Source organism: Micromys minutus (assembly GCF_963924665.1).
Source record: "Micromys minutus genome assembly, chromosome: 16".
In the NCBI taxonomy this organism is placed as follows: Eukaryota; Metazoa; Chordata; class Mammalia; order Rodentia; family Muridae; genus Micromys; species Micromys minutus.
Window position 1 is genome coordinate 7483533 of NC_137985.1, and position 72089 is coordinate 7555621.

Sequence of the window (72089 nt, forward strand, 5' to 3'; positions counted from 1 at the left end):
ATAACATGGGGAAATATGAAACAAATTTTAATACATCATATCAATAAAAAGACCCAGAATTCCCTTCTTCAGTATCATAAATTTGCAACACCAATAACCCAGAAACTTTCCCATCTCTCAAAATTCTTACTTTTCATTCAATTAAAACTTTACAGACCACCAATTTTCCTTGCTAGTTAGACTGTGACATATGTTACTGAACAGTCTTCTGTTAAGAAAAATACTAGGAATAAAAAGCAGTTTTTCAAAACTTTTTATTCTTAAAACTGATGGATTTGTGTATTTTCTTCAAAGCCTGGCTGACATGCTATAATGCTTGCCATAGCTTGTTTTGCTTCCAAGAGAAGGTAAAAGTTTGCTGCTGAAGTTATGTGTTGCATTGTCTTAAAGTTATAGTGGACCATCTAGATCAAACCTATTAATAAAGTTTACTAACATGTGTACTTAGGGGTCACTGAGTAGGAAAAGTCAGATAACACAAGAATTTTAGCTGAGACCTTTAGGCTGATGGAACTATTATCAACCACTGCTGAGAAATCCATTTTTCTCATGGCCAACAGTTCTACTTAATTAAGTAGAACTTTACCACAGCAATAGTAACAAGTGACATCCTTTCTTTGTTTTATTGGAATAAGGAGTCCTATACTAAACAAGAGTTAGTACTCACCCTACATCCCCAAAGACACAATTGAATGATATGCAACACTCTTTAAAAAAAAAAAAAAAACCCAAAAGCCTTAAACTCTAAACTGAATCAAGTTAACTTTGTTAATGGGTAAAATTCCACAAATTATGGAAAAAGCACTTCTAAAATTACTTAGAATGACTTTGATTTCTCATTGTAGTGATATTTGCTAAACACAATAAGAATACCACACCGTCCAGAATACAGAGTAGGCAATAGTAACAGATATTTTTATAAGCATATAGATTCTATTGTAATTGTGAGAATTTCTCTGAGTATGTTATATACAAACAGAGCAACACATTCATAGTGAAATAGCTAAAAATCCAAAGTATAAATGTATGTCACTATGCCCATGTTTATAAAAGAGGTCAGATAAAATGCCATAACAGAAAAGCTGTGTTTGAGGCTATCAACCCAAAGGCCAACAAAGTCTTTGTTATATATGTATTTCATATATAACAAAGATCCCCAGAGACATCTTTTTTTAATTCATAGAGGTATGGAAATATGACCTCTCTACATATATTAAGAAAGTTTTGTTTTATTAATTCACAAGGTAATAAAGGTTTGAGCAATTTATATTCAGAGGTCAATTTGCAAACAAAGTCAAGAGCAAAAGAATCTCTCTGGAGTTTACCTCATTTGAGTTCATACCTCAAATGAAGGTAGAATAAATATATAGTATAAGAATTAGCGTTTTAAAGAAAAATGCTGAAATCTATGCCAGGACATGACTCAGCCTGCGAAGGCGCTTGACAGATAGGCCATGAAACCTGATTGCCATCTATAGCCAAGTTCAAATAGAAAAATAAATGACTCATCAAAGTTCACCTCTGATATTTAAATGTCCCAGCAGTACCTCAAACACACACACACACACACACACACACACACACAAACACATTCACAGGCACACACACACATGTATACACATGTAAACATACATAACAAAGCATTCAAATAGACACACTATTGAAAGTAATAGTAATACTTAATAATACAATTGGATTAATAATACAAGTGCATAGTATATAGCTACATAAGTATGTGGACATCTTCTGAGCAGTGCCTCTGTGATAATCCAGCATGCACCTGTGCAGAGGCCCTGATTTGGGTAAGGAATTGGTGACAAAGTATCTATCTTCCCTGAGAATGGGTGTTTTAAGCCATCAGTAACTGTGTTGGCATGGCCAGGCAACTGAGACATTAACTCATTAAAAGTCTTGTAACTTCCTCAGCTAGGAGGATATCAGTAAGAAACAGGAATCATCTTCAAACTGACATTTCCTCATGACTTTGTCTCTGTCAGATACTCCCCGAGAGTGCAGCTGCCAACATGTTTCCTTGCCTTTCACCATGGAGCTTTGTATTTGCGAGAGCTTAGCATAAGGTAATAAACATTCCCATTTCCATTTTTAATATTGTAATGTTGCAGTAAATTAGATTTAGAATTGTAAACCTTGTAGGTTTTGTTTTCTCAGAAATTTAAGATTCGGAGGTATATCTTCCAAGGTAGCATCTTTTGGGAATATGACTATCATAGATATAAAGGGAAAGGCTTCTTCCCAAAGTAACACAGTGATACTCTCTCAGCAAGACTGTGACAAACAACAACAACAACAACAACAACAACAACAACAACAATTCTTTCTGTTTTCATTGGCTAGCAGGGCGTTTTATTTAAAGTGTCAGCATTAAATAACTACAAAAGAAAGGGTGAGACAGATGTACCTCTGGTGGGTACAGGTGACAACCTGAGTTAAATTTAGACCAAAGCTGAAAGAGGAAACCTGACTAGCAAAAGTTGTCTTCTGAGCTCAGTGCACACTATGGTGAGTGTACATATTTGTGTATGTGAGAATGAGTGTGCACCACACACACAGGCTGTGCATACACTGTTTGTAAAATGTTAAGGAAAACTTCCCATCATGAACTTAGGCATGCATATTGCTGAATTATTCTCCAAACCCAAAGTTCTATAATATATATGTATGTATATGCATATATACACATAATGTATATTTATATATTATATTACACACATATTAATATATTATAAGCATAATCATATTTATGTACATATGTGTATGTATGCACATGTCTGTGTGAGTATAGAGAGAGTTAGTGCTCGTGGGGTTTTAAGGGCTCCTCTGGATGGAATCATGTTTGGAAAGCATATTCATGGTTTTCATTTTTAATAATATGATTGTGAAGAAATCCAGATTTTTGGAATTGTAATCCAATTGTAATCAGAATACTATTCTTGCACTGTATATAGGGGCCATGGTAATTTGTGGAGGAGCTTACAGAGAGAGAGGGGTGTTTGAGAATATGCCTCTCAGTTCTTGCTTCCAATAGGGCTCTGAAGACTGAGATGGAGACAGAAAATGTTGGGGTCCTATATGGAGGAAGTTATGCCACATCAAGAAGAAATAACCTATAAAACATGTTTTGGGTGCTGAGTTGATTCTTTGTCCTTTTTAATTCTCATAACAATTGCCAATTAGCTTTAAGCTATTTTATGTGATGCAGTGTCCAACATATTAGAAAGATAGAGAATTAAATTGTTGTATGGAGATAGGCATTTATTTGTAAGAACTGAGGGCCAGCCAGAAGGCTGAGCTTTGCTAGAGAGGATAAATGGAGTCAGCACATGTTTGCACAGTGGCATGCTGATTAGAAACTGTACTGCTGTGAGGGGCAGTTGCATAAACCACAGAACTAATGGAGGAAGATGGAGATGTGCTGGTGCCTTCAGGACCAGCCTGTTTGGGTGCTTGCTATCTTCACACCCTTCACATCATATTTGCAGATTCCAGTGCCATCAGCAAGCATCATGTGGCTCACAGCCAGAATAAGAATCTGGAGCAGCATGAAGTGCCTCTCCAGCATTGTGAGCATCCCAGCTTGCAACCATGGGATTTTTCTAACTAAAGCCAGAAAGGAGCCAGCTGGTACTTGATGCTACACTCTGAACTTTGAGGAGGGATTGAGATAACTTACTTTTTTCTTATGCTTTAATGCATGTGCCATGTCCTATCTTTGGTAGGTCACAAGCTGGATATAATTATGTTGTTCTTTAATAATTTACCATAATTTGCATTAAATTGCTTTGAAGATAAAAGTATCTCAAATTTGTAATACTAATTAATAATTGTACAGTGATTGTTTCAAGTCATGTGCTCGCTCAGTTTCTAAGTTTAGCATCTGATAATGTAACACTCTGTGTTCAGAATGCTTTCTAAGGCAGAATTTAAAAGGTCTAGTCCTTCAGAAACCGATGAAGGCACCAGCTTATTTCAATAAAAATAACTGATATTACAAGTATTATTAGCGTTTAAGAATGAAGTCTCACTTAATATTAGGAAGGTACGTGGCAAAATATATATATTTAAATATCATTGTATGCAAAGAAAAAGTATGTTTTGTGTCAATGACCAAATTAACTTATCATTATAAACAATGACTTGTAATTTATATAATTTTAGGTTTTATTTTTTGAGCTCTGAAATTTTGTGCTAAAATGTTCTGCACATTGATGCATTTGTTGAGCTGTGCAGGTTGCTCTCAACAGTAACTGGACATCCCACGAACTATATTACTGTAAATACTAAGCCAAAGACATTCACATGAATTTATAGTATCCTAATCAATATTTATTCTGTGCTTTACATAGAAATCTTTGTATTTTTAAAAACTACAGTGTAGTCTCATTTAGAAATTTCTATTTCATTTTGCAAACTTCAACAAACTATTTATCTGTATGTCTGTCCATCTTTCTATCTTCTATCACTTATTGATATTCCTCCCTCCTTTCATTCTTTCATTATTTCTCCCACCCTCCCTCCCTTCGTTTTCTAGATGTGCTTCTCAGATATTGGATAATTAGTGGCAGCTAGCTTAAATGTCTTTCTCATATTAGAATTACACTGTTTAGTTATTGTCAACATGTTCTCAGAGTTACTGAAGCTTCTAATTTTAGAAACGTTTCACTTAAAACTGAAAGTATTTCTTTTTAATAATGTATTCTCCAAATGATCAAATTTACTTACTGTGTCAGTTTGGAGACTGTTATCATACACTTTCAGCATTTACCAATGTTTTCTCTTTCTTTGAGAATATGTTTAGTGCTAACTTAAGATATTAAGCCTTTTAAATAGAACAATCAGTGTGTGGACACTGTCTCTTTGCACCTCCTTTCTGTGCATGCTGTGCGCGTCTGTAAACCCTGTAGTATTGTCACCTGTGGACCCAGACCTTCAACACACTTGTCATATGATTTACAACTACTCTTTCTCTGTCCATACCCCATATTCACCATTAGTAAGTGTGTGTGAATGTCTTATGTTTTATATTTCGTGCATTGCTTCTCTGGTTAATATTTCCCTGTGCAACAGTCTTCCCTATATTCAGAGCTGTTATCTTTTCCCTTAAAGCTATCATATTTCTTGAAACTTTCTTCACAGGGGGCATGTGTGGGTCAGCAGAAATTTGTTCTGAATCAGCAACTACTCAGAAATCTCCATTAAGCCACTTGCTGAGTATGTTTACCATGGGACATCAGTTTACAGAAAAGCTTCAGTTTCACCTCTGCCTTGCTCAAGAAGCCTTGTATCAGTGGGAGGTTAAACGCTGGTGTCACCTTCTGAGGGTATGCTTTGGGCTTGCTCATAGGATAAGGGTGGTTTTGTTACAATCCTCTGTGGTTGTTTGCAGATCTATGCTTTAATTAATTGCTGGACAACTCTAAACTTAGGGAAGCTGATGGTACAGCCATAGGGAATGGAAATGTTATAGAGAGGTTACAGTGTCTGGCTGTTAGTAACCAGCAACTAGCTTTTTCACTACACCAGAGTTCAGTCCAAACCAATAGTACATTATTGTCTAAAACTGGAGAGTTACCAGAAATATGGAAATAAAAATATTCTTTCCATTGTGCATGCATTGCTGACTTTTTTTGGTTAGTGTGCCAAAATGATGGAGAGAAATAGGACAGGCATAAATCTATGGAAAGGCAACACCAATAAAAGAGTATTTGCCAGTCATGACAGGGCTATTGCACACACACACACACACACACACACACACACACATGAATGGCTGAAATCCCATTATGAATGACTGAAATCCCATCAAGGATGTGTGGAGTCCCATCATGGATGGCTGAAAAAGTCCCAGACTTGGTGTCAGCATGTGTGTTTTCAGCCATCACTCTAAAATTTTCTCCTAGCACAAATAATTCTCTCGAACAGTTTGTTCTCTCTCTTTTGTCCCAAGTTTGTCCCATTTTGTATTCCGTATATACTTCACCATTTGAAGTCATAGTTCAACCTTAATTTTTACACCATCTTTGGATCTTAACAGGGAGGGCCTGAGCCAGTACCCCAGGCTTCCCTTAAACTCCTGGCATTAGCCCTGGAGTGTGAGGATTACATGCCAATGGCTTCCTGAATATTTGCTCTATGTGTTTAATCTCATTGACAAGATGGTCCCCAGATATCATATGCCTGTGACTAAATACATTTCCACAGTTTACTGACACTTTACCTTTCAAGTCCCAGAAAGTATCTTCTAACATGGAAATACTAGTTTTATAATATTTACTATCTGTATGTTTATGTGCATGTATGTATGTATATGTGTGTGTATGAATTTATGGTTATGTGTGCATTTTTTACATTTGTTAGTATGTCTTTTGCTGTATATGTGTGTTCATGTATATTCCTGTGTGTTTTTGTGTGCATGGGTATACGTGTACTTTGTGCTTTTGAGTACATGTGTATGCACATATATTTGTGTATTTATGTCCACTAGTGTATGTCCATGTGTGTGAGTGTATGTTTATATATGTGTGTACTTGTGTGTATGTATGCTTGCTATATTGGATTGTAAATATGTGTGAACAAGTGTAAGTGTGTCTGTTGGTGTGTCTAAGTGCGTACATGTGTGCAAGTATGTTTGTGTGTTTGTGTCGGTGTATGTTTGTATATGAATGTGTAGGTGTGTTTGCATAAATGTTCATGTGTTTGTGTTTATGATTGTGTGTGTGTTAGATGTGTGTTCCATGTCACAGGTCTAGAGCAGGGGACATTTTTGAGGAGTCCATTCTCTCCTTCCACCACTGGTCAGTTCTGGCAGCAGGAGCCTTTACCCACTGATACAACTCTCCAGCCCACAGAAGTGTTACTTTTCATTAGACAGCTTCACCATTGTTCCATTATATTCTAGATGGCCCACTCATGTCTAATTGAGGTAGCCATGGCTGAATGCACTACTCACTTTGGAAGAACAGAAAGAGACAGTTACATATGAAAGCTATTAGGGAGGGTCATTTCTAGCAAACATCTATATTTATAAATTTTACATTTCAAAATGCAGCTTACTGTCCTTACCACCTGGTAAAACAGCACAGGAAGTTAGCACTGTCTCCAAGCACAATCTCTGCGTATGCTCAGAAAGCAACAGTAGCATTGATCCAATTGGTGTAATCACAGCAGGGCTGGGGATTTGTGCTCCTCACCTGCCTTTTTCCTGGTATGAATAAATCTTCAGAGCAGATGGTAGAAGATTATCAATAAAAGGCGTTGTTAGCCTAAGTGTGAATTCACTCTTCTCAGTCAACACCACCACCTAGCCACCTGCTCACTTATCACATTCTAAACAACCTTTTAAGAAAAACAGTTCAAATCCCCCCCCCTTTTTTTTTGCTTGTGAGGTGAAAAAAAAAAGCCTAAGTTTATTTTCATGGCACATGTAGCATCAGGTTATAGAGTATGTGTAAATTGTGATTTTCATGTTAAATAAACTCTATTATTTTCTCCAGCTTTGAATTTCATGTGTCCTCAAAAAATTTTAAGAAAAAACTAAAGTTTACTTCTAGCTAACTGAACCTGAGGTAGTTAGATAATAAAAAAGTATTGTATTCAATATTAAAACATTTTACTTATAATGCATTATAATTTTGTTAGCAGATGTTAAATTCCAGTGTATTAATATTATTTGGGTCAATCTGGTATAAAATATTAAGGAAAAAAATCCTTTGAAAAATTCTTCCTTAAATTCTACCTTAAATGAATTAAGAAATTAAGAATCAGAAATGTTAATCTAATTGATTAATAATCCAAAAAATTTTTATAGAAAGACTCTATTTTAATAAAATAGCTTTTGTATTTAAGAGTGTGGTTACTTTACATGTTAAAAAGAGTTTTGTTATTCAATATAGTTTTGCATATTAATGTAAAACTTTATATATTTGGGCTAAGTACTAGGAATAGCTGTGATTATCAAAAATTAGTAAGGTGACATTTAGGATTATATATTCAAAAACAAAGTAAATGTCCTATATATAATCTCATACCCAAAGATTTTTGTGAAAACAATCTCATATGTAGATCATATTAAATTGTCAATATTACTGACAATTATAATTTCAATGAATTCATTCAAAATTAACAAAACGTCACAAATCCAATATGTCTTCAGTGATTAAGGTGCGAAATATTTATGCATGCATATTGTTGGGGATTTTTGGTGAGAGACAAATTTTTTGAGACAATCTGTAAAAAACTATTGGTGTTATATTTCTGATTCAGCTAGATTGAGACTCACCATGTAATTCTTTTGAATAATGTGTCTTTATTTATAACACAAAACAGATGCAAACTTCAGTGAGCTCTTTACTCCCCTCTTACCCAACATCCCTCCAAAAGAATAATGTAACATGGATCTTAAAACCCAACCCCTCTTTTTCCATTGTACAATCGCAGACATCTTTGAATGGCACAGCTCCAGGAAGAAACTTCCTGTAACCTGAAGGAGTTGTGTCCTTGTGTCTATCCACTTAACAGGACAGTGAGCATCTGGGAAGTCTGTGGCTAATTTGTTCTTCTAGTCACACAAGTGTCCAAAGTTCTCACAAAAATATAAGGCCCACCACATCTGCTTCGTGGCCACAAGTGCAGAATGTTTGTGTAATCATTGCTATTTCACTTGTTTTCCCAAACTGGGAAGGCTTTCTACATCCCATATTGTCACCAAAACCAGACACTATTGTGGATGCTAAGAGGTGCATGCTGACAGGAGTCTGGTATAGCTGTCTTCTGAGAGGCTCTACCAGAACCTGACGAATGTAGAAGCAGATGCTTACAGCCAACCATTGAACTGAGCACTGGGACCCAAATAGAGGAGTTAGAGAAAAGACAGAAGCAGCTGAAGGGGTTTGCAATCCCATAAGAACAACAATATCTACAAAGCAGACCTCCCACCAGAGCTCCCAGAGACTAAATCACCAACCAAATAGTATACCTGGAGGGACCCATGGCTCCAGCAGCATATGTAACAGAGGGTAAACTTGTCAGGCAATCGTGGGAGGAGAGGCCCTTGGTCCTGTAAAGGCTTGATGCCCCAGTGTAAGAAAATGCCAAGGTTGAAGGAAGGAGTGCTTGGCTGGGTGGGAGAGCACCTCATAGAAGCAGGGGGAGAGAGGATGGGATATCAGGTTTCTGGAGGGAAATCTGGGAAAGGGATGGCATTTGAAATGGAAATAAGGAAAATATAAAATAAAAGTAAACATGTAAATCTTAAAAATAAAATAGAAAACAATGCTACACTTCCTTTTCTGCAACTCATTTAATACTTAGTCCTACAAAAAGCATTTTAGGTCTTGTGATGAAAGTTGCAATTTCTTTTTTTAATTTGTTTTTAGAATTATGTTGTTTCTTGTGATTTTCTCATACATCTGTACACAAGCTTTGCTCTTATTTCCCTTCCACTGCTAAAGGCCTGCACCACATGCCCCACTCCCTGCAGTGCTGCTGCTCCCCCAGGAAAACCATCTTTTTCTTTCTGGAGAGCTGCAGTCCATTGCCCTGGGTGGTTATGCCTTCACTCTCCCATGAGACCTCTTCCTAACCTTTCTTAGTCCTCTTATACTTTGATGTGTCTAATACAAGCACACACACACACTAAACAGGCACACATTTATATCTATGTTCTGCATATGAGAGATAAGTTTTAACTTTAATTTGAAAAACAATAAACTCAATGGCATTGAAAAGAAATATAATGCTTACTTCTTAAATATTTAAATGTAGCAAAATTCTATTAAAATATCAAAATCAAAGAATCATTAAAGACCCAAATAGGAGAAGTATATCTGTGAGTCGTGTAACTTCACACATCTATAATCACACATGTCAGCAAACATTATATATCCAGCCAAAATGAATACAAAAAGAGAGCTGTCCCATGTAAAGCTATGTTAAGATTTGTGGAAGCCATAAGTAATGAAATCATATTTTATCACATTTTTGGAAAAACTAAGAAATACTAAATGATCTTTATTAAATGATTGACATATGTTAAGTGACGTCTTTAAACAGTTTGGAAATATTTACAAAGAGAGAGTCATCTCATGACTGCATAGGCAGATGAGTTGCAACTTTTATATCTAATTTATTTTTTAGGAGAACTCTGTATTTCTCTGCATCCACTGTGTTTTTCAGGTTTAATAAATCCTATTGTAAATCAAAAATAAGAAGTGATCCAAGAGCAAGTTATTCCACCAGAATCTAGTGAGCATTAAGACCCTGGGAACCCCTGAGAAGCAACTAATCCTACAATTAGAACAAATGCATCCATCCATGAGGGGAAAAGGAGAGAAAAATGAAGGGAGCTCTTGACAGAACTCTGGAGGGAAAGGAGAAATATTACTCTAGAGTTTTCTGGAATGACAATGAAATTGTCCTCCTGGAGCTGAGAAAAGAAGCCATCAATAATAAAGAAAGTACACATGATACAAAATTTGATGCTAACAAAGACATTGGTCAGGATTCTGCTTCTGAAAACTCAGAAATTGGCACATTTGGTGAAGAAACGGCATCTTCTATGAATGCCCAACTTATAGCATTTATTCATGTTCAGTCTGAGAATTACATTGCTGAGATTCATTTCCACTATTTTTAAACCATATTTTAAATATATTTTCTCTCTCTCTCTCTCTCTCTCTCTCTCTCTCTCTCTCTCTCTCTCTCTCTCTCTCTCTCTCTCTGTGTGTGTGTGTGTGTGTGTGTGTGTTTGTGTGTGTGAAGGCACATAGATGTAGGTCAGAGGACAACGTTCAAGAGTGAGTTCTTTTTTTCCACAGTGGGTTTCCTAGTATCTAACACAAGTTTTCAGAGCTGGTAGAGAGTGCTTTCTTGACTAAAGTACATCTTATATTTTGAATTAAAAAGAATTTGAAGAAAAACATTTTTTTCCAATGATATACAATGATTTTCTAGTTATGAGGAAGGAAAAGGAAATCAAGTACATATTCCCTAGGGTGTAAATGGTAGTCTGTTAATAAAACAATTTGCCTTCTGCAGTGACCAAAGAGTGTTCCAGTGAAGCCTGTGTATAATTATTTTAAGTATTTTATGACTAAAAGAAATAAAAATGGGAACTCATGTCTTAAAGAAATGAATATGAGTTCTTTATAATGACCATAATGCATGTGAATATTTAACCAGTTCAAGTAAATATAAAAAATATTAATGGGCTATAGGTCTAGCAAAAACTAACTGGCACAATTACAGAGCAGGAAAGAAAATTATACATGAAATCTTTAAAACACTCAGACAATGTGTAAGTTATGCTCATATATGCTCTTATATTGTAAGATCACTTAGGATAGTGAATGCTGTGACACTTTAATACAGATCCTCGTGTTCAGTCTCATGGTCAACTGCAAGCATGCTCAGCTGTATCTGTCTGCAACCTCATGGAAAGAATAACATTATCAACCAACCAAACCCTCCACAACCCCCATGGACATTGAGCACACATGGAGAGACCCATGGCTCCAGTTGCATATGTAGCAGAGGTTAACAGTGTGTGGCATCAGTGTGAGAAGAGACCTTTGGTCCAGTGAGGGTTAATTTTCCCAAAGTAGGGGAATGCCAAGGCACTGAGGTGGAAAGGGTGATTGGGAGAGGGTGTACCTTCTTGGAGACAAGTTGAGGTGGAGGGTAATGGGAATGGGTGCAGGGGATAACATTTGAAATGTAAATGCAGAGTAGTCAATAAAATAATTTATAAAAAATAAAGAAACACAGTTCCTCATGTTGTGCTGATCCCAACCATTACATCATTACTCATTACTACTTCAAAACAGTAATTGTGATACTGTTATAAATTATAATGTACATATCTGATATGCAGGATATTTGTCATGAGACCCCAAGGGCTCAGGGCACGAACACTGAGTAAGGCGGTAATGTTATTACTCAGTTGTGTAGGAATTCTAGGACCAATTTCTTAAGGAAAAAATAAGAGTCAGCAGTGGAACCAAGAAGGGAAACCCACTGGTGATCTTCATACACTTGTGTAGATGTGTCTTCACTTATCAATATCCAATGTATCTTGCCATCTATACACCCTCTTATCCAAACATCAGTCAGCAACAGATCTCACACCTGTAGATTGCTATCTGTAAGCAGTAAAGACAAGGCTTGAGCCTGTGGTTGGACATTAGAAAAGGAGGGCAAGCATAGTGTTTTTGAGAGGCTGGAGAGATAGTGAAAGGATAAAAAATTGAGCCTAAACCCTTCAAGGACCCCAAGCTACCTCACTCTAAAGGAGCCTTAACCCCTGCACCTAAGTAGCCCTGAATACCGCAAATTTCAGACCCTGTTCTTGCCAATAAGTAGATACAAGCTCACACTCCTTGCTCTTCCGGAGCTGCTTTCTGTATGAAACTGGGTGAAAGGGTATAGGACAGGGCCTTGGATATGCAAGCCAGGCCTAGTAAGTTAACAAGAGATAAGGTGACTAATAGCTTACCGGGCTTCTACAAACTGCTTGCACCATAGAAAGGCCTCCCACCCCCCAGTGACTTATCCTGACTGCCATTGTCACCTCCACCCAGGAGACCAAGCAAATAGTGACCTCTGAGACTATAGGGAACTGATTGATCCATAGAGAGTGGGCTTTGCCAGTTTAACATGATTGGTCCCCTGAGCACAATCTTAGATGGTTGAATGCAATTGTTCCCCAGAGGATGGGCTTAAATGGTTTGCAATGGTTGTCCTAGGAAGTATGAGCTTAGATAATTTAAAATGATTGGTTTATTCGAGGGCTCTGCCATGTTTAGTATGTGATTCACAGGCTTTGTTATGATTGGTTTGGGGTTCACAGGCTTTGTTGTGAAACTTATAAAAGCTGCCTGATCCTGCACTTGGGGTCCGCAGTTCTTTACCCCTGAGTGGTATAAAACTGTGGGCACCAGCGCGCTTGGAATAAAAATCCACTTGCAGTTTGCATCTTGTGACTGATTTGGAGAGTCACCTCTCCCGGGACAGAGCATGGGGGTCCTCACTTTGAGGATCTTCCAATAGGAGAGAAGGGAGAAGGAAAGAAGAAAAGATGGACAAGCCAGAACTTTGAGACTTTAAATAGCCACATGTAGCTATGAATATGAGATGGTTAATTAGAGGACAATTTGTTTTATCTAGGTTGGCAGTTTATATCAATACAAACTGGCTCTGAGTTTATTGTGTGGACATGTTGTAGGGTGGCCGGCGATAACATGGCATGGTTCCATTTTTTTTTTTATTATTTAATACAACAGATACTCAATATACACCTTTTATCATATAGAGTACTTTTATAATGCCTTCTCAAGGAATTTCAGTTCCCATGGAGGGTGCTAGTATGTTATGAAGACTATAAATTATGACAGAAATCCACCTGCTACTGAGCCTCTGACCAAGATAGCTCATAGAATATCAAGTAAATAAGTCTTATTATATATTTTCTTCAAATTATTCCCTTATTTTAAACAAATATGTTCTAATGAAATTTGTCTTAATAAAGAGTTTAAAGAGAATTTAGTTTTCATGCTAAGTGTGAGACTTGACAAGCACAGAGATTGTATTCTTATAATCATTTTCAGATAATAAAACTTAGAAATAGCATCCCACTAATGAAAAACAGAGTCACCTTAAAGCTCTATCCACCACCCTTGGTGATTATATAGCTTGACAAATGCCTGCCAAGCAAATTATGTATCTTGAAATTGGCATGCAATAGCTAGAGGTGTCACCTCATTGGAAAGCTCAAGGTGGAATCAAATGTATGGGTATCACAGTGATCTAAAAAACTCCCTGGAAAGGAACTAAATCACTACATTCTTTCCACAGATGAACATGCTGATGAAATGATATGATTTTCAAACCCACGATATCATTTGCACAGCCAATAAAATTTCTTGCAGAAATGTTTACAGAGTTGACTGACTCATTTGGTAAATATCAGTGAGCTGTAGTAATTGGCTAAGTTCAACAGTATTCTAATGATAATATAGTTTTGTAAGAAGGAAAAGGAACAATTCCTATAACAATTTACCTTTATCTGCTCCACCCGCTCATCGCCCATACTCATCTGTTTCATTTTTTTGCCGACACTGAGATGGCACAGAAGAAAATAGGAAGGAAATAGATTTTTGTTCTGATCTTTATACTTCTTAAAATTTGCTGTAAGCTGCACACACTGAACAGACATGGAGACTACTGGAGAAATAGCATCCTCCTTTTCATGTGTGAATATAAATATTACCATACCTTACTTCCTGGTGTGCATGGCCATATTGAAGTAAATTTAAAAAGAGTAGTGATGGTGTGATGTCATATGATCTGTTTTCAGTAACTGGTACTGTGCACACATATTCAAAATTCATACAGGTAAATGAGAAATAAGAAGTAGTTTAGCATCAGTTAATGAAGCTGGAGAGATGTCATAGGATTAATATCTGTTACTCCTCTACAGAGCGCCCATGATATTATTCTCTCATTCCTGAAGAGAAACTCATAACCAAATGTAACTCCAGCTACAGGGCATTTAGTGATTCTGGCCTCTGTGGGCACCATGATATATATATACATATGCACACACACACATGATTAAAAATAAAGTAAATCTTCAAAAAATGTGAAGTATGTAAGTGTGTGGCTGCTTCTTTTCTGAATCTTTGCATGATCTCAACTTTCACCTGCTGGAAGATTTAAGGAAAATAGAATTTGAACTAACAATGAACAGCTTTAAGGCTATTATTTTCTCATTTTCGATTTAATTTGTCTCTGAGGAGACATGGAAAGGAGATCCTTAAAAAGATCTTGGGAAGTAGAAATTCACAAAGAGTCTCTTACTTCCTCTATCACAGCTCCAAACTCCTTTGTCTGTTTGCTTGTTTTAGTGCCTGGATTATCTCACTTGGTAAAATATTCAAGAAGCTTATTTATACATGTTACCAGAAAAAGTTTCAAAGGTACCATAACATCTGTGTTTTCCATCTGTAGCTATTTGTGTATCTTCTATGTTTTCTTTACTACAGCTAATGCAGATATGAACATAGATGCACAAACCCTCCTAAAATGTCTCATGAACTTCTCATCCATATCTTTATGTGTTGTGCTTGCTGTCTGTAGACACAGCAACAGTATTTTATGTCTGTGAAATAAAATGCATTATCTAATCAAAAGCATAAAATACAATGAATCAGAAATGTCAACAAGTTCCATCATGGATCTCAGTGTTTGGCTGACAATATCCTAGATTTCTACAAATGTTTGTTAAACGTTCCAATGAAAAGAACTCCTTACTTCACTGTATCTTCACATGACAGCCTTTTAAATATTTAAAAATCATTATCGTTTTTCCACAAAGCCCTTCTTCCAGGCAACACACACATATAAAATTCTCTCAATAGTTCAAAATTGTCATTGAAAAAGATGTCTTTGACATATTTCAAGTCTAGAGAACACCAGAGGTAACACTATTATAGGCTCCACAGAACTGTCAAAACAGCAACTCCGGCAGGGGGCTTTGCAATTTTCATAATACAGAATATTTTTTGAATAGACCAAGATATAAATTCAGGTTTTTATTTCAATTTAGCTTAAATCATCTGGCATATCATGGAACATATTGTGATGTATTTTCTCTTAACTGTGTTTATATTACATTTGCTTGAACAGGTGAACTGAGATGTACTTCCAAGTAACATTTGGGTATTCTTGAAGAGATGTGTTAAGACTTGGCTTCATTTACTGCTATAATACATAACTATTGATCTACAATTACAAGATTTTAATATTGCTGATACCATACAAAATTTAAAGTATCTTCAGAAAATAGTTACATGTAACTATTCCTTTTGTCATATATAAAAATCAAAGTACTACTTTCAGAAATATATAAGTGTGTGTGTGTGTGTGTGTGTGTGTGTGTGTGTGTGTGTGTGTGTGTAAAAATTAAAAAACCAATGTATTCATCTATTAATTTGGAGAATAGCTATGTAGTTCATGTTAGGCTTCATCTCAAAATCATTCTGGCTCAGACTTAGTGCTGGTATTATAAATCTCGACCACTAAATCCTGCTTAAGTTGACTATTAACAGACAGATAAATCCGAAGAGTTGTAAATATCTATTGGGTTCCAGGTAATGGTTTAGAGTACATATAAATTACATAAAGTCTCAATGAGTTTAGCCATATGTACGTTCACAAATAGTCTCAAGTTTGATTGTGAGGATATTAACAATGTATTCTCTAGATTTTAGAAACATTCAACAGTTGCTTACTCCACCACTTCATGGTGTATCATGGTAGATATCACTCCAATCTCCTTGGCGCTGTGCTCGCTGAACAATCCTTTTGTATCAGCAATACCAAGCTCACTCCAGACTCTGGTCATTATCATTCCATTCTCAGTTCTAAGCTGTAGAGATCATATGGTACTTGTCTTTAGAGTTGTGGATCCTTGCTCACTTAGTAAAATTACTTCCAGTTGCATTTGTCATAAGTATTTTGATGGGTGGACAGTAATCTATGGTCTAAACATAACACCATTACTTCTTGGTTATCACTTGAGGGACTGCTTACATTTCTTTGCTATCATGTCTAATGTGATAACAGACATGAGTGGCCAGATGAGCACACTGAAGAATCACAAGGTAGTTTTGTACTTAATTTGAGGGAAGATACTCTATATTGTTCTCTAAATGCAAGTTCCTACTGGCAGAGTAAAGTGACTATTGCTGTGAATAAACACCATTTCGAAAACAACTTGAGGAGGAATGTGTTAATGTTAAGCTTCTGTATTATCATTCATCGACAAATAATTCAGGACAAGAACTTAAACAGGAACCTGGCAGCAGAAGCTGATGAGGGCATGGAGAGTCCTGTTTATTCACTTGCTTATTCTGGCTTTCCCAGTCTGCTTTCTTATAGAAACTAGGACCAATAGTCCATAATTTGAAAATAGGCTGGGCCATCCCCAATCAACTACTAATTTAGATTCTCTAAAAGCCTGACTAGAGCCTGATTTTATGATCACATTTTATCACATGAGGTTACCTTCTCTCAAATGACCCTAACCTGTGTCATGTTGTCAAAAAATTAAGTATGGTAACCACCCAATGTGTACCAGGCTCCTCCTCTCCCCATATCCTTGTCCAGAAGTGATAAAATTTTGTGAAGCATGCCATTGGGAAGGGGTGGTGGTGGTGAGAGCGTTGGGAGACAGAGAAGGAAAATTGGTGATGGTGGGCCCCTCTGTGACAAGTCAGAGACCGGTGGCAAAAGATGCCCCTTGGAGTCTAGGGAAGTGACCCTAACTGGGACACTTAGCAGCCTGTGATATAGAGGCTGATGTGACCACCTTATGTAGCCAGGAGAAACTTACAGTGGAGGCAGGTGAACATCAATCCACTTGTAAAGGCTTCAACACCAAATTTATCTCACCTACAAGATGGCCAGAGATAACAATAGAATAAGACTGAGGGAATGACCAACCAATGACTGCTCAGATTTCAGACCCATCTCATGGGAAAGAGTCAACCTCTGGCACTATTTTGGATACCCTGCTATGCTTACAGATGAAAGCCTACCTTAACTGCCTTCTGAGAGGTTTCATCCCAAAGATGATGGTGAACAGATAAGGAGACCCACTGGAAACCACTGGGCAGAGCTCAGAGAGTAATGTGGAATAGTATGAGAAAGGATTAAAAGAGAAAAAGAGGGCAAAAGACACCACAGGATAATATACAGAGTCCACTAACATGGGTGGGGACTCCCAGAGACTGACCCACCCACCAAAGAGTATGCATGACCTGGATCTACAGTCTGTACGCATATGTAGCAGATGTACAACATGCTTTTCATTTGGGCCGAGTAACAGTTGGTGTGGGAGCTGTTTCTGACTCTGTAGATTTTTTAAGATTCTTAGCTGGGCTGCCTTGTCTAGCCTCAGTGGGAGAGGATGTCTCTTGTTCTGCTGCAGCTTGATGTACCAGGGAAGGCACCCTTGGGATTCTTTCATCATCATAGGAGAAGGATAAGGGAAAATTGTGGGTGGGGAAGGAGGATGGGACTGGGAGGAGAGGAATGACAGAGCTAAGATCTGGATGTTAAGTGAAACAGTAAATAAAATAAGGCTTGTTTGAGTCTCTCTCTTTCTCTCTTTGTCTCTGTCTCTTTGTGTGTGTGCACTTGTATGTGTGTGAGTGTGTGTGTGTGCATGTAAAGCAGGTGTGTGTGAAGCAGTTGTGTGAAATACATATCTGTCCTGGTTATAACCTGGTCACCCCTGATGTAAGGAGAATGCAGTGCAGGTCCTCTTTGTGGTCTGGCCTGTGCATGGGATCTCTATTTTCTAACACCATGCCTGAAATAATAGGCTCTCAGGTAAATACTCAGGTTAGCTTTGTTCCCTCATCTACAGTAGGTAGAGTGTTGATGCTCCTTTCACTTCTTGATGACATGGCTGTGGAGGGAGTAAGGCACCTAACAAAAGCCTGTTCTCAGAACTCAATTTATGTAGGTCTTGGGTACAGGAAGTATCAAGGTTCTGACCTGCAGTGGGTTTTACCATAGAGAACTTTGAAGTACATGTTTAAGGGTCCTTCTAAGCAAGGGGAATCTTCCCATGCTGGGCTGGTTGGAAGTGTAGGAGAAGTCTTCTTCAATGTTCCTTTTCATTTGGGTGCCACTGCATGCTTGCTCTGTGGCCTCTGATGTTGATGTCATGGTAAGAAAGTAACAACTCACTTTTTTGTTTGGAGTACACAACTCCTTAGTGCTGAGTGAACAGAATTGCACAGCCTGACCCAGATTCTACAACCTTTAGCATCCAGTAGTCTGAAATTAAGCTGCTGATGGTATAAATGTAAAATATTTCACCAGAGAAAAGTTTATCAGGTTTTTGAGAACTTAAAAAAGAGTATGGGTTTCTAGTGATAAAACATTATATTCTACTGCATGTATTTTAAATATAATGCTTCTGTACAAGAAAGAGATGATAGTTTAATGCAAGTTTAAATCTATAAGCACTTAGAAAATTTTTCAGGACCTCACAAAGATGTAAAGCTAATTACACAATATTTCCAAGGTATTCAGGAGTATAAAAATTGTTTTTCATACTTAACTTCTACATCTAATATTACTATTTCTGTTACATCTGCAGTTACTTCCATTGCTACTTTAGATTTAATTGAATTATATTAGTACGTCTTAAATTTTGTATATGTCTACAGACACTGAGAACATTGGAGCATCATTTTGATAGACAATGCTGTGTTTCCTCATTATAAAATGTAACAGAACTGCCCACCTGTGCTAACTTGTAAGTAGAGGTTTTTATCCTGAATCTATAAAAGTATGATAAAAAAAACTCTAGGAGTATTTGAATAAAAATATATTATAAATGAATGAAAAGACTTCATCATAACTTCGTGTTGTGCTTTTAATCAGCTCCACATGCAGTGCTTTGCTTTACACATGATGGCATCCATTACCTGCCCTGTTTATATTTTCTATAAAAACATTAAAAAAATCCAAAATGTATGTTCCCCATCAAAATTCCAACCCAATTCTTCATAGAGTTTGAAAGAGTGATGTGCAATTTTATCTGGAATAAGAAAAAACCTAGAATATCGAAATCCAAAAATTGTAGTATATCTACAAAATAGAGTACTACTCAGCTATTAGAAACAATGATTTTATGAAATTCATAAGAAAATGGATGCATCTAGAGAATATCATCCTGAGTGAGGTAACCCTGTCACAAAAGAACAGACATAATATGCAGTCAATGATAATTGGATACTAACACGAGAAACAACTCAAAGGCTATATGAAGCTAACAAAAATCAAAGGCCAAAAAAGAAAAAAAGAAAAGAAGAAAGAAAGAAAGAAAGAAAAAAGAAAGAAAGAAAGCCTCAGTCCTTCTTAGGAAAAAATTAAATGTATAGCACCCTCTCAGAGTGTGGTACATCTGGAACTCAAATCATTAATAATCCAAGAGCTAAGCTAATAGCCTTGTGTCATTTTTTTGGTATTCACAGATTATTATGCTTAAACTATACCCATCAAGAAATCTATTTTTATGTTACATTCTGTCCTACATGCACATCATGCTTATGATAACTAGTGGAATTGCAATGCATGCTATCAAACCTCTAAAAGAATTTAGTACTGACAAAAGTATTCATATAATGTTATGCCAAAATGTCTTTAAAAATCTGTATATGCATCCCTCTTTTTAAAAAAATAAAGTGGTAAAAAAAAGTTCTTTCTAAGGAAAAAAAAAAAAACCTAATACCAATACTCTTCAAACCATTCCACAAAATAGAAACAGAAGGAACAATACTCAACTAATTCTTCAAAGTATTATGCCCATATATAAACCATACAAAAGAGGAACTATACATCAATTTTCCTCATGAGCATCAATGCAAAATACTCAATGTAATTCTTGCAAGCCTAATCCAAGAACACATCAAAGCAATCATTCACTATGATCAAGTAGTCATCATCCTAGAAATGCAGGCATGGTTTAATATACAAAAATCCATCAATGTAATTCACTATGTGAAAACAAATCCAAAGGGGGGAACCCACATGATCATCTTATTAGACTCTGAGAAAGGATTCAACAAAATTCAATACCATTTCATGTTAAAAGTCTTAGAAAGATCAAGTATTCAAGGCCCATACCTAACCAAAGTAAAAGCAACATACAGCAAACCAGTAGCCGACATCAACCTAAATGGTGAGGACCTTGAAGAAATACCACTAAAATCAGGGACTAGACAAGGCTACCTACTCTCCCCCTACTTTTTCAATACAGTATAGGAAATTTTAGCAAGAACAATTAGACAGCAAAAGAAAGTGACCCCCAAATGTCCACCAGAAAACTCCTACAGCTGATAAAAATTTCAGCAAAGTGTCTCTACATAAAATTAAATCAAACAAATCAGTAGCCTTTCTCTACTGAAAAAATTAATAGGTTGAGAAAGAAATGAGGTAAATGGCAACCTTCACAATAGACACAAACAATATAAAATCTCTTGGTGTGACCCTAACCATGCCAGTAAAAGATCTACATGACCATAACTTGAAGTCTCAGAGAAGGAAACTGAACAAAACCTCAGAAAATGAAAAGATCTTCCATGTTTATGAACTGAAAATATCATCATAGTTGGAAAGAGCAATGTGCAAATTCATTTGGAATATCAATAGCAGCAGCAGCAACAACAACAACAACAGGATAGTGAAAACTATTCTCAACAATAAAAACAGATCTCTGGGCAATAATTATCCCTAATCTCATGCTGTATTACAGATCATTCATGATTAAAAAGTGTGTGGTATTGTTACAGGAAGATCAATGGAACAGAATTGAAGATCCAGAAGTGAACCCACAAACCTATGGTCACTTGATATTTGACAAAGGAGTTAAAAACATTTGATGGAAAATGGACAGCGTCTTCAACAAATGGTACTGATTTAGTGGCAGTCAGCATACAGAAGAATGAAGATCAATTCATTTTTATCTCCTTGTACAAAACTCAAGTTCAGGTGGCTGAAAGATATCTAGATAAAATCAGGCACACTGAAACTAATAGAATAGATAGTAGAGAAGAGCTTAGAACACATAGGCACAGGAGAAATTTTTATGAACAGAACACCAATGGCTTATGCTCTAAGATCAAAAATTGACAAATGAGACTACATAAAATTGCAAAGTTTCTGTAAGGTAAAAGCCACTGTCAAGAAGACAAAATGGCAGCCACAGATTGGGAAAGGATCTTTACCAATCCTACATCTGATAGAGGTATAATATTCAATATATACAAAGAACTCAAGAAAGTAGGCTGCAAAGAATCAAATGTTACTATTAAAAATGGGGTACAAAGCTAAACAAATAATTTTAAACTGAGGAATATTGAATGGCTGAAAAGCACTTCAAGAAATGCTCAACATCCCTATTCATCAGGGAAATGCAAATCCAAAATGCCCCTGAGATTCCACCTCATACATGTCAGAATGGTTAAGTTAAAAAACCCATATAAAAATGATTGCTGGAAAGGATGTGAAGAAAGAGGAACCATTCTTCATTTTTTGTAGGATTGCAAGAAGTTACAACCACTCTGGAAATTAGTCTGGAGGTTCCTCAGAAAATTGGACATAATGCTACCTGAAAAACTAGCTATATCTTTCCTGAGCTTATACCCAAAATATGCTTCTACATATCTCAATGACAAATACTTTACCATGTCATAGCAGCCATATTTATAATAGCCAGAAGCTGGAAATAAGCCATATGGCCTTCAACAGAGGAATGGATACAAAAATTGCGGTACATTTACACAGTGGAACACTACTAAACTATTAAAAACAATGCTTTTATGAACTTCCTAAGCAAAAATATGGAACTACAAGCTATCACCCTGAGTTAGGTATCCCAGTCACAAAAGAACACACATAGTATTCACTCTCTAATAAGCCAATAGTAGCAAAAAAGGCTCTGAATATCCATGAAACAATTCATGTATCTTATGAAGCTCAAAAAGAAGAAAGGCCAGAATGTGAATTTCTCAGTTTTTCTTAGAAGGGTGTCTTAGTCAGAGTTTTTATTCCTGCACAAACATCATGACCAAAAAGCAATTGGTGAGGGAAGGGATTATTCACCTTATACTTCCACATGCTGGTTATCACCAAAGGAAATAAGGACCAGAACCCAGCAGGTCAGGAATCAGGAACTGATACAGAGGCCATCAATGAATGTTACTTACTGGCTTGCTTACCCTGGCTTGCTCATCCTGCTTTCTGATAGAACCCATGTCGACCAGCCCAGGGATGGCACCACCCACAAAACCTAAGCACTATTGCTGATGTCAAGAAATTCTTACTGGCAGTAGTCAGATGTTGAGGACTCCTCAGATGCTCTTCCAGAGTCATACAAATAGAGATGAAGACGTTTGCACCTAACTATTGGACTGAACACGGCTACCCCAATGAAAGAGCTAGAGAAGTAACTTAAAGGAGCTGAAAGGGTTTGCAACCCCATGGGAAAAACAACATTATCATCCAACCAAAACTTCTATAATTACCAGGGATTGGAACACCAACCAATGAGTACATGTGGAGAGACCAATGGCTTCAGCTGCATATGTAGCAGAGGACAGCATTGTCTGGCAGCAGTGGGAGAAGAAGCCTTTAGTCCAGTGAAGGTGAATTTTCCTAATATTGGATAATGCCAAGGCACTGAGGTAGAGAGGGTGGTCAGGAGATAGAGCAACTTCATGGAAGCAAGCAGAGGGGGAGAGGGAATGGCAGTGAGTAGAAAGCAAATAATGTTTGAAATATAAACACAGAGAATATCCAATAAAAGAACAAAACAGGAGTCTGTGGCAGCCATGTTTTATTCAAACTACCATAGTTATGAATGAAGACAATGCATAAGGAGAACAGATTGGAAAAGAGGAGTTAGACATGCCCAGCTAGATAACAAAGAACAATTTGAGGAATCTTTTATTCTTTATGCCCCGGTTAGTATGATTATATGGAAAATAGTGTATATTATTTAAAATAATGTATATTTGGTATGCTAATTGGGGTGTCAGCGATTCTCAGCTATATTTTCAGATATGATAGCATCCAACTTATTTCTTAGCATTGCTTTATTTGTTTCCTCTAAGTACTGGACTTCATTCACAAGGTATTACTGAGAAGGGGACCAGCTCAACATAAAGGACCATAGGATGCTTTTTGTGAGAACTTGGGTCTGATTCTTAGAACCAAGCTCACAAACACCTATAACTGTCATCTCGTGGTTCCAATGCTTTCTTCTGTACTTTTCATTACAGCACACAGGTGACGTTCTTCCGTATAAGCAGGCAAAACACTCGTAAACATAAAGTACAAATAAGATATATTTAAAGTATTACTGAGATTGTACTTTTTTATTGCTGCACTGAAATTTTGTTGTTAATTTTTAATTTTAGCATATTATATAAATTTAAGTAAATTTAAGTAAATGTTACATAATTAATTGGAACTTTGTTGACAAATTTCAAAGCTTTTAACATTGACTTTTACAAAAATGACAAATTAAATTTATGTTTATTAAAATGATCAGGGATTTTTAATTATAATACAACATTGATCCTCACAACAATCTGCCCTGAGAGAGCATTAGTAATAAAAAAAAATATGGTATTGGTACAGACACAGGCATGTAGATCAATTGATTTGGAAGAATTGGATTGAATATCTAAAACGTGTAGATGGATTTTAGGAAAATTGACAAGATAGATAAACCCTTAGCCAGACTGCTCAAAGGGCGTAAACCATTATATGAGTTAACAAAATCAGAAATGAAAAAGAAGACAAAACAACAAAAACCTGAAGACATTCAAAAAATTATCAGATTCTACTATAAGAGCCTATAATCAACAAATACGGAACATCTAGATGAAATGTATAATTTCTAGACTGATACAAGGTATCAGACAAACCATCTAAATAGTCCCACGACCCCTAATGAAGTAGAAGCAGTCATTAAAAGTCTCCCAAACAAAAAAGCCCAGGACCAGATGGTTTCAGTGCAGAATTTTATCAGACCTTCAAAAGACCTAATTTCAATAATCTTCAAAATATTTAACAAAGTAGAAACGGAAGAAACACTACCCAATTCTTTTTTGAAATCATGATTATGCTTATAATTAAACCACACAAGGACCATACAAAGAAGGAAAACTTCAGACCAATTTTACTTATGAATATAAATGCCAAAAATTGAATAAAATTCTTGGCAACAGAATCCAAGAACATATCAAAACGATTATTCACCATGATCAAGTAGGCTTCATCCTAGGAATAAAGGGATGGGTGGATGGTACCGCATATGGAAGTCCATCAACATAACTCACTATATAAAAAACTCAAAGAAAAAGAATACATGACCATGTCATTAGAGGCTGAGAAAGCATTTCACAAAATTCAACACCCATTCATGATAAAAGTCTTGAAAAGATCAGGAATCCAAGGCCATATCTAAATATAGTGAAAGCAATACACAACAAACCAGTAGCCAATATGAAACTAAATGGAGAGAAACTTGAAGCAATCCCACTAAAATCGACGACTACAATGCTACCCACTCTCTGCCTACCTATTCAATATAGTATTGGAAGTACTAGACAGAGTGAGTAGACAGCAAAAGCAGAATGATATAAAGGAAAATTAAAAAGGAAGTTGTCAAAATCTCACACTTTGAAGCTGATATGATAATATTTTTAAGTGACTCCAAAATTCCATCAGAGAACTCCTTCAGCTGATAAACAACTTCAGCATAGTGACTCAATATAAATATTTTTGCACAATTTATATTTGTTTATTTATTGGATACTCTCTGCATTTACATTTCAGATTTTATCCCCTTTCTCCAATCCCATCCCCCCTCCCATTGCCTCCATGAAGGTGCTCCCTCTCCCGAACCCCTTTTCCACCTCAGCACATTGGTGCTCCCCTACACTGGGAAAATGAGCCTTCACTGGACCAAAGGCCTCTCCTCCCATTGATGCCAGAGAATGTTAGGCTTGATATAAAATTAACTCAAACAAATCAATAGCCATCCTCTACTCAAAGGATAAAAGGGCTGAGAAATATATTGGGGAAACAGAACCATTCACAATAGTCACAATGACATGATTCTAACCAAGCAAGTGAAAGATCTGCATGACAAGAATATAAAGTCACTGAAGAACAAAATTGAAGAAGACCTCAGAACATGGAAAGACCTCCCATCCTCATGGATTGGCAGGGTTAAAGTAGCATATATATATATATATATATATATATATATATATATATATATATATATATAATAAAATAAAACATAGTTACCATCTTACCAAAAACAATCTACAGTAACATTGCAATCCACAACAAATTTCCAATTTAATTCTTCACAGAGATAAACCAATTCTCAAATTCCTTACAAACCCACAATAGCAAAAACAATTTCAACAATAAAAGAACTGCTGGGAAAATCACCCTCCCTGACCTCAAGCTCTACTCCTGAGCAATAGTGATAAAAATGCATGGAATTGGTATGGAGATAGTTATGTAGCTCTGTGGAATAGGATTGAAGATCCAAAAATGAACCCACACACCCGTGGTCACTTGATCTTTGACAAAGATGCTAAAACTATCCAGTGGAAGAAAGACAGCATATTCAACAAAGGGTTTTGACTTAAGTAGCTGTCTACATGTAGAAGCAAATAGGCCACAATCTGCTTTTTTGTTACCTTATATTTTCTCTAAGTGCCTTTTGTTCTCAGATACATTTCTTTTTTCCATTAAACCTATCACACTGCCTCATTCCCATTTTGTCCACAGTGTTGCTGTTGTGGCTATAATCAGAAGTAAAAGCTGTAACAGAATGCATGTGTCTCTTCTAGTGAGCCCTGGTGTGCAGATGGACTGAGACATTCCCTGGTTCTTGTTAAAACCTACATAGTTTGAAATGTCTCAGTCTTACCACTAGAGAAAAAGCAGTTGGAACAAGCTAGACTGTGCTGAATTTTAAGGTAGACTAATCAATCTAATTCTGTCTAAACCTATTTACCCTGTCCAAGAGATCTGCTAATGAGCAATGCCAGTATCTCCTGGTTCTTGACATAGCTTTCCAAAAGTGAGTTAATGAACCAATTTAAAGGGACTTACTTGACATTTGCAAATTGGCTTAGCTGACATGCTGGGGTAGCTTTGACTTGTGTTGAGCTGAAAGGGTGCTGGTTAAATTATATCACATGTGAAAATTTTAACTTCAACAAACTTTCAGAAATATTTAATAATTACATAAGTTTGTCATTATCTAGTCTATCAAACTTCTCTCTTGTTTATGAGGATTCAGTTGGAAATTTTAAATGTTATTCCTTCAATCTTCAAACAGCATCTCACTTTTTTTTTTTTGGGTGACTTGCATGATTAAATGTAACTCCTGCTCCATGTGCATTTCAGTAATTACAGGTGATTCAGAGCTTCCACCAGATTCCACCAGGGGTTTGAAGGCTTAAATATCTGTTTCACAGGTTTCTAGGCAACAATGCATAATATGTCTGTTTTTTTTTAAACAGTCTTTTTAGAAGGGGCAAAATAGCAGAATGCATTACTTTTTCAATCTAACATTGCTTTTTTAATTATTAAAATCTGTTAATTTGAAAACAGACTGAGTTTGTGAATCATTTCAGGTATTTATTTATGTAGCATATTTTCATACTCTTTTATGCTCTCCACTTAAGAAATAGCTATATTAGCAAGAACAAAAAGGTAAGGGGTTTGTTTCTATTAAGATGAAAATAAGTCTTCCAAACCCAAAGGCCTGTCCTCTCATTGGTTCCAGACAATGCGATCCTCTGCTACATATACAACTGGAGCCAGGGGTCTCTCCATGTGTGCTCATTGGTTGGTGTTTTAGTCCCTAAGAGCACTGGACAGTTTGTTTGGTAAATAATGTTCTTCCCATGGGGTTGCAGACCCTGTCAGTTCCTTCAGTCCTTTCCCTGGCTCCTTCATTGGGCCATATATAGTTAAAATCATTAGCTGCAAGCGTCCACCTCTGTATCAGTTTGGCTCTGGCAGAGCCTCTGAGGAGGCCTCCATATCAGATTCCTGCCAATAAGCACTTCTTGGCATCAGCAATAGTGTATCTGTTTAGTAGCTGCATATGGGATAGTTCCCTAGGTGAAGCAGTCTTTGGACTTTTTTCAATCCTTGCCCCTCTATTTGTCCCATTATTTCCTCCCATGAGTGTTTTGTTCTCCTTTCTAAGAAGGAGTGAGGCATCCACTTTCTGGACTTTCTTCTTTTCGAGCTTCATACGGTCTGTGAATTGGTTCGTGTGTATTTTGAACCTTTTGGGCTGGTATCCACTTATCATTGAATGCATACCATGTGTGCTCTTTTGTGACTGGGTTCCCTCAGGATGATAGCGTCTAGTTCCATCATTTGCCTAGGAATGCCATGCAGTCATTGTTTTTAATAACTGAGTAATACTCCATTGTGTAAGTGTACCACAATTTCTGCATCCATACCTTTGTTGAAGGATATCTGGGTTCTTTCCAGCTTCTGGCTATTATAAAAAAAGGCTGCTATGAACATAGTGAAGCATGTGTCCTTATTATATGTTGAAACATCTTTAGGTATATGGCTAAGACTGGTATAGCTAGGTCCTCAGGTAATACTATGTCCAATTTTCTGAAGAACCTCAAGACTGATTGCTAGTGTGGTCTTACCAGCTTGCAACCCCACGCACAATGTAGGAGTGTTCTTTCTCTACATCCTTGCCAGCATCTGCTCTCACCTGAGTTTTGATCATAGTTATTCTGAATTGTGTTAGGTGGAATCTTAGGGTTGTTTTGAGTTGCATTTTCTTGATCACTAATAATGATGAACATTTTGGGTGCTTCTCGGCCATTCAATATTCTTCAGTTGTGAATTCTTTGTTTAACTCTGAGCCCTCTTTTTAGATTGACATATTTGATTCTCTAGAGTCTAATGTCCTGAGTTCTTTGTATATATTAAATATTAGTCCTTTATTTAATGTAGGATTGGTTAAGATCTTTTCCCAATCTGTTGGCTGCATTTTGTTTTGTCCCATTGACAGTGTACTTTACCTTATAGAATCTTCACAATTTTATGATGTCCCCTTTGTGGATTCTTGATCTTAGAACATGAGCTATTAGTGTTCTGTTCAGGAAATTTTCCCCTGTGCCTGTGTGTTCTAAGCTCTTCCCTACTTTCTCTTCTATTAATTTCAGTATATGTGTTTTTTTATTGATGACTTAGTTCTACTTACACTTAAGCTTTGTACCAGGAGATAAAAATGCTGGCTTACAACTATAATTCCAGCACTTAGAAGACTGAAGAGGGAGGCTTGCTGACAGTTTAAGCCATTCTGAGCTTCAGATTGAACTTCGTGTGACATTACCATTGAAACCTTTTCCTAAGGAATAAACCAACTAACCAAACAAACAAATAGATTAAAAAGCAAGAGCAGAGCCTAGAGAGACAGTGACTCAGTGGTCCAGAGCACTCAGTGCAAAATGTTGAGGAAGAGTAAGCTATTGTCTAGCCAACTAGATACCCATCTTATGTACTGCTAAGCTCAGATGGAGGGGATATAGATAGGGGGACGACCGAGACCTTCTTCATGAATCCTGGACATGAAATAAAGTCTAGGTTCAGAGAGAGGCTCTGTTTCGGATAGGTGAAGAGTGATAGAAGACTCCTGACATTCTCTTTCGCTGTTTGTACCCTGCCTAAAAATACACACATGCACACACACACACATACAGGCACGCACACACCATCTTAAATAAATAGACAAGGTAAGGACAAGAATTCTTGTTTCTCAAGAGTTTAAATTTAGAAATCATTTGAAAGATAAAGCTGCTGGTCAAATTTTAAACATGGAGCTGTAGTTGTAAACATTCATGTTGTCATAATACCAAATATTGAATACTTTCAATAAATATGTCTTGTTTTGCCTACCTTAGTGAATTGAAGTCTTGAGAAATAAAAGTAGTCATTTAAAATATGTGGTGATACTTTTTAGCTAGAAGTAAGGCATTGTTGAAAGGATGCTACTTTTGGGTTTAAAGTAAGGTCACATGCCAGGAGAGGCAGAGGAAGAAAGCTAAGTGGATTTGCCGTAGTGAAGAAAGCAATGTAGTTTTCTGTCAGCAGGGAAAGGCTTCCATCAAACATCTCACAGTTTCAGCTCACCAGGAATAAATGAATGGGACAGCAATATGTACTGGTTTTCCAATAGTAGATATTCTGGCAAAAATGGCTTTGATTATTTCACAAACTTGCATAGACAACATAGCAGGTCTCATCAAAATAAGAAACTTTTGGTCAATTTTTAGTCTTGTCAACCATAATACAAATGATAATGTGCCAAATTGTATCTGAAATGTTCTGAGTCTAGAAATATATTCTTGTCTTTCCAGGTCCTTGTTAATCTGCAAAGTGTGCTAGAGGAACTATTATGTTGGGACTAGAGCTAAAAGTGGTCTGAATAAGATTGGCCCCACAATATATTAGATTTGAATGCTTAGTGTGGCTCTATTAAGAAGTATGGCCTTATTGGTATCGTAAACAATTTGGAGGAAGTGTGTTAAGAGAGACTAGCACTAATTTCATCTGGAATAACAAAAGACCTAGAATAGTGAAATCCATCATCAACAGCAAGAAAACATCTGCAGGAATCACTATTCCCGACTTCAAGCTATATTACCAGGCAATTGTGCTGAAAACTGCATGGTACTGGTACAGAAATAGGCACATGGATCAATGGAATAGAATAGACAATCCAGAAATGAGCCCTCAGGTATATGGTCACCTGATTTTTGACAAAGGAGCTGTAAACATTCAATGGAAAAAGGGCAGCCTATTCAACAAATGGTGCTGGTCCAACTGGCACTCAGCATGCAGAAGAATGAAAACAGACCCTTTCTTATCTCCTTGTACAAAGCTCGAGTGTAAATGGATCAAAGATCTCCAAATTAAACGAGATACACTGAAACCATTAGATGAGAAAGTAGAGAAAACCTTAGAACACATAGGCACAGGAGAAATTTTTCTGAACAAAACATCAATGGCTCAAGCTCTAAGGTCAAAGATTAACAAATGGGACTCAATGAGATTGCAAAGTTTCTGTAAGGCTAAGGACATTGTCAAGAAAACAAAACGGCAGCTGAGAGAATTGGAAAAGATCTTCACCAACTCCACATCAGATAGAGGCCTAATATCCAAAGTATACAAAGAACTCAAAAAGCTAGACACCAGAGAATCAAACAACCCTATTAAAAAATGGGGTACAGAGCTAAACAAAACGTTCTCAGCTGAGGAATAACGAATGGCTGAGAAACATCTAAGGAAGTGCTTGACATCCTTAGCCATCAGGGAAATGCAAATCAAAACAACCCTGAGATTCCACCTCACACCAGTCAGATTGGCCAAGATCCAAAACTCAGATGACAGCAGATGCTGGCAAGGTTGCAGAGAAAGAGGAACACTTCTTCACTGTTGGTGGGGTTGTAAACTGATACAACCACTCTGGAAATCAGTCTGGTGATTCCTCAGAAAATTGGACTTAGTACTACTTGAAGATCCAGCTATTCCACTTCTGGGCATATACCCCAGAGGCACTCCAATATACAACAAAGATACATGCACCACAATGTTCATAGCAGCTCTATTTATAATAGCTAGAAGCTGGAAAGAACCCAGATGTCCTTCAGTAGATGAATGGATACAAAAATTGTGGTACATTTACACAATGGAGTACTACTCAGCCATCAGAAACAATGACTCAACCAAATTCTTAAGAAAATGGTTGCATCTTGAGAATATCATCCTGAGTGAGATAACCCAGTCACAAAAGAACAGACATAATATGCAGTCACTGATAGTGGGATGCTAACCCCAGAGGCTTGCACTGCCCCAGAAACAACTCACAGACTGTGTGGAGTTCAAGAAAAAAAAAAGAAAACAAAAACAAAACAAACCAAAAAAAAAAAAAAACAAAAACAAAAACAAAAACAAAAAAAAAACAAAAAAAAATAACAAAAATAAAAACGCCATGCTCAATCCTTACACATCAAGAAAATGTTGAGTACTTCCAGGTTACACCCTGTTTTACATGTACTTTTTGCTGATTGTAACTAGTAAGACCTTAATGCAGGGTATCAAACCTTAAAAAAAAAAAAAAAAAAAAAAAAAAGCCAAGCACTGACACAATTGTGTTTGTGTACATTTATGCAAAAATGTTTAAATTTTATTTCTTTTGTCTTTGTTTTTTAAAATAAAGTTTAAAAAACAAAATTAAAGCATTATATACACTTATAAAAAATAGGGACTGGCACTGAGTTAAAATCACAAGCCAGCCCCCACTTAAATTCAAATATTAGCTGAACAAGATGTAGAACTGTCAGCTACCTGTCTTGCACCATGTCTGCCTGTATGCCATGATGATAATGAAATAAACCTTTGAATGTAAGCCAGCTATGATTAAATGTGTTCTTTTATAAGAGTTGCTATGGCCATAGCATCTCTTCACTGATATAGAATGACTAACTAATAAAATCCAGAATACAAAATGATAAATGCATTTAGATGAAATTAGTTTTTATTGAGTTGATCTTTAGATACTGGTATAAAGTATGTAAGAAGGTACAATACACCATGAGTGTAGACAACTTACTGACATTTCCATTCTTGAATATCAAATGTTTTAATTATAATGCATTTACAAGTATACAGATTTATTTAGGTCCTAGACATGATTTCAAATGAAAACTTACATAAAAATCTGTATATCTGCATAGTTTACTATATCACAAAATACTTGCAAAATATGGTATGTTACAGTTTATTTTTAAATAATTATAATAATTTTGGTACTGCTGATTATTTTATTAAACATGAAAACAGGGCTATAGCATGCTGATATGTATGAGCATACTTCCTCAGAGTGCCAAGAAGCTTGTGGGATTCTTCTTACTGATGTGAAGAATGAAAGTTTTTCTCACCACTATGAGCTGAGCTGAGAACTCACACAAGCATGCACAAAACATACATATATCTATTGGGCCATAGTACATGAACAGTGACTTATGAGCACAGTGTTCTTTAGATGGGAATTTAAAGCATAAGCTATCAATTAATCTTACCTCCATAAGGTTTGTGTTTATCAGTTTCCCTTGGGGGTCTCTGTGAATTTCACATATAATTTTTGTCCTTTTATTTGTGAAGCAAGATGTCTTTATTTACCCAGACTCCAGCCTGGCTCCATCCCTGGACCAATGCAATCTTCCTTCCTCAGCTTTCCAGGCTGGTGAGAGCATTGTGCATCCCACCATGCTTCAGCTGGACAATGGGCGTTTACAATTCTGAGTGACAAAAGCTAAAAGTGTTTACTTTTTAAGGAAGACATATGTTTACTCTGCTCACTGGATGTATGCTTTGTTCAAAACAAAAACATGATTAAACATTTAATAATCTCACCAAGATTCTAGGCAAGCATGAGAAAACATGAGCTGTATTTTTTAGATTAGCTTCCAATTCTTGAAATCAATTAAGGGTTTACTTCCAGCAGGAGAAAGTATCAAAGAGTGGATGACATAATTCCTAGGAAGCAGAATTGGCTTTCAACTTCTTTTAAGTCCCCGGTGTGAGCAGATAAAGCAGCAATGTTCAACATAGCTTCCAGGATGAAGATATACCAAATTCTGTCTGGTCCAATATGGAAGCCAGCAGCCAGGTGAAGCTACTGAGCTCAAGTGTAGCTAATGCTACTTAGAAACACACTTTTCGTTTAAAAAGTTTTAAAGTAAATATAAAAGACAATCCAAAACTATGGATAATAGATATGTACTGATCAACACCAGGACTTCTGTATTGTGTGTGTGTGTGTGTGTGTGTGTGTGGGCACATGTGTGCTGCATGAGTGCTTGAACTTCAAGACAAGCTCTCATATAATTCACCCTAGCATTAAGCTGCATAGGTACCTAAAGATGATCTTAAAATCCTGATCGTCCTGTCTTCATCCTAAATCCTGCGAATGCATGCGAATGCAGGTGTCTACCACTACACTCAGCTGAGGGTCAGTTACAGACATTGTCCTAAAGTAGGCCATCCTGGAGAAACGTGAGTTTACAACCTTTTAACATTTAAACTGCTTTTTTATGGAGTTTGTTATAATTGAATAATATTCATAAATGAAAATGAAGAACACATAAATAAAAGTCAGATGCCTCAAAAGTCTCAATTTCCCTCCAGAAGAAAACCATTAGACGGAGCTTCATCCAGCAGAGATGGTGAGCTTTGGGAAGATTTATTTTTCCTGTGTGACATGTGGTGTTATAACCTGGAAGGATAGTTTGTTTTATCAATCTGATTTTTTTTCAGTTTAATGTAAAGACAGGGGGACACAAACACAGGGAGGAAGGGGAAATCAATATTTTTCATCCTTCAAGTAAAATTATTTTGTTCACACAATCCTGAATCCTCCTTTTGGGACACACTAGACAAGCAGACCAGGGGTGTGATGACATTTGACAATAAGAAACTAACGTTTCTTCTTGAGAAATATGTGCACGATGAAAAAATAATAACTTTGCTTCTACTATTCCATTAATGTGAATAGATTTGATTGAGATTAGAGAAGGAGATCCCAATAATGATTCCTAAAGCTTTAAGTGAGCGTAGACATCAACAGTGCCACCTCAATACTCCCACGTCCAGAACTAATAAATCTCACCAGAAGATTCCCTGTGCATTGACTTTAGTACAAGACCAGAGCTGCAACAGCGAGCACGGTCTCTGCCCATCACTGGGAAGGTCAATTCAAAATAATTATGTCTCTTTCGAAGTATTATTGTGAAATCTAATATACGCATCACTCACACAATACAAATCTATGAATTTGCTTTGAATACAAAATTGTATACAGAGTTTCTTCTTTAAATATTGTTTGGTAACATCTTACTTTGAAAAGCCTGTCATGTGACCATCATTCCTGACAAATATGCAGGAATACACATTTCTGTATATCATAATGTAATTTTAACTGATTTATGATGCAAAATACCTAGGATATTTAGCAATCAAAATATGTTATTTTCGAAAGTCACAATTGAATTGGCCTAAACATGTTCTTTGCTTTTTGTTTAAATTAATAAAACTTTGAAAGTACCTCTGAAATAAAGTAAATGGTACAAATTATTTTTGATATTATAAACACGTGGCCAGTTTCCATACTATAGAGTGGAATAAATATGATTAAAAGAAATACTTAGATTTATTAATGATATATAGTTTAAGAAGGCTATAATTTAGTAGAAAGTGTCTGAAACCAGTTAAAACTGTTTGCATTTGTTTTCCTTTTTAAAAATCTTCAGTGGCAAAAACTCAAATAAATGAACAAATCAAAGAGTAAAGAGAGAAAATTTTTATTTCACTAGATTTATGTTTGTTGATTGTGCAAAGTACTAAGGTGTGGAGGCACTGCAGGACAGTTTAAAACGTATTCTAGAGTCAGCTGACACGAGCTGTACATTTGTACCAGCCTCGTGACCTTAGGATAGACTCTTAGGGAAAAATCCTGTTTTCACTATGAGGCCATAAACTGGCTGTCAAAATCCTCATCACAAAGGAGCTGTTAGTGTTAAAGATGAACTTAGCATTGGTTGGAACAATAGGATTTTCATGATAGTTTTAGAAGATGACCATGGAGTCTTTCTGGGCATTGACTTTTACTTGGCAACTTGTTTCTGACAGACTTCTGTTATTATTTTCTCTTGTACCAGTCTGGGGAAGGTGATTTCTTAATCATGAGGTTACTCAACAGATCTAACCAGAAGCCAGTGCAGTAGCTATCTAGAATTTTCATCTTCCTATACAGGCTACATGGGCAAAGCATCTAGTATATGACATTCAGGTCTATGAAGGCTCTGGTGTCACTGCAACCTCCCATGTCTCTTTGAGTGAAGGATTTTTCCACAGCAATAGCTACTTACATTGTCTCCTATTTGTGTTGTTTAAAAAGGTGTAAGTGAAGACGGGACCTTGATAGTCAGCAGCTAATAGTCAATGGAAGATTTAATTGTGATGATTCAATAATTTTATTGGATCAAAAGTGTTATATGAAGAACAATAGCATTTGGTATCAATTCTTTACTATACAATTGTGCAAATATTTTCTAACATTTCTATTAAAATTTTCATCATAGGCATTTTACTATGACAGTGATTAAAAGGCACTATTCTGTGGTAGTTTCTTTTATCAAATAAAGTTAAAGCAAGCAAAATGTATTTTCTATAAATATATTCTTTCATTTCTGCAAGTATTTAACTTCCACATTTCAATGTCTGCACACTTAAATATATATTTTATATCTCAGAGGAAACTATTATTATAACTGGAGATATTTTTATCCAATCTAAATCTAACATGTTTAATTTTAAGGTTATTCATGTACCATTGATCACATATTATGTTCCAGACACAACTGTGTACAGGGAAAGTGTGAGAGTAAGGCCAAGGACCACAGATGTAGTCCTTACACACATCTATGGAGCTGGACAATGGCCCTGATTAAATGCTCAACAACAGAAAAAAGTTATCATCAGATTATTCTCTCTCTGTTTAATGTGTAAGTCCAGGGTCTGTAAGGTGACTCACGGGGTTGCCGCCCTCTCCCCACCAAGATTGAGGACCAACACATGGTTAAAGAAAAGAACTGACTTATGTGTATTGTCCTTTGTCCTCTGTAAAATTTGGCACAAACACATACAACAAATGAGCAATGCAATTAAAGAAATTTTACAAAAAGAAAGTACTTTTTATGGACATTTCTATACATATAAAAAGTTAATGCTATCCAGAAACACATGAGCTTCCATGATTATATTGTAAGCATGCTTCAGACATCATTAGAAAAAAACATTTATCTGAACTCAAGATACCTAAACAGAACAATATTTAGGAACATCAGCAAAGTCTTTCTGTATAAAATTCCAAGTACCTTATTTTGTAATTTTTAAAAGTCTGTTAACAAAAGTAAAGCTTGTGTTCTACAAATGAAAATAAAACGTGATACATTTAGCGGGAGATCATAATTGAATCAGAGTATTCAAAGTATTAACTTAGAGATTGAAATCCTAGATCATTTTAAATAAACTGTGGTTTATGGAAAAGGATCCAGAATACCTCTTCTCTGATGATATTCTCTGTTGTAAAAAAAAGAACAAGTTTTGGGAAAAGTTAACTTTTACATACGTTAGAATCACAGAATAATAGTACAGATACCATCCTTATGATACACAATTTAAGGTGTACAGATTTATCTGAAAATATCTCCTTAATCTACACTCTGATTTGTAAACTATTCTAGATACCTGGTTGATTGTCTCTTTAAAATTTTCTGCATGCATTTTTATTAAACACCTTTCAAATCATCACATAAAACTTTAGGCTGTTTCATGGAAATAAAGTAGAGGAATGATGTTAAAACAGAAGCCCAGCAAAACAGTGAATGTGAGGGGGACTCAGAAACCATGTGTGAGACTGGACTATAGTTCTGAAAAATAGTTATATATTTTATCTTTAACTAAATAAATGTCACATTTCAAAAAATATCTAAAATTAATAATATACAGTAATCTAAGAAAAAACAAGTTAAACCTTCTATGTCTGCTTTTCATGAGATTATTTTTGCCTGAAGCATAATGATCATAAAATGATTTTCTTGTAAGTGTAAGCTTATAATTATCTCGTGTATGCATACTTTTCCCATCACATTGTCTTCCAGGGAGATCAAAAACATTAGGTCCAATCTCAATTAAGTCAGTCAAGGAGACACTATGAATAACTAGTAGGAAATGCTAAAATTCAAAGAATGGCCAAGAATTAAATAGACTTATAAATGACATACTTTATTACACAAACAATGCAAGATTGCCTCTTCTTTGAAAATATGTATACAGTTACAATTGACCAGAGCAAGTGGACAACAAAAAGAGAACAAATGGATACAAATTGGTAGAGAGGAAGTCAAGATATCACTATTTGCAGATGATATAATAGTATACATAAGTGACCCCTAAAATTCGACCAAAGAGCTCCTACAGCTGATAAACAACTTCAGCAAGGTGGCTGAATATAAAATTAACTCAAATAAATCAGTAGCCTTCTTATACTCAAAGGATAAAAGGGCTGAGAAAGAAATATGGAAAAACATCCTTCACAATAATCACAAATAATATAAAATATCTTGGTGTGATTCTAACCAAGCAAGTGAAAGATCTGTATGACAAGAATGTCAAATCACTTAAGAAAGAAATCAAAGACCTCAGAAGATGGAAAGATCTTCCATGCTCATGGATTGACAGGACGAATATAATCAAAATGGTCATCTTACCAACAGCAATCTACAGATTCAATGCAATACCCATCAAAATTTCAACTCAATTCTTCATAGATTTAGATATAGAAATTTTCTAATTCATTTGGAATAAAAAAAATCTAGGCTAGCAAAATATATTCTCAACAATAAAAGAACTTCTGGGAAATTATCATCCCTGATCTCAAACTACACTACAGAGCAGGTATGACAACCTTTATATGATATTTGTACAGAGACAGGCAAGTGGATCAATGGAATAGAATTGAAGACTCAGAAATGAACCCACATACTTATGGTTGCTTGATCTTTGACAAAGAAGTTAAATCATCTAGTGAAAAAAAAAAGACAGCATTTTCAACAAAAGCTGCTGGTTCAACTGGCAGTCTGCAATTAGAAGAATGTAAATCGATCCACTCTTATCACCTTGTACAAAGCTCAAGTCCAGGTGAAACCAGGACTTCCACATAAAACGAGATAAGCTGACTGTAATAGCAGAGCCGCGGATACTTTGGCACAGGGAAAAACTTCCTGAAGAGAACACCAATGGCTCATGCTTCGTGAGCAACAATCGGTAGATGGTAGCTCATAAAATTGAAAAGATTCTGTAAGGCAAAGGACATTATCAATAGGACAAAACAGCAGCCTACAGAATAGGAAAAACTCTTCCCCAACCCTACATCTGATAGAGGGCTAACATCCAAAATATACAAATAAATCAAGAAAGTAGACTGCAGAAAACCAAACAACCCTATTAAAATGTAGAGTACAGCGCTAAATATAGAATTTTCAACCTAGGAATCTTGAATGACTGAAAAGCACTTAAATGTTGAGCATCCTTAGTCATCAGGGAAATGCAAATCAAAAGGACTCTGATATTATTCTACCTCACACCAGTCATAATGGCTAAGATTATTAGCACAGGTGACATGTATTGGAGATGTTGAGAATGAAGAATACTCCTCCATTGCTGATTTGACTGCAAGCTGGTAAAACCACTTCGTAAAATATTATGGGAGTTCCTGAGAAAATTGCAAGAAGTTCTTCGTGAGGACCCAGCTATACCACTCGTGGGCATATACCAAAACATGCTGCAACATATCAAAATGACACATGCTCCACTATGTTCATAGCTGCCTTATTTATAATAGCTAGAAGCTTGAAACAACAGAGATGTCCCTCAGCAGAAGAATGGATACAAGATCATGCTACATATACAGAATGGAGTACTACTCAGCTATTAAAAACAATGACTTCATGAAATTCACAGGCAAATGGGTGGAACTAGAGAATGTCATCCTGAGTGAGGTAACCCAGACAATAACATACATGGTATGTACTCGTTAATGAGTGGATATTAACCCCACAACCTCACAATACTCATAATACAACCCATGGATCATATGAAGCATAGTAGGAAGAAAGAATAAGTGTGGATGCTTTAGTCCTTTTTGAGGGGAAACAGGACAATTATGGGAGGTGAAGAGGAAGGGGGCCAAGGAGAAAGAAAGGACAGCAAAGAAATGAGGGTGGCAGGATCTGGAGGGGATGGGAGATCCAGAGGATTAGGAAATGAAACAATAGTATGTAGCAGGGGGGATGAGGAGCTGAGGATAACCACTGGAAGGTCCCAGATACCAGGAAAATATGAGGCTCCAAGGACACAACAGGAATGACTTAAGCTAAAATTTTCAGAGAATGGGGAGATACATCCTGTTGAGACCTCCTCCAGCAGATAGGCATGGAACCTGGTTGAGGGATTAGGACACTTACCCATCTTTAAGTTTTTAACCCAGAAACATCCCTGTCCAAAGGAAGAATGGGGACAAAAAATGGAACAGAGACTGAAGAAAGGGCCATCCAGAGACGGCCCCACCTGGGGATCCATCATGTCTACAGACACCAAACCTAACACTAGTGCCACAGTCAAGAGGTATTTGTTCAGAGGAACCTAGTGTGGTGGTTCCTGAGGAGGTTTGGCCAGCAACAGACCAATGCAGATGTGAAGCTTGGAGCCAATTATCAGACAGAGCTCAGGGCACATAGTGGGCAAATTGCAGAAAAAATGGAGGAGTACTGGGGCTTTCCAACCCATAGGCTGGCCTGAGTACCCAGTTCTCCCAGAGTCTAGACCACAAACCAAAGAGTTTACCTGGAGGGATCCATGGCTTCAGATGCATATGTAACAGAGGATGGCCTTACCTGAAAACAATAGGATGTAGGCCATTTGTCCCAGTGAGGCTTCATGGCCCATTACAGTGGTTAGCTGAAATGGTGGGGCAGGAGAGAGTGGGTAGGGTGAGGAGCATTCTCATACATGCAAAGGGGAGGACAGAAGGCTGGTGAAGGATGTGAGGATGGTGAAAGGGCAAGTGGGAAGTGAGATATCATGGGATGGGTAGTTGGTGAAGGGGGTATCTAAGAAGTGGGATATCATTTGAGATGTAAATGAATAGAATGATTAATAAAAAGAAAAGAAAAGAAGGAAGTTCATGATCAAAACATAAACAAATTGATCATCTCCATTGAGTCTGCTGTTTCTTAAACAAATCTGTCAATATTCTTACATTTAGTAAAAGAAGTTAATGACTGAATGCACATCGATATTCTAGAATTATATCTATTAAAATGTTAGTCTAATTGATAGAAGAGAATAAATATAATGCAGAATATAATCAATAATTATTCAGGTAAAAACCAAAGAAAACTTAATGAGTTTCCAACAACAACGCGGGATACAGGAATAAAGATCCCAACCACTCTTTAGCAGCTAGCATCTTGGGGGGTTGGCAACTGGATGGAATCACGACAGGTTAAATACACACAAACATAAACCAAGGGAAATATATCTTTGCAATTCTTTCTGCCAGGAAACACAAGCTTGTAATTGCTGTGATCCACCTCTTCAGTATGAAGCTAGCCAATTGCTTCCATTAGATTTGATAGTTCACAAGGCTACTCCAGTCCTAGGGCAAACGGGAATGACTGTCTTTCAACAATCACGTTTTCTTTTACATTCTAACCACAAAAAACATTGGTATAAATAAATACCACTTTCTGTCTACATATAAACTTCCTTATAAATTTCTTTTTTCTTTCTTTCTTTTTTTTTTTTTTTTTGGATAGGTTTTCACTTTGCATCTGTGGATATCTGAGAACTGAGTTCCATACAGGCTTACCACTCTTCTTCTGGTGTTCAGAGGAGACAACCAAGATCACAATTAAGCTTCCTTAACCATAAACAGAATTGTCCAGACCACCAGGTCTTCTCATCAGAAAACTGAGCAAAATTAATTTTACTCCCATGAAGATGCTTCTTAATTATTTCGTAAGAGACATCTTAAAAGTCACTGTCCTAAGAACGTGGTATGAATTATGTTCTTTTATCCTATAACAACTCTTACTTGAGGAAATTGCAGTTTAAGATTAAGTTTATATTACATTAACACCAAACATCTAAAAGAAAACAAACAAAATAACAGACAGAATATTTTAACTGGAAATACATAATAAATTAAAGTAACATGCTATTGGTTAAATTTTCACCCATGAAAATCTTTACATAGTCTTAAGGCAGGACACTTGAGAGGGGAACACAAAACTCTTCCTGACAACCCACAGCTCATTAGAAAGTGAAGTAAATTAGTCCGTGGTCAGAGATGCTAATCCATTTCTTAATGTTTACCACGGACTTAATGGGCAGCAATGGTGGGTTTGGTGCCCTTTCATCAGAAAGAAAATAAAGCCTACTTAAAGGTTTAATTGTTTGGGTTAGGAACTGATTTGCTTTTATCTGATCAATATTACTTTGACCAAGTATCAATTTAGCTATTCAAGGCTCCTGCTATTGAATGAAGGAAGGGCTTTAATTAAATCCTGTTCCCTGGCTTTCATCATGACGGAGAGAGTTGGTGTTTGTTGCATTGTTGAACTGACTACACACAGGCCATAACTCCGGACAGAAAATGCAAGTCTTCAGATCGACTGGCATTTACACTGTAAAGAGCGACCTGTCTCTTGTATTTGATTTCTATAAATATACTAGTCCACTTCAATAGTTATATCCTCAAGGATATTTACTCCTGGTTAAACGGTTTCTTATTACTGGTCACTTCTTTTCATTCTCCTCCATGATATTTTAAGACAGTGCTTTGCAACCTCCTATTGTTGTGACCCTCTAATCCAGTTCGTTACAATGTGGAGACTCCTAACCACATTTTTTTTGCTACCTTATAACTGTACTTTTTTATACTGTTATGAATCATAATGTAAGTATTTTTTGGAGAAAGGGGCTTGGCAAAAGGGTCACACCCCATAGTTTGAGAACTACAGTTCTAGAATTTATATTTTCCATCTTCTTTTAATCTCATGAATTATAAAATGCATCTTATTTAATGCAACACTTGAAAATCTATCTTTGCTCCTTCCCAGTTCTGCTTTGAGGTAACTGAAGATGCCCCGGAAATACCACATGGCTTTAGTTTTGCTACAAAAAGGCTGCCTACCCACTCTCCCATGCACCTCTGATGAGTTGGCTTTGTGTTATTATCTTGGCTAGCAAAGGATTGTTCATCCAGATATTTAACTCTCCACTAACTTGTTCATAAACTCACAATTTCCCTCCATTATACAGGGATATATTAATAATCTCCCTGAAATTGTAAGTTTGTATCACAAAGTACATTACACATCATATTATTTCAATGTATGCAGATGTCCTTGAAAAGAGGAATGGATATAGAAATTGTGGTACATTTACACAATGGAGTTCTACTCAGCTATCAAAACAATGACTTCAGGAAATTCGTAGACAAATGGATGGAACTCCAGACTATCTTCCTGAGTGAGGTAACTCAGTCACAAAAGAACATTCACAGTATGTAATCACTTATAAGAGGACACTAGCCCAAAAAGTTTGGAATGCTGAAAAAAACAACCATGAAAACTAAGAAGCTCAAAAAGAAGGAAGTCCAGAAATTGGATGCCTCAGTCTTTCTTAGAAAAGAGAACAAAACATTGTGGGAGGAAATAGAGGGACAAATAGAGGAGCCAGGATTGAAGAAAAGATCATCCAGAGACTGCCTCACCTGGTGATAAGCTTCATATACCCCCAATAAACCCAAACACTATTACTACATAAGTAATGCTTACCATCAAGAAACTGATATGGATGCCTCCTCAGAGTCTCTGTCAAAGCCATATTGATACAGAGGAGGATGCTTGCAGCTAACCAACAAACTGAAAACAGGGCCCCAATGAAGGAGCTAGAGAAAGGACTGAAGGAGCTTAAAGGTTCTGCAATCCCATTGGAAGAACAAAATTATCGACTATCCAAACCCACCACAGCTCCCAGAAACTAAAACACCAACCAATGAATTCTCATAGAAAGACCCATGGCCTGAGGTATGTATGCAGCAGAGGAAAGCATTTTCTGGCATCAGTGGGAGGAGAGGCCTTTGGTCTAGTGAAGATTCATTTTCCCACTGTAGGGGAATGCCAAGGTGCTGAGGTGGGAGATGTTGTTTGGGAGAAGGAGCACCTTCATGGAGGCAATGGGAGGGTAAGGGGGACTGGACTGTGGGAAAGGGATCACATCTGAAATGTAAATGCAGAGGATTTCTAATAAAAAAGTTTTGGGAAAAAAAGAAAAAAAATCATCCTGAATTTGCATGAAAAAGGCAGAGATATTTCATAATTTTCATTAGTTTAAAAATTCTGCATTTTCAGGGTTTAAGTGTATTATATCAAGGCACGGTTAAATATTTGTCAAAAGATGGGCAGAGGCATGTAGAATTCAGTGATAGAGCATTGGACACTATTTGTAAGGAGGTAAATTCAATTCCACACACATCATGCAGAGATAAACAGATGAAATGTAGCATAAATATGATAGATTGATAAATCAATAGGAAGCTTAATGATTGATTTAGATCTAGATGTACGTATATATAACATATGTATTAATAAATATTTGTTTGCATGTGTTAGCATGCACACACATGTTCATTTTATTTATGATCTAGTAGCCTTTGCCACAGTTTAGTTTCTAAAGACATGTAGAATTAACTGATCTTACCTACCCTGCTATATTAAATTTAATGTGAAAAATAAGCACACAACAATATTCATTGTACATTAAAAGAAATAAGAAAAGTAATTTCATCTGATTAAAGAAATTGTTCTCAAATACCATGCATGTTTACTTTGTTTCAAAATACAGGGTATTTTTGTTCAGGATGCATTGGTTATGAGAAAAGGATTCCAACAGACTAACTTTCAAATATAAGAAACTTCTTTATTTCTTTCCTTACAGATAAGCAATAAACCATTGTGCTTGTTCATGAGGAGAAGCCACAGAAAATGCACATAGGAAAGTGAAGAGTGAATACAGGAAGTCACTGGACATATTTGTGCACTGCACCATTTACACACATTCTCTCTCTCTCTCTCTCTCTCTCTCTCTCTCTCTCTCTCTCTCTCTCTCTCTCTCTCTCTCTCTCTCTCTCTCCTTCTTCTTCTTCTTCTTCTTCTTCTTCTTCTTCTTTTTCTTCTTCTTCTTCTTCTTCTTCTTCTTCTTCTTCTTCTTCTTCTTCTTCTTCTTCTTCTTCTTCTTCTTCTTCTTCTTCTTCTTCTTCTTCTTCTTCTTCTCCCTCCCTCCCTCCCTCCCTGCCCCCTCTCTTTCTTTCTGTCTGTGTGTGTTTGTGTGCCTGTGTGTCTGTATAAGGCAATGTTGTATGCCACAGGCTTTCTAAGTATAAAATGTTTTCATATAATGATTCTGTGGCTGGTTCATTCCATGCAATAAAAACAAAAGACAGAATATATTTCACATGGGTAGATAAAAATTATGTTATGGAATGTTCCCATCTTCGTTTCTCTTAATCGTTCACTGATTTTTATGAGTGGGTTAATGTGCATGCAGAAAGCATGTATGCACTCAGGTATGGGAACCAGAGGCAAGCTTCTACCATTATTTGTAGGAAGGCAGGTCACTTTAAGACAAAATTTCTCAATGGTCTGAAATTTATTATTTAGGCTAGACTTATGGACAGTAAACCAAGAGAGTCTCTCTCTCCTTATCTGCCCAAGGATTCTAAACACACCAGGCAATCAACAAAACTGGAGCCTGGTGTTTTGACATGGGATCTGGGACTAAATTTACCACGCCAGTTCTTCTGAGAACAGCACAATCCCTAATTTCTACCTCCCTTCCCTTTTCAAATTATGTGTTTATTTAAAGTTAACAGTTTTGTGCTGTTCTTTGGAATCCAAGAAAGAATCAAAGCTCCCACTGTTACTTTCACTTATCTTGTAACAAATGCATACAATAATCATTTAGGAACTGGAATGATAAAACTAAATCTGATGTGTTTAATTAGGAGCAGTCTCTAAGGACGTGGGTTATAGTTTATTAGTAAAGAGTTTGCATAACTTACTTGTGCTTGTAATTGTAATGCTGGTACTGTGAAGATGAGCAAGCAGAAGCTTCCCAAAGCATCGTCATTTGAGACATGTTTATGTTCCAGGACCCCTTGGTTGTATTTGAAATCACCGTGTAGACACACTTAGGTATGCTTGTGTGGCTGTTCCAGAAAGGTTTGGCCAAGAAGGGAAGAATTTTTCTGAGGGTGTGTGCGGCACCAGGAGGGAAGAATTTTTCTGAGGGTGTGTGCAACACCATTCATAGCCTGACATCTGAGGCTGAGGATAAGGAGGGAAGGGCTGAGTGCAGCCAAGTTCTAGCATTCACCAATCCCTGTATCATGATTATAATTTCCACGTGACATGCCACCTCAAGCTGCAGCTGCCATATCAGATCCTGTCACTGTGGATTTCTAACTTGCCAACATGACTTTCCTGGCATGATGAACTGCATTTTGAATGGAACCAAAATGCACTTGTTCTTTCTTTTGCTGATTCTTAGGTGTTCTGTCAAGTAATGTGATTAAAATTTCATAATATATATCTTCTCTTTCTCTCTCTCTCTCTCTCTCTCTCTCTCTCTCTCTCTCTCTCTCTCTCTCTCTCTCTCTCTTTCTCTCTGTCTCTCTCTGTCTCTCTCTCTCTCTCTCTTTCTCTCTATCTCTCTCATTTGAGTATTAATGTGTGTGTGTGTGTATGTAAAACAGAGAGAAAGAGACACAGAGTGAAACAGACAGACAGAGAGACACATACACACACACACACACACACACACACACACAGAAAGATAGTAAAATGAAAATGCTGTGAAACCCAGTTTTTCTAAGAATTAGATGCACTTTTAAACAGAAGACAGATTTGTTAATTTTGCCAAATTTTTGATAGAATAGGAAAGTGAACTTGAACTGCACATTTATCAACATGAGAACATGAAAGACTGATGGGAGAAGATGTTCAGTACTACTATGCTATTTAGAAAAGTAGTTATCCATTTTTCCCTAAAAATTTAATCTTTTTGAACTTTTCAAAATTACATGCTAAAGACTGAACATTGATTATTGTTCTCATTTCATTATGAAACCCTGTGTTCAGGATCCACAGGTAAAGAGACCTGGGAATTAGGAGAGAAGCTATTCCTGAAAGCTGCCATTTGCTATACATGCATTGTGGTGTGTATGCACAGATAGACACACACAAACAGATAGACACACACATACACACACACACACACACACACACACACACACACACACACACACACACACACACAAAGGACAAGAAACAGAAAATAGAAGAAACGGAAAGGAGAATTGATTAAAAGATTAGGGACCTTTTCTAAGACCATTGTGTTAAGAATTGTCTAATTCTATACTGAAAGGTCAAAAGGCTTTATGAGGCTCATAGAATAAGGATTGTTGTCTAAGTGGTGGGTTTATATAAAAAATAAATCTTAATTTGACATTATTCAGAAGACTTAGAGCAAGAGGAATATTGAGGAAGGCATCCCAGGGGCTACCTAGATTCGTGTATTGTTATAGTGACTGATCAATGTATACTGAACATCAACTTTAATGTGATTTTTTTCTATAGACACTCTATATTAGAATAATTTTGAGTTTCATTTTTTAACCTTAGTTCTATCACAGAATATCAAATTTAAACTTTACCTTCTCACAAAAAAAGTTTCTCATGCTGATATGTGTTGTGACAATTATGGAAAATAGTAGATAAATTTATATGCAAAAGAGTTTATCTTTTTCATGCAAGTTGATTTTAGTATGAAAACTACTACTCAGCTTGAAAGAATGTTTTCAGCCTCTGATACTGCTGAATACACTCACCCCTTCTTAGTTAGTTTTTAACTCTGGCTGGCAAGTCAACTCAGCTGTTCTGGCTCAAGCTCCTCTCCTTACAGCTTCTTCTTAATTGCTCTTTTTAGTCTCATGCTAACTCTGGCTTCTGTTCTCATCTTCTAGCTCCTCAATCTCAGCCTCCTTGTTTCTAGTTTGTCTCTCTCTGCAACCAGTCTATGTAAAACTCTTTCAGTAAAACTGCCTCCTTCCTTCCTCTCTCTCAGTACTGCTACAGTGAGTAACTCCCCTATCCTCTCTGCTCTTGTAAGAGTTGAGCATATCCTATTTTATCAGATCTTTCTCTGATTGATCACTTTGTCTCTCAATTAGAAATCACTTTCAAACATGACCAAATTCCACTACAAGCTAACTTTACCTTTTTAAAATTAACAGGGTGAACTTCAGGGATTGTGTTTCAGCCAGAGGGATTAGAGGTGTGTGCTAAAGTTTAAGACATACCACAAGTAAAAAAAGGGTTTTTTGTTTTTGTTATTTTAGTAGATAACACAATCACAGGGTTCATAGTGTGGTCAAATATCCTACAAGAACAGTAAGTCCAAGACTAGCCTAGTAAGCAACAACAATGACAACAAAAACAACAACAACAAAATCCCACAGATAAGTGCCATAGATGTCACCTAATTTCATGTGACACTAGAGTATGTCATCTAACCATAGAGGGAAATGCTCACTATTTTACAGTATACTGTTCATCTGCTCTTACTTTCTGGATGCGTGGGGTGATGCCACCTTCCAGAATGCCCCATTAAGAGCCAATTCAGATCAGGCTTCCTTTAGTCTACATGTGACACTCTGCAAACAGCTATTTTCTGTAGCATAATTAGCTTAAGAACATAAAATGCAACACACTTTACCTTGATCATTTTAGGGTTGTAATAGTTATCACCTTGAAATAAAAATATTAAACCATGCTTAATTTCCCATCAGGAAAATATTTTTGAACTTAAGAAAAGACACTGGGGGTATATGTAAAACACTTATTCTTTACATTGGTGATCAAAAGTAATGAGTTGCCATATGTAAACCCACCAGATAATCTCAGGTTTAAAACAATTTTGGGGAAAACATGCATCAGTGGTGTTTTAGGGCTAGGAGAGTGCTTAGGAGAGTTGGAGTGTGTTTTGTCCATCATAACCTAGCTTAAGCAATCAAATGCCCAATAAAAAGCCAGCTACTGCCCAAGAATCTGAATTTGACATTTCAAAGGTAAATGGTTTGAAAGAAATCACTTCTTTATGTTAAATTCCTTTGTCTGTATACTAGAAATATTCCAATACAAACTTGTTTCTAACTGTTAATATCATTTTTATCAAAAGGCTTTTCATCACAAATAGCATCACATTTTTGTTTTCTTAAGAAACAAAAATATTGTTTTCTGTGAGAATTTCACTGTGTGTGGATTAAGTCTGCTTTCATGATGCAAATCTCACTTGCTCTAATATGTTCTAAATGTTTAAAGAAGAGCTGATGAACAAATATTATTATAAACTACAGTATGACAAGAGCTCTAGATAATATAAGTTTGCTTTGAGACTATAAAATTTAATAATTCTATGTGAATTATATATTGAAATAAATTTATACTTTTATTTTAATTACTATGTATTAACAGTGACCGTTGAGGTAAATCTTATGATTTCAGGGCATTTTGTAAGGAATATATTTTTTGATGGAGAGGATTATTATTTTTCTGTTGATATAAACACACAATATGTTTATAGTATCATTTATTTCTTAATATTTAAATATTTATTTATTTATTTAGATGGGTACTTTGCATTTTGTATCTTTGCACACCAGAAAAGGGCATCAGATCCCACTACAGATGGTTGTGAGCCACTATGTGGTTGCTGGGAATTGAGCTCAGGACCCTGGAAGAGTGATCTCTGAGCCATCTCTCCAGCCCTTCTTATTTCATTTGATAATGCATTTTATTTATGTTACTACAAAGGCATGTGAAGTAATTGTAATTAAAACAACTGAAGACATTTTACTGTCCAGGTAGTAGCTATGGTCAAACTCCAACTAGCTTCGTATAGTACAAAATGGTGGTTTAGTACAAAATGGGGTGGAGAAAAATATATTTTTACTTAGCAAACTACAAATACTATATATTTTTTATACAGTGAATTTCACCTTTACATTTTATGAGTGATGTTTTGCTGTAAAGGGACTTGGGGACTTTTTAACAGGTTATCTTCTTAAAAAGTCATTTTAACATTTACTTGTGTTTGTATAAATTTATATGTGCATATGTGTACATTATCTACATGTATGTGTGCCCGTTTGTATTCATGTATTTAGTACATGTGTGTGTGTGTGTGTGTCCTTCAGTCGGCATGTTTTTGTGGGTACTTGCCATAACACAAACGTGGACAGCACATGAAGGATGCGATGCTCATGTTCTATGGTATAACTCGGATTGCTAGTGTTTGTGACAAGACCTTTACTCACTGAGTTATCTTGTAAGCCCTGTAGTGGTATCATACATATCAATGAATTACATTTTTACTGAAATAATTTTTATAAAATTAAAATTGGTTGACTAAGAAACTTATATATTGGGGATAGTGAATGAATGGTACAATTTTGCTGAAATCATTACTTCCAGTATCTCATTTATAAATGAGAAAGTTTAAAGAAATACTCTAACTTCAGAAAAAAGTATTACTACAAGTTATTAATTTGTTCTGAGTTTAGTCATTACATTGAAAGAATTCCAATAGAAGACTGCTTTTCTTACTACAGCGGAACACCCAGGATCTGAATTTGAAGACAATGAGGATGTCACTATATCTTTAACTCACTAACTTAATTTGTATTTTTATCATTCTTTTGTTCACATCAGAACAATAGCATAAGTTAATATTCTTTTTATTCCATACATATAGTCTCCAATATATGAACACTTCCAAGCAAATCTTACATGAAACTGTTCTTAATTAGCCAGACCCCTCCTCTGATTAAAGTATTTTTAAAGACTCACACAGATGTTAAGGTAATTTACAGAACAAATACTATGCAATTATGTTATTTTGTTGGAATATCCTGGATGATTCAGATATTAAAAATTAGAGAACACCCAGAGTTGAATGGTAATTACAGTTATCCTTGATAAACAGGTTGAGAAAGAAATTAAGGAAACAACCAAATAGCCACAAATAATACAAAATATCTAGTATAACTCTAATCAAACAAGTGAAAGTCCTTTATGACAAGAACTTCAATTCCCTGAAAAAAGAAATTAAAGAAAATCTCAGAAGATGGATAGATTTCACATGCTCATTGATAGGCAGGATTCACATAATGAACATAATCATCTTACCAATGACAACTGGCAGATTCAATATAATTCCCATAAAAATTCCAGTACAATATTTTACAGACCTCAAAAGATTAAACCTCAATTTCATATGAAAAACCAACAACAGCTTAAACAAGTCTAAACAATAAAAGAACTTCTGGAGAAATCACCATATCTGAACTCAAGCTATACTACAGAGCAACAGTGGATAAAAACTATATAATACTGGTACAGAAACAGATACATTGATCAATAGAACAGAATTAAAGGACCCAAAATAAGCCCACAGACCTATTGACATTTGAGTTTTGATAAAGAAGACAAGACTGTTTTGGGAAAAAGAAAGCATTACACAGATGTTCTTCAGCAGAAGAATGAATACAGAAAACATGGTTTATTTTACACAGTGTAATGTAATACAGATATATATATATATATTAAAAGGATATCATGAATTTTACAGGCAAATGGATGAAAATAGAAAATATCATCCTGAGTGAGGTAACCCAGAACCAAAAACACATGCATGGGATGTATTCGCTGATATGTGGATATTAGCCAAAAAATACAGTGTATCTATGATATATTCCACAGAACGAAAAAGGTAAGTATATAGGAAGGCTAAAGTTGAAATTCCGCTTAGTAGGGGGAAGAAAATACTCATGGGATGCAGAGGAGAGGAGACAGGGAAGGGGGGAGGGTCAGGTTCAGGTATGGAGAGAGAAAGGAGACCCAGAGAGTCAGGAGATTGAATGGAAATATGAAGCTGCCAGGAATGGGAGTCAGAAAAGCTCTAAGAAGTCCCAGGGACCTGTGGATGAGGAACTTCAAGGACTCACTGTGGGTGATCTTAGCCAAAAAGCCTAACAGTGGGAATACGGAATCTGAAGAGACCACCTCTCCTAACGAGACAGGATCTAACATGGGATTCATCCTATGGGTGGGCACCAATCCCTGACACTTACTGATGCTATCCTGAGCTTGCAAACAGGAGCCTACAATGACTGTCCCCTGAGCGACTCCATCAACAGTTGACTCAGACAGTTGTAAATATATAGTCAACCATTGGACTGAAGTCAGGGACCCCCATGGAAGAGTTAGGGTATAGCAACCCTAAAGGTAGAACAACATGTCAACTAACCAGAATTCCTGGGAACTCACAGAGACTAAGCCACCAACAAAGAGCACAAAAAGATTGGTTTGAGGCCCTGGGAACATATGTATTAGGGGACTGCCTTTTCTGGCCTCAGTGGGAGAGGATATACCTAATCCTGTTGAGACTTGATGTACCTGGGGGACAAGGGTATTTAAATAAATGAAGTGATTAATTAATTTAAAAAAGAGAAAATTTTACCTGCCTCTTTTGTATATTGAATCATCAACAAAATTATCACTATATCTGATTTCAATAAAATTTAAATTTAGATTAATCACTTTTATTAGGAATCAAAATTTTAAAAAATTAATGTGAAGAAAATATAAAATATTGTAAATTATATCATATGATACATTCCAATATTTTACTTACTAATTCTTCCAAATAAACTGCAAATATAAGAATATTGGAGGTGTAATGGGGTCTTTGTTTTTGAAGAAAATAAGAAATGTAGATATAAGATAGAGCATACTATTTTTTCCAACTAAACTGCCAAAAAAATGTTGAACCAGTATTAATGTAGAAAATAAAAAAAAATGTAGATACCAGAAAGAACAAGTATTTTGCAGTAAATTATATCATTAACAATTTGGTATCAGGTTTCCACTGATATCTGCCTCAAAGTTAAATGTATGATGAGTGCTGTTGGAACAGTAAACTGTCACACACAGACGAAATCTAACATATATCATAACAATACACATTTAATACTTAGAGTAAATTTAACAAAATCATATTAGAATTAAGAGATAAAAGTAACTATGACAAAGAAATGGTGAACTTATTTATTTGCTTAAATTTTTAAATAAAGTTGCATGTAGTTTTATTATAATGGGCACTGCTCTTGAGGCATTAACAAGTGATATTCACACACCTATTTAAAATACATCAGTACATTAATAATGTATCATATCTAAGCATTTTTAGGGTTTCATATCCTTATATATTTCCTGGTATTGCACCGACATTGGACATTAATCAACATCCAATAAATTTATAATATGGAGTAATGACTAAGTGAGCTCAGCTTTGCAAGGCTATTCCAAAGTGTTCTCTGTAGAGTGTGGCAGTCTGCCATTCAGGCAGTGAAGCTGAGTGATTGATTATGGGAGTAGAAGAGCCATCATTGTTTGAAGCACCATCTATTATATTCATGTCAAGATAATGTCAATATTCCTTCTCAATGAAGTCATCACAGTGATGCAAGACCACTGTGGTCCAGCATTGAGAAACTACTCAGGCCTCATGAGTTTTGACTCCATATTGTAGAAAGCAGACAGTCAAATTAGCATGCTGTTCAACCACATGAAACACCATTTTCGGGGTATGATACACTATCACAGTCTGTTTAAATACATAATATGTAACTGAGCATTAGTAGGCATTAGGGTTACTAATTCATAGAGATTTTGGTCACACTGCCCATGCTTAAACATTTTTTTATCTCAACCCTAAGATTTGAATGGAGTTAAAGTAAGTATCTGAATTCTTTTTCTCTGGGTTAAATATTACTGTATATTAAATATAAATATTATTTATATTTAAATATGAAACTTGATATATTAGATTTTGACCTCAGTTCCTTCACACATAACAGAAGAAATTATTTTCTCTATTGAGAAATATTTTGAATTTTGACTATCATAGTAATCTTTTTTTAAGAATGAGAGCATTCCTGGCATGTAATTTATGCTTAATGATTTGCTATAATAATTACATGGTTGTGTCTTTCAGTACTCCTAAAATTTTTTTTATTTATTTGAAAATTAATGATTACAGTTACTGCATACTTTCTTTGTCTTATTTTCTAGTATAATGATCCTTTTATTTGATGATTAAAAAATGGGGCGTAGTTAGGTAACTACACTGTCCAGGAAATAATTGTGTCCATTTCCTTTTTCCATTCACACTGTTATTATATTTCTTCACATATCAATTCCATTAATGAAAAACAAAGCTCAGAACAGTTAAAATCCATACCAAACAGGGGACAACGCAGGACAGGACATTTATGTCTACCTCATCTTGGAAACTGCAGGTGTTTGCTTGTGTTGTCTTAGCTAAAGTTCCCTCCAACTGCTCACACAGTGAGAGGAAATGTGTAAAGTCCCAGGAAATTATCCAAACAACCTTTTTTTTCCTTATAAATTTACTTTTAAAAAAACAGACATACATGTATAGATTTTTAAAGCATTTTTGCATAAAATTATATGAATATTTTTGTCAGTTCTTGATTTTTTTAGAGGTTTGATAGTATGCATTGAAATCTTACTAGTTACAATGAGCATAAAGTAGATATAAAACAAAACATAGCATGTAAATGGTCAAAGTTTTCTTGGTGTCTATAATCTAAAAATAATAACTTTAAATACAAAAGATTGCCACAATGCTATCTTCTTAGCTCTTAGATTATTAATGATTTAAGGCATAGGTGTATCCCACTCTGGGAGGGTGCTATACACTTGCTGTTTTGTTTTTATTTTCTAAGACTGAGGCTTCCACATTCTGGCCTTTTTTTTTTTTTTTTTGAGCTTCATATGATCTGTGACTTGTTTCTTGGGTATTTATAGCTTTCTGGGTCTATTTTACAATTATCAGTGACTGCATATTATGTCTGTTCTTTTGTGACTGTGTTACCTCACTTGGAATGATAATCTCTAGATACATCCATTTTCAGAGGAATTTCATAAAGTCATTGTTTCTAATAGCCAAGTAGTACTCCATTCTGTAAATATACCACAATTTCTGTATCTATCCATCTACTTAAGGACATCTGGGTTTTTTCCAGCTTATGGATATTATTAATAATGCTGTTTTGAACATGTTGGAGCATGTGTCCTAATTTTGTGTTGGAGTATCTTTGAGGAATATGCCCAGAAGTGGAATAACTGTGTCTTCAGGTAAGACTATTTTAAAAGAGGAACCACCAGACTGATTCCAGAGTGGTTGTACCAGCTTACAATCCCACCAACAATGAAGGAGTGTTCTTCTTTCTCCACACCCTCACCAGCATCTGCTGTCATCTGAGTGTTTGATCGTAGTCATACTGACTGGTGTGAGGTGGAATCTCAGTATTGTTTTGATTTGCATTTCCCTGAAGACTAGCGATGTTGAGTGTATTCTTAGGTGCTTCTCAGTGATTCGATATTCTTCAAATGAGAATTCTTTGTTTAGCTCTGTACCCAATTTTTAATAGGATTGTTTGAATCTCTGGAGTTTAACTTCTTGAATTCCTTATGTATATTGGATATTAGACCTCTATCAATGTGAGATTAGTAAAGATTTTTCAAAATCTCTTGGCTGTCATTTTGTTTTCTTGACAGCGTCCTTAGGCTTATAGAAACTTTGCAATCTCATTAAGTCCCATTTCTCCATCCTTGGCACAAACCATTGGAGTTCTGTACAGAAAAGTTTCCCTCTGCCTATGTGTTCTAAGGTTTCCCCATCTTCTCTTGCAATAGTGTAGGTCACAGTGTACCTGGTTTTATGTGGAATTCTTCGACCTACTTTCACTTGAGCTTTGTGCAAGGAGATAAGAAAGGATCTATTTTCATTCTTCTGCATGCTGAGTGCCAGTTGAGCCAAAACCATTTCTTGAAGAGGCTGTCCTTTTTCCATTGAATGTTTTCAGCACCTTTGTAAAAAATCATATGTGTGAGAGTTCATTTCTGGAATTTCTGCTCTATCCCATTGATCCACATGTCTATCTCGGTACCAGTACAGTTTTTTAACACAATTACCTTGTAATATAGCTTGATGTCAGGGATGGTGATTCCTGGAGATTTCTTGTTCTTGAGAATAGATATCACAATTCTAGGTATTTTGTTATTCCAGATGAATTTGGAAATTGTTCTTTCCATATATATGAAGAATTAATTTGGAATTTGATGAAGATTGCATTGAATCTGTGCATTATTTTTGGTAAGTTGGCCATTTCTAAACTCTTGATACTTCCAATCAATAAGTATGGGAGATCTTTACATTTTCTGGGATCTTCTTCAGTCTTTCTTGAGATTTGAAGTTCTTGTCATACAGGTCCTTCACATGCTTAGTTAGGGCACACAAATGTATTTTGTGTTGTTTGTGACTATTGTGAAGGGTATCTTTTCTCAGCACGTTTTTCCTTTGAGTAGCAGAAGGTTACTGATTTGATTGAGTTAATTTTATATCCAGCCACTTTGCTGAAGTTGTTTTCAGCTGTAAAAGTTCTCTGATGGAATTTTGGGGGTCACTTAAGTATACTGTAGTGTCCTCTGCTAATAGCAATATTTTTATTTCTTCCTTTCTGATTTGTATATCTTTGATTTTCTTTTGCTGTGTAATTTCTCTGGTCAGGATTTTCACTATTATGTTGAATAGGTAGGGAGAGAGTTGGCAGCCTTGATTAGTGCCCAATTTTAGTGAGATTGCTTCAAGTTTCTCACCATTTAGTTTGATGTTGGCTACTGGTTTGCTGTATATTGCTTTTATTAGGTTTAGGTATAGGATTCTGGCTCTTTTCAAGATTTTTAACATGAAGGGGTGTTAAATTTTGTCAAATGCTTTCTCGGCATCTAGTGTGATGATCCTGTGCTTTTTTTTTCTTTGAATTTCTTTATATGGTTGATAATGTTGATGAATTTCTTTATATTAAACCATTCCTGAATCCCAGCGATGAAGCCTACTTGATCACTGTGAATGATTGTTTTGATATGTTCTTGAATTCAGTTTGTAAGAATTTTATTGAGTATTTTTGCATCAATGTTCATAAGGAAGTTTGGTCTAAATTTCTTTTTTCTTGTCTTTGTGTGGTTTAGGTATTAGAATTATTGTGGCTTTGTACAATGAGTTCTGTAGTGTTCAATCTGACTCTATTTCCTGCAGTATTTTGTAGAGTATTGATATTAGGTTGTCAATTTATGTGTGATAGAGTTCTACACTGAATCTATCTAGTTCTGGGCTTTTTTTGGGGAGGCTTTTGATGACTTCTTCTATTTCTTCACGTGTTTTAGGATGGTTAGGATGGTTTATCTGTTCCTGATTTAACTTTGGTATCTGGTATTTGTCTAGAAATTCACTCATTTCCTCCAGACTTTCTTGTTTTGATGAGTATAGGCTTTTGTAGTAAGACCTGATGATTTCTTCAATTTCCTTGTTTTTTGTTGCTTTGTTTTTCCTTTCATTTCCAATTTTGTTAATTTGAATACTCTCTCTTTGCCCTCTAGTTAGTCTGGCTTTGGGTTTTTCAATCTTCTTAATTTTCTCAAAGAGCAAGCTCCTGGGTTTGTTGACTCTTTGTATGGTTCTTTTTCTTTCTTTTTGGTTGATATATGCTCTGTGTTTGATTATTTCTTGCCTTCTACTCCTCTTGTGTGTATCTGCTTCTTTTTGTTCTAGAGCTTTCAGCTGTCCTGTCAAGTTGCTGGTGTATGCTCTCTCCAGTTTTTTTTTTTTTTTTTTTTTTTTTTTTTTTTTTTGAGTCATTTAGAGCTAAGAGTTTTTCTCTTATTACTGCTTTCATTGCATTCCATGTGTTTAAATATGTTGTGTTTTCATTTTCATTAAATTGTAGAAAATCCCTAATTTTTTTCCTTATTTCTTCTTTGACCATGCTATCATTGAGTAGAGCATTATTCAGCTTACATGTGTATATGGGCTTTTTGTTGTCTTTGTTGTTATGAAAGCCAAATTTCTGTCCATGGTAATCTGATACGATGCATTGGAGTATTTCAATCTTCTTACATCTATTGAGGCTTGTTTTGTGACCGACTCTATGGTCAGTTTTGGAAAAGGTGCCATCAGGTATTGAGATGTAGGTGTATTCTTTTGTTTTAGAATGAAATGTTCTGTAGATACCAGCTAATTCCAGTTGGTTCATAACCTCTGCTAATTTCATTGCATTTCTGTTCAGTTTCTGCTTTAATGATCTGTCCTTTGATGAGAGTGGGGTGTTGAAGTCTTCCACTATTATTCTGTGTAGTGCAATGTATGTTTTGAGCATTAGTAGGGTTTCTTTTATGAATATGGGTGCTCTTGAATTTGGAACATATATGTTTAGGATTGAAAATTCCTCCTAAAATATTCCTGTAATGAATAAAAAGTGTCCTTCCTTATCTTTTTTTTTTTTTTTTTTTTTTTTGATAACTTTTGGTTGAAAGCCTACTTTATTCTGTATTAGAGTGGCTACTCAAGCCTGTTTCTTTACACCATTTGCTTGGAAGGATTATTCCCAGCTTTTAACTCTCAGAAAGTGTCTGTCTTTTTCTCTGAGATTAGTTTCTTGTATGCAGCAAAATGCTGGACTCTGTTTTTGTATCAAGTCTGACAGTCTATGTCTCTTTATAGGGGAATTGAGTCCATTGATGTTAACAGATATTAAAAAGTAGTGATTGTTGTTTCCTGCTATTCTTGCTGTTAGAGGTAAATATGTCTGTGTGTCTTCTTTTAGTTTTCTTGCTTAGTCATTTTCTTGATTTTTCTAGGGTGTCATTTCTCTACTTGTGTTGGGTTTTCTATCTATTATTCTTTGTAGGGTTGGATTTGTGGTCATATATTGTGTGAATTTAGATTTGTAGTGGAATATCTTGGTCTCTTCATCTATGATGATTGAGAGTTTTGCTAGATATAGTAACCTGGGCTGACATTTGTGTTGTCTTAGAGTCTATATGATATCTGTTCAAGATCTTCTAGCTTTTATAGTCTCTGTTGAGGTGTCAGATGTAATTCTGATTGGTCTGCCTTTATATGGTACATGTCCTTTTCCCCTTACTGTGTTTAGTATTCTTTCTTTGTTTTGAACACTTTGTGTTTTGACTGTTATGTGTGGGGAAGAATTTCTTTTATGGTCCAATATATTTGGAATTCTATAGGCTTCTTTTATGCTCATGGTCATCACATTCTAAGGTAGGAAAGTTTGTTTTTCTACAATTTTGTTGAAGATATTTATTTTGCCTCTTATTTGATATTCTTTACCCTCTTCTATTCCTATTATCCTTAGGTTTCACCTTCTCATTGTGTCCTGGATCTCCTGAACATTTTGGGTTAGAAACTTTTTTTGCATCTTCTCTGAGTGTTTTGTCTATGTTTTCAATGTTGTCTTTGGCCCTTGAGATTCTCTCTTCTATCTCCTGTAGTCTATTGATGATGCATGCATCTGTGACTCCTGATTTCTTTCTCAGATTTTCTATCTCCAGGCTTGTCTACTTTTGTGTTTTTTTTTATTGTTTCTATTTCCATTTTCAGTTCCTTGCCCATTTTGTTTGTGTTTTTCAGCAGTTTTTTGAGTGATGTTTGTCTGTCCTCTTTAAAAGCTTTTATTTGTTTCTGTGTGTACTCCTGTAATTTTTTAAGGAAGTTATTCATGCTCTTCTCCAAGATCTCCATCATTATCATGAAGTATGATTTCAAGTCTGAGTCTTGTTTCTTTGGAGTGTTTGGTAGGCTGCTATTGTCAGTGGTGGGAGAGCTGAGTTCTCATGTTGCCAGGTTATCTTGGTTTCCAATGCTTAAATTCTTCTGCTTTCCTTTTGTTATCTTGTTGTCTGTGGTTATATGCGGTCTTGTTGTCAGTGACTGGCACCTGTCTCTCCAGTGGATCTGAGGGTCCGTGGGTTCAGGAATAAAATTGCTTCTAAATGTTTGGCTTTTTGTGGGCAATCAGTGAGTTTTGGTGTCATGTACTTTGTGGGCAAGCAGTAAGTTTTGTGGGCTCAGGTGTGGTAGCTCTTGTGAGACTGTTCTGGGAGCTCAGCCCTTTGACCACTGGTCCTGAATACCAGTACTATGGACCTAGGTCTTTAGCCAGGCCAAAAAGGACCCTTTTCCAGTGAGTACACCACTCTCTGCTCACTGAGAACTCGAGGTGTGCTGTTTCTGGGCCTATTTGTCAGGCTTACCTCTGGTCCAGATGAAAAGCGCCTGTGGAGCTATTCTTCCAGAACTGTCCTCCCCAGGCAGCTCGCCATTCTCTCTGACACAGGCCCAGACACCACTGCCAAGAACTGTGCTTTTGGTGCTTACTGTACAGCCTCACAAGGTCATCTGCTTGTCCAAGTGGCAGAGCGCCTGGGAGTCTGAACTGCAAGCACAGCCTTTCCAGGCAGATCCAGATACTTCCTTACTGTGGACCAGAAAGGAACTTTTACCACAGCACTGCCACCAGGAGTTCTCTGTCCCAAACAACCTTTGTAAAGCACACCTTCATTTATAAAAGAGGACAAACAATGCAGAAAAAAACTATTTATAAATATTTGAGTAGGGGAACATCCCAATGAAGGATTATCAGGGGACTAGAAAGATGGCTGTATTGTTTTACAGAGGACATGAGTTAGTGAAATTGACTTAGCACAGAAATGTTTCTGAAGGAAGATTAAATGCCAAATCGAATGCTAGCAAGCTGACAGGCTTTTACACCAAATATAAATAGAATTCAAATTCAGTATGTGCATTGCTGATTTTATTTTCTCTTTTGAGTGAGCTTCAAGAATGTACTTTATACTTATTGTAACTAGTAAGATTTCAATGCATACTATCAAATCTTTAAAAAAAATCAAGTACTGACAAAAATATATAACTATAGTTTTATGCCAGAATGCCTTGAAAAATCTGTACATGTATCTCTGTTTTACTTAAAGTTGTAAGGAAAAAAATAAATTAAAACTGAATATATAAATAATAATAATAATAACAATAATAAAATCCTCTCTTGAACCCTCTTTTTAATTTGGCTTCTTTGTTATCTGTGAATTGTAACATGGGTTATTCTGTACTTTGTTGCTAACATCCATTTATAAAAGAGCACATTCTATGCATGTCTTTTGGTTCTGGGCTACCTCACTCAGGATAATATTTTCCAGTTTCTTCCATTTGTCTGAAAGTTTCATAATGTCCTTTTTTGAAAGCGCTCTGGGAGTCTTCTGGTAAAATTGAGGGAAGGATTAAGAAGCCAGAAGGAGAAAAGGATTCCACAAGAAGACCAAAAAAAAAGAACTACTGTGGACTCTTGGGAGCTTCCAGAGACTGAATCACCAACCAATCCATGGAGTAGATCTATGACCCCACACATATGTAGCAGATATACAGCTTGGTCTTCATATGGGTCATCCAAAAACTGGAGATTGTGCTGTCCCTGATACTGTTGCTTGTATGTGAATCCTGTTTCCTGACTGGGCTGCTTTCTCTAGCCTCAGTGGGAGAGGATACACTTAGTCCTGCAGTGATTTGATTTGTTAGACTCAGATGACAACCAGGGGGCCTCTCTTTTCTCAGAGGACAAAGATGGAAAGGGTCTTTGGAGGAATGACAGGGGAATAAGAGGCTATAATTCAGATATGACGTGAAAGATAAATTAATGTAAAACATAAGTATTGCATTAATAAAAGGTAATATTTGATTAAAGCAAGATTCTGGCACTAACATAGGAAGGTAGCCATGACCTCAAATATACACATAAGGTCTGACACTGTCTGCTGGCTTCCATGTTCACGCAAATGGTGTACACTCACATACAAATGTGGGCATACAAATGATTCAGAAGATAATAAACTTTTTCAAGAAATAAAATATCTTGCAGCCGCAAATTTAACAGAAATCAACAGATGTCTGCTATTAATATGTTTATACTCTAATTTAATACAAATATAGTCTATTTTTGGAGAGATTACTAAAATTATTCAGAATTCAAAATATTAGTCAATGATATTTTAACTGTTGTTACTTTTATTTTTCAGGATCTGTCAATGGATAGTTTAGTCTTTGATGGTCAAGTATTAACTTTTGTCAATGTACACTTTATATTTAGTGTAAAGAGCCTGTCAGTTTGTTAACATCAAGTATGGGGATTGGTGTCTTTTCAGTAGCGTTTTTGTACTAATTCTTTTTGCATATAGAACTTTGAGATCTGAGGCTATAAGTATAACCTTATAATCTTGTACCTGTTGGGGTTTTCTGCCAACCTCACTATGCACAATGCTTTTGGAGACATTTTAAGGACAAGCAAAGCTTCCATTTTGATATTATGGCTGCCTCCCAGTAGCCTGTATCTGGCCTTCATGAACTGATATTCTACTTCATTTTACAATTAAATTGCAAGCTTTCTGACTGTAGACCTCTGGCACTAGAGCCTTCTTGATCACACAGCCAGCCTGCCAATTCCAGAAGGGTCTGTTGACTAATAGTCATAATCTGTATTTTCTTTGCTGGATATTTTATAATGAGAGTCAATTATGTGTGTAAAGTGTAATCAATATTATTGTTATGCCTATGATGATGAAAAAAGACACATTCTGGCAGAATCAACTGCTTTGAATGTAATATAAGTTGTAGTACCTGGACAGTGCCATATTTCAAACAAAGTCTGCCATGTGAAGAGATGACTTATAGGTACATATAATTACTGTCAGCACATTGCAGCCCAAACAGATATTTTGGCTTCAGTTTATTAAGATAATGAATACAAAGAAGACCTAAAGCCACATTACACTTTTCCATATGACTATGTTGAGGACCAGGAAATAACAGTTCTAGCCCTCAGATCAGACAGTTTTTAACATGGTCCTTTTTTCTCTAGAGAACATTTTTCAATATTATAAATTGTGGGATTCTGCTGACAACCAAGTGAATAAAGGGAGACAATTCTTCTAAATATCTTTTAAAACAAGTTTCTCATATAAACTCCAATAAAAAACTATTTGACCCTGAATCTTAATAATAATGTAGATGGTGATTACCACAGCTTATATGAGCAACTAAAACTGAACCTTGGGCAGGTTAGATAAAAATTTGGGCACTGGCTATTCACCATGATGACCAAAGTTCAGTGCTTAGGACATGCATGCTGTAAGAAAAGAATAGAATACTTCAAGTTGTCCTCTGTTCTCTACACAAGCAATGTGGTTGATAACCCTTAAATTTGAAATTCACCCAACGAACTGCAAGGGATATAGTCAGATTTCCCAAAGAGGTTTTCTCATTACCCTTGTCCAAAAATTGCCTAAATATCCATGAAATTAAAATCACACACAAACATTGAATCAGAACATAATCACATATGCACCTTAGGAGATGAGACTTATCCAAGTTTTTATCAAAGTTAATAACTCTTAAAAACATTTAAATACCAACAGTAAAGCTAAAACTATGTGCTCTTAACTAAACTCATATGTTAAAAATCAATAACTTGAATATATAATAAAAATAATATTTGCATGATAAAATATAATTCTTATAATGGACTTAAATATTCTATAATGATTAGGTTTTAATGAAATTTATCTAGGAGTCTAATTTTATATTCACAGCTAACCATTTAATTAGTGTTTGTGGAGTGGCTCAAGACTCTTCCTTCTCTAAATGGCTATGTTAAAAATGAAAGCTCTCAGATCACTGAGAAATATTTGCTAGAGACACTCAAGTGAGATCCACTTAAGCCCTGCTAGAATGACACAGGGCAACAATTCTTATATCTTACACAATGATGGGCACCAAAGAATTTAGGAGAAGTGAATGGGACCTTGAAGTAAATGTTCTTAAACAAACTTTTTGGTCATGTGCTGATTTCCAACAATTGTTTCAGAAATTCTGGCTTAGCTTTAGAACTCCCTAGGTAAAATACTTACACCCATGAATGATTTAAAAAAAGAAAAGCTGAAGGCTTGGGTGTTATTCACAGTATTGTTCACTTAGTAGTTTGCCATGCATCTGTGAGGAGTAGGTGGCGTGAAGGTTACAGTTAGGAATACAACCTAGAAAGCATAGTTTATACTGATAGGCCTTATACTACAGTGGAAGGAGGCAACCAATATGTTGCTAACATCATGCAGAGTTTGTAGTAATAGCTGTTAAAAGTGAGTGAGTAACTTAAGATTTGTGTAGTATGATTTAACAATTCTTTTATATTGAAATATTTGTCAAGAGTATGTCTCCATGGGAACTTATAATTCTGTCATACACTAATGAAATGATCATGGATACAAGAATAATGGGTCCATCTTTTTGTTTCAAATATCATATCTTAGTCTCTAAAACATATTATCACAAGTAATGCTGATATAACTTATAGGCAACTACCCTGCCATGTTTTCATTTTCATTAATAAAAATATGTGGTTTTTATACTGGCTAATATTTTCTTGTTAAAATTACATACTCTTTCATATTTAATTATAATTTTATTTGATTTTTTTTAACATAACTATTACCTAACAATAGTTATTTCAATTGCATCATTTTACTAATGAAGATAAGCTGTAAGGGGGTTTTGTTAATACGGTTTTTAATTTATTTGTTGTTAATCCAGGATCCTAAAATTCAAAGAGTTGACAAAAATAAATAAAATAAAATTTTATTTTACAATAGAATATATTTTTATATTTTATATTTATATTTTATTTTAAAATCAAGTCAATGAAGTAATGCATAGGACATGGAATTTTTATATTTTATATTTATAGTTTATTGCAAAATAAAGTCAGTGAAGTAATGTGTAGGTTCTGGAAAGCAATAGAATGGAAATTTTATACATTTTTATTTACAACAGAATTTCTTAGAATGTTTTATATTTGATGTTTAAAGTCATCATAAACCAACATGATTGCATTTAGCAATAAATTGTTTCTTATAATTCAAAGAAAGACTTTGTGCTATGAAAGAATTTGGAAAACATAAAAATAACCCAGACAGACCTCACTAAAAACAACACCATTTTATTCACCCATGTTAATACATTTATACATAATTTAAATTCCACATGGGTCAACATTTCAATTAGTTTGAACATCGAAAGTTAAAAAAAGAAAAACAAAAACATCTTTCTTCTGAGTGCTAAATTTTTAGTGATCTTACTCCTAATATTTTGCCCTAAAGAACTAAGTTTAAATTTATACCTTCAATGGAGAATTAACAAAGTTTTCCCAGTCAAAGCACCAAGACCAGGTCTAGGAAAGAAAATAACTTCAAAAGGAAAAGGTGACCAGAACAGCGGCCTAGTATTCAACACACAAAGGAAGTCCAAGAAAGGAAATCAAGTCCTGAGAGTGGTAGGCTGGAGAATCATGTGTAGCTAGGCAAAGGAATGGAGCAATGATGGCTGCATTTTCCTATTGACAATTGTGGGTTAAAAGATACAGTAATTTGTTATTCAAAAAAGTTCAGTGAATCTGGTGTACCATTTATGTATCAACAGTAAAAGTAAGTAGGATAAATATTAATTTAAGAGCGTTTAAACTGTTTTTATTTCTATACTTTGAATGGCTTCTTTTTTAGCTGTGATGCACACATACTTATTCCAAAAGGCTATGTTTTGGAATATATGTTTATACATATATTTTTTGGAATATATGTTTATACATATGTATATTAAACATATACATACATATGTTTATATGTAAGAATAAGCTGCTAATATATTAAAATCTGTAAACCAAAAGTTTGTATGGTGAGACGCCGTTATATATAAAATATCCAGAAAGAAAAAATGGGGTTCATGTGGACATTAAAGAGGCCAGAACAGGTGGTCCAATCCCCAGAACCTGGAGTGGCAAGTGGCCATGAGAAACCATATGTAGATACTGAGAACCAAGCTTAAATGCTGAACCTTCTTTTCAGTCCCTATATCTTACCTACAAGATTTTACAGTTTGGGATTTAGATATATAAGAGAAATAATATTACTATTATTTCTAAAGAATATTACCAAATCAAAAAGTCTGAAATTTTACTCTATTTTTTACTAAAATGTACAGAGGGTAAACTGTAGGAGGAGGGAGGGCAATGGGGAGAGTGGACCTATGTTTCTTCAGGTCATAAAGTCAAAGATGGTTTTGAACATGTTCCCTTAAGTTGTAGGAAGTAGGAAAGTGTTTCCTTTCATGTTTACAAGCAACTGTACTGTGAGGCAGTTAACTAAGGAGCTCAATTAAATCTTCTTGGCTAGAGGAGAAAACATAGGGGAACATTTTCAACTATTAAGAAATCATCCCTTTAATTTGTAAATGTTTTTGTATTGTTGTTTCTTGCCAAACTTTTCATCTTTGCTTTTCAGAGATGGGCTCTCATGAAGCAGTTCAGGCTGTAAGCCAATCTTTGTCTTTGAATGACTCTCCTACCTCAGCCAGCAAGTGACCCACATGCAGAAATGCCAATGCCTTGGCTGCCAGTATCAATATTATATGGAATATACAGGCTACTTGCAGTGAAACTCACAGTTTCCTATGAAACTTTAACATGTGATCAACAGAGATTTCATCAAGCAACACAAAGAAAGAAAGTAAACTACATTAGAACAGAGAACATGGCTCAGGTGTTAAACATACGTAGTCACACTACTGAGGGCCATGCTTAGTTAAACATATGTAGTCACACTACTGAGGGCCATGCTTAGTTAAACATATGTAGTCACACTACTGAGGGCCATGCTTAGTTAAACATGTGTAGTCACACTACTGAGGGCCATGCTTCGTTAAACATGTGTAGTCACACTACTGAGGGCCATGCTTAGTTAAACATGTGTAGTCACACTACTGAGGGCCATGCTTAGTTAAACATGTGTAGTCACACTACTGAGGGCCATGCTTAGTTAAACATGTGTAGTCACACTACTGAGGGCCATGCTTAGTTAAACATATGTAGTCACACTACTGAGGGCCATGCTTAGTTAAACATATGTAGTCACACTACTGAGGGCCATGCTTAGTTAAACATGTGTAGTCACACTACTGAGGGCCATGCTTAGTTAAACATGTAGTCACAGTACTGAGGGCCATGCTTAGTTAAACATGTAGTCACATTACTGAGGGCCGTGCTTAGTTGCCAATATCCACAGTATAAGACAGAACTGAATCTCACACTTTGTCCTTGTAACTCCATAAGATTATTATAACTTTCCCATTTATACTGATTAACACATTTTAAGTAAGAAGAAAGAAACTCTTTAGCACTGATGGAATATAAATGCAACAGTAATTTAGACATGCAAGTGACAAGTACTAAACATTATTCACCTAGGAATAAAAATCCTATTTTGAAATATGGACTGAATAGTTACTAGTGAACCTTAGAGCAAAATTGTAACTATGATAATTTTATACATCTTCCTAGTCTCTAAAATGACTCTTGAGGTTTTTGATTTCATATTGGCTGAAATAATTTGATTAATCTGCTATGAGCTTTAAAATAGATAGTGGCCGTTATTCATAGAGGTAACTATTTAGAATTTTATGATTGGTCTATAAAATTACTTTCCTCACAAAATTTTCTATCCATCAACAATTTAAAAGCAATTTATATGGAAAATAGAGGTAACCTAGAAATTGTAGAATATTGTGACTATTAGGATATATTCCTTTGCTCAGTTACAGACAAAAATCACTCTAACATCATCGATCCACAGTGTACTCATGATTTAATAAATACCTAATCATTTGAATATTAAGAAAATAGAAAACTAATTCCAGTCAATTAATCTTAACTAAATCTTAATTTAGTTTCCAGTTCTCATTCCCAGAAACCAATCTCTGTGCTGTGTCAGCCAGAGTTGGTCAAGTGAGGCCTCACAGTTTTCAATGTGTACACATAAGTTTGCATACCTGTGATCAGAGATAAAGATGCAGGGAACTGACTTCTTATCAGTTCTTTCTTCAATTATTCTCCCTCACTTTTTTGAGCCAGCATCACTCACTAACTCAAAGTTTACTGACTGGCTAGACAGGCTAAGGAAGAAGGTTAATATTAAGGCTCTCTATCCTATTCCATGTCCATACCTGTGGTTAGAATTATAAGCTGTGTTGTCTTACAGTGGGCATTGAGAACTGAACTCTGGCTTTCATGTTTGTATAAAAAAACACCATAATATTTCCTACATTGAGAGAAAGAAAAATATCTTAAAATTATATCTTAAATATTCCTGATGAAAGGTGTTCCTATTAAACACACAATAATTTATTAAATATTAGAATAAGCCCAAGGGAAAAAATAATAGATAAATGTATTACTCCAAAACCTTTTATTAAAATATGGCTTTTAAAAAGTCTCTGTGTAAGTGTAGGTTAATGTTACCTTCAGTTTGTCTGTTATGTTTCTGATTTTATCAAGTTTCCTCTATTCCCAAGAGGTAACTGTTGGTAAGGTGATCGCTGAATAGGATTCCATTGTGTGCAATACTATTCAGTGATTAAAAACGAGAGTGTCATAAACTTTGCAGGCAAATGGATGAAACCAGAAAATATCATCCTGATTAAGGTAATACAGACCCAGAAGAATAGGTGTGACATGTACCCACTGATAAGCAGATATTAGCCAAAAATACAGAATACCCTTGATATACCCCACAGACCCTAATAAGTTAAACAAAAAAGGAAGACCCAAGTGAGGCTGCTTCTATTACACCTAGAAGGGAAAACAAAGTAATTGTGAGAGGCAGAGGAAAAGAGGGACCTGTGTAGGATATTGAGGGAGACAGGAGAGAAGCCCAGAGGTCCAGAGAAATGAATGGAAACATGCAGCTGCAGGAGTTGGGGGTTGCCGGTAGGGGGCAATATCTAGAAAGTCTCAGACACCTGGGATGGTGGAGGCTCCCAGGACTGAGTGTTGGTGACCTTACCTGAAATGTCCAGCACTCAGGATATGGAACCCGAATATACCACCTCTAGTAGTCAGACATGGTCCCCAATGAAGTTATGGGAACACCAACCCACCTTCAAAATTTCAACCCAAAATTGTTCCTGTCTGAAAAAAACACAGGAACGAAAATGGAGCAGAGACTGGAAAAATGGCTTACTTGGAATCCATCCCATGTGTGGGCAACTAATCCTGACACTATTTCTGATGCCATGTTGTCTTTGCTGACAGGAGTCTGGCATGGTTGTCTGCTGAGAGGCTCTACTCAGCATTTGACTGAGGTAAATGAAGATACTCACAGTCAACCACTTGACTGAGTTTGGGAACCCCTATGGGAGAGTTAGGGAAAGGACTGAAGGATCTGAAGGGGATCGTAACCCCATAAAAGAAAAACAGTGTCGACTAACCTGGATTCTGGGAGCTCCCAGAGACTAAGCCACCAAGCAAAGAACATACAGAGGTTAGTCTGAGGCCCTGGATGTACATAGCACTTGGGCAGTGCTATCTGGCCTCAGTGAGAGAGGATGCATATGCCTAAATATGCTGCGACATTATGGCCAAGAAAGAAAGAAGCCCTCAGAGGTTAGGAATTGGGGGAAGAACACTGCAGAGGAGTACATGTGGCAATATTTGGAATGTAAATAAGTAAATTAATTAATTAACAATAAAAATAATAAATTAAATTCTTTTCAATAGAGTTCTGTATACAACTTTTGATTTTTTCTTACTTTTTAAAGATCAGTTTTGTGAATACAAAAGTTTTTTTGGACAGCCATGTCAAGTTCATTTGAAGTCCAATTACTCATATATCCTGCTAGAATATATTTATCATCAATTGTAACCTTTCTAAGAAATATGTTAGAGTTATTTGTAAAAGCAGTGAAAATTACCAGCTATATTTTAGCATAGTAACAAGATAATTAGACTCTTTAGTCACAAACTGTTTTCTTGCCAAGTTAGGCAGCATTCCAAGGCTTCCACGTTCTGTGATGTGATTATAAAATTTTCATTTAAAAAGACAAAATGAATTTCTTAAACTATGCTTCTTAAAAATATTTTTCCTTGGCTGCAACTGTATAAGCTATTAAATGCTGAAGATGGACATCAAGAAAGGGTAGAAGATTCTGGAATGTGATTTTGATGAATCTGGTAGTTGAAGCAATGCAAGCTTCATTTCTATTTTATTCCCAGTCAGCTGTTTCTATTTTATACAATAAGATAAACAGTATAGTTTAGAAAATATGAGTGCATATTTGAGACTTTAACTAAGAAAACATATATGAAGTATAACCAAATAAACATAAATGTTTAAAATGTGATTAATCGATAAGGAAAGACAACATCAACAATTATAAAAAAATCATGAGAATAGCTATAATAAAAATAATTGGTGATTGAAATAAGTGAAGAAATTGGACCCTTAACATTGTGTGCCTTTTCCCTCCCCTTTTATTCATTTTATTGAAAATAGATTTTCTTCTCATGTCTTTCTTTTTATTTTTATTTTTCTGTTGGATACATTTTATTTACATTTCAAATGTTATTCTCTTTAACAGTTTCCCTTCCATAAACCCCCATCCCATCCCTCTTCCCCCTACTTCCTTGAGGGTTCTCTGCCACCCACCCATTTACCCAATGCCTCCTGCCTCCCTGCCTTGCTTTGACACTGTCCTGGATTAAGGTATCAAGCCTTGGCAGGACAAAGGGCTTCTGATTCTATTGAAGCCCAACAAGGCCATCCTCTATTACATATGCAGCAGGAGCTATGGGTTTGTCTAGGAGTGGTCTTTGGATAGTGATTATGTCCCTAGAAGCTCTGGTTGGTTAGTATTATTGTTCTTATGGGATGCAAACCCCTTCAGCTCCTTCCATTCTTTCTCTAACTCCTACATTGGAGACCCGATTCGCAGTTCAATGGTTGCGAGAATCTGCCTCTACTTTTCATGATCTGGCAGAACCTCTCAAGAGACAGTTTTAGCAGGCTTCTGTCAGCATGCATTTCTTGGAATCAGCAATATTGTCCCATAACCTCTAATGAAATATAAGCAGTCACTAAAACTTCGAAATCAAAAAAGCACAAGACCACATGGTTTTACTGCAAAATTCTATCAGACCTTCAAATAATACCTAATACCAATACTCTCTAAATTATTCCACAAAATAGAAATAGATGAAACACTACTAAGAAGCCACAATTACTCATACATAAACCACAAAAATACCCAACAAAGAAAGAGAAATTCAGATAAGTTTTTCTCATGAAAATTAATGCAAAAATACTCAATAAAATAAACGAATCCATGAATACATCAAAATTATCATCCATTATGATTGAATAGGCTTCATCCCAGGGATTCAGGGATGGTTCAATATATAGAAATCCATTAATGTAATCTACTATATAAACAAAATCATAGAAAAAAACCACATAGTCATTTCATTAGATGCTGAGAGAGCATTTGCAAAACACTCCTTCATGTTAAGTCTTGAAAATAGTAGGAATTCAAGCCCCATTCCTAAACATAATAAAAGCAGTATACAACAAACCAGTAGCCAACATCAAAGTAAATGGAGAGAAATTCCAAACATTCCAGTAAAATTAGTGACTTGACAAAGTTGCCCACTTTCTCACTATCTATCCATTATAGTATTAGAAGTCCTAGCCACAGGAATTAGACAACACAAGGAAGTCAAAGAGATACAAATTGTAAAACAAGAAGTTGAAATAAGAGTATTTGCAGATGACATGACAGTATACTTAACTGACCCCAACAATTCTACCAGAGAACTTTTACAGCTGATAAACAACTTCAGCAAAGTGAATAAATATAAAATTAACCCAAACAAATTAGTAGCCTTTCTCAACTCAAAGGATAAACAGTCTGAGAAGGAAATTAGCAAATTGATGCCCTTCACAATAGTCACAAAAAATATAAAATTCCTTGGTGTGACTCTAACCAAATAAGTGAAGGATCTGTAGGACAAGAACTTCAAGTTTCTGAAGAAGATCTCAGAAGATGGAAAGATCTCCCATGTTCATGGATTGTCATCATTAATACAGTAAAAATCAACATCTTGCTAAAAGCAATCTCCAGATTCAATGTAGTCAACAGAACACAATGTTCATAGCAGCTCTATTTATAATAACTAGAAGCTGTAAAGAACCCAGATGTCCTTCAGTAGATGAATGGATACAAAAATTGTGGTATATTTACATAATCAAGTACTACTCAGCTATCAGAAACAATGGCTTTATGAAATCCTTAAGAAAATGGATGCATCTAGAGAATATTGTCTTGAGTGATATAACCCAGTCACAAATAGACAGACATAATATGCAGTCACTGATAACTGGATACTAACCCCAGAAAGCTCTGAACACCCCAGAAACAACTCACAGATTATATGAAGTTCAAGAAAAAATAAAGGAAAGCAAATAAAAAAACATTATGCTTAATCTTTACACACAAAGAAAACTTTGACTAATTCCAGGTTACATCTTGTTTTCCATGTACTTTAGGCTCATTGTAACTAGTAGGATCTTAATGCACACTATCAAACCTTTAAAAAAAAACAAGTACTAACACAAATGTTTTCTTATACTTTTATGCAAAATGCTTGAAATATGTACATTTATCTTTGATTTTTAAAATAAAGTTGTTCAATTAAAAAAAACATCTTTTCAATATTTGGGCTTGGTACTGTTACTTGAAATATAATTTAAACTAAATCCATTAGAAATTTTTGTAGCTTAAATATAAAA